The 70,825-nt window shown below is 49.2% G+C and overlaps 3 protein-coding genes across 4 annotated transcripts; 2 read left to right on the top strand and 1 right to left on the bottom strand.

Annotated features, from left to right (window-relative positions):
• The first annotated feature begins 44,509 nt into the window (after window positions 1-44,509).
• LOC100281732 (arsenite transport subunit B) lies at window positions 44,510-46,978 on the top strand. The gene is made up of 2 exons (NM_001154652.2): window positions 44,510-46,274; window positions 46,363-46,978. The coding sequence occupies exons 1-2, from the start codon at window positions 44,960-44,962 to the stop codon at window positions 46,629-46,631; spliced, it is 1,584 nt and encodes a 527-aa protein (NP_001148124.1). The 5' UTR covers window positions 44,510-44,959; the 3' UTR covers window positions 46,632-46,978.
• A 1,389-nt stretch (window positions 46,979-48,367) lies between these two features.
• LOC103654104 (ubiquitin carboxyl-terminal hydrolase 2) lies at window positions 48,368-60,271 on the top strand. The gene is made up of 5 exons (XM_008680927.3): window positions 48,368-48,498; window positions 48,736-48,792; window positions 49,945-49,991; window positions 59,989-60,090; window positions 60,175-60,271. The coding sequence occupies exons 2-5, from the start codon at window positions 48,759-48,761 to the stop codon at window positions 60,250-60,252; spliced, it is 261 nt and encodes an 86-aa protein (XP_008679149.1). The 5' UTR covers window positions 48,368-48,498; window positions 48,736-48,758; the 3' UTR covers window positions 60,253-60,271.
• A 6-nt stretch (window positions 60,272-60,277) lies between these two features.
• On the bottom strand, window positions 60,278-66,084 carry LOC103654105 (uncharacterized). 2 transcript variants are annotated; one of them, XM_008680929.3, is made up of 2 exons: window positions 64,532-66,084; window positions 60,278-60,615 (listed from the first exon to the last, which is right to left on the bottom strand). In XM_008680929.3, exons 1-2 carry the CDS (start codon window positions 65,253-65,255, stop codon window positions 60,560-60,562), a joined length of 780 nt encoding a protein of 259 aa, XP_008679151.1. In that variant the 5' UTR covers window positions 65,256-66,084; the 3' UTR covers window positions 60,278-60,559. The 2 variants fall into 2 exon arrangements, with proteins under 2 accessions (XP_008679151.1, XP_008679150.1); XM_008680928.4 differs by having other exon boundaries at window positions 60,278-60,604.
• Between the last annotated feature and the right edge of the window lie 4,741 nt (window positions 66,085-70,825).

The following is a 70,825-nucleotide window of genomic DNA, read 5'->3' as shown; positions in this document are numbered from 1 at the left end:
TACTAAAGATCAATTAGCCGATATCTTTACCAAGCCACTAGATGAACAAACTTTTAACAAACTTAGGCATGAGCTAAACATTCTTGATTCTAGGAACTTCTTTTGTTAATTTGCACACATAGCTCATTCATATATACCTTTGATCATGTCTCTTTCATATGCTATGACTAATGTGTTTTTAAGTCTATTTCAAACCAAGTCATAGGAGATTGAAAGGGAATTGGAGTCTTCGGCGAAGACAAAGGCTTCCACTCCGTAACTCATCCTTGGTCATCGCTCCGAGCAACTCTCAAACCTTGGGGGAGAGAGCATAAGTCCCAAGCAAAAGGACTCCGTCTTTGGTATAATCTTCACTCATTTATTTATGACCAAAGGGGGAGAAAGTAATTCTAAAGGGCTCTAATGACTCCGTTTTTGGCGATTCATGCCAAAGGGGGAGAGAGTATGAGCCCAAAGCAAAAGGACCGCACCACCACCAATTTCAAAATTTTGGTTTTCAATTGGTATGATTTTTAAATTGGTATCTCTTTGTGTTCAAAAGAGGAAGAGAGTAGTATTTTCAAAATCAATGTCTTAAAACCCTCTTGAACACTAAGAGGAGGAATTTATCAAGGTGGGGTTTTTTGTTTAGTCAAAGGAAAGGCATTTGAAACAGGGGGAGAAAATTTCAAATCTTGAAAATGCTTCGCAAAATCTTATTCATTTACCTTTGACTATTTGCAAAAGAACTTTGAAAAGGATTTACAAAAGAATTTGCAAAGACAAACATGTGGTGCAAGTGTGGTCCAAAATGATAAAAATGAAGAAACAATCCATGCGTATCTTATGAGTAGTAATATTGGCTCAATTCCAAGCAACCTTTGCACTTACATTATGCAAACTAGTTCAATTATGCACTTCTATATTTGCTTTGGTTTGTGTTGGCATCAATCACCAAAAAGGGGGAGATTGAAAGGGAATTAGGCTTACACCTATTTCCTAATTGATTTTGGTGGTTGAATTGTCCAACACAAATAATTGAACTAACTAGTTTGCTCTAGTGTATAAGTTATACAGGTGCCAAAGGTTCACACTTAGCCAATAAAAAGACCAAGAATTGGGTTCAACAAAGAGAGCAAGGGACAACCGAAGGCTGCCCTGGTCTAGCGCACCGGACTGTCCGGTGTGCCACCGGACAGTGTCCGGTGCACCAGGGGACTTCAAGCCAAAGTCTTCACCTTCGGGAAAACTCAGAGGCGCTCCGCTATAATTCACCGGACTGTCTGGTGTACACCGGACAGTGTCCGGTGCTCCAGAGGAGAGCGGCTCTGAACTCGCCAGCTTCGGGAATTCGCTCCGCTATAATTCACCGGACATGTCCAGTGTGCACCAGACTGTCCTGTGAGCCAACGGAGCAACGACTACTTTGCGTCAACGGTCACCTGCAGCAGCAATTAATGCGCGCCAGAGCGCGCAGAAGTCAGGCACGCGCGAAGTGGCGCACCGGACACTCTACAGTGCATGTCCGGTGCGGCACCGGACATCCATGCGGGCCCAACAGTCAGAGCTCCAACGGTCGGAACCCAACGACCTGGTGACGTGGCTGGCGCACCGGACACTGTCCGGTGTGCACCGGACTGTCCGGTGCGCCATGCGACAGCAGCCTCCACCAAACGGCTAGTTTGGTGGTTGGGGTTATAAATACCCCCAACCACCCCACATTTAAGTCATCCAAGTTTCTCAACTTTCAACCACTTACAAGAGCTAGGCATTCAATACAAGACACACCCAAGTGATCAAATCCTCTCCCAATTCCACAAAAGCTTTAGTGTTAAGTGAGAGTGATTTGTCGTGTTCTTTTGAGCTCTTGCGCTTAGATTGCTTTCTTCTTTCTCATTCTTTCTTGAGATCAAACTTACTTGTAATTGAGGCAAGAGACACCAATCGTGTGGTGGTCCTTGTGGGAACTTTGTGTTCCAAGTGATTGAGAAGAAAAGCTCACTCGGTCCGAGGGACCGTTTGAGAGAGGGAAAGGGTTGAAAGAGACCCGGTCTTTGTGACCACCTCAACGGGGAGTAGGTTTGCAAGAACCGAACCTCGGTAAAACAAATCCGCGTGTCACACTCTTTATTCGCTTGCGATTTGTTTTCCACCCTCTCTCTCGGACTCTATTATATTTCTAACGCTAACCCGGCTTGTAGTTGTGATTAACTTTGTAAATTTTAGTTTCGCCCTATTCACCCCCCCCTCTAGGCGACTTTCAAGTTTCATGCAGACTTCGATATATGTTACGATTTGCATGGTCTCATCATTGGAGAACACGTTCCACACATACCGGAAGAAATTTCCTCGTACATCGTTAGTCATCAGACACGTACCAACATACGCTTTTGCTTAAACAAAAAGGCAAGTGTGTGTTTGCGAAGAGAATTAAAGGCAAGTCGGCACAAAAGCTACCCCAACGGTGGCGAGGATGACGAACTGGTCATTGTTGTCGGTCCTCCCCTGCGTCACCTATGGCGCCAAGATGACGCCACAGTCTTCGATATAGTAGTCGTCGAACGCGCGCGACATACCAAGTACTGATGACTCTTGGTTGAGCTGTAAAACGAAGTGCACCCCAGGCTCATCAGCAAGGTAGTACCCCTGGCCGTTGCACCACCGGATGCGCTACTCCTCTACATACATCGTGTTCGAGGATACTCATACAACGTCAGCAACGGCCATCGTCTCAGCGCACAAGAATTCATGGCCAGTCGGTAGCGACTTACGTGGCAGGTTGGGCTTCAGGTGGACGATGAGCTGGACGACGTGATGGCGTCATCGTCGAATGCGGTGCCCAGAACAACCCGAGAGTCACCGACATTGGCGACGACCATGGGGTCCCCCTGCTTGATGATGGACAACGCGGAGCAGCCGCTCTGCACCGCGTCTAAGAGGCGGCTGCGCCGGAACTTGTCGTACATAGCGGCACATGCGACCACGTAGGACTGTTTCTAGAGGTCGAACTGGCAGTCACCAAGTTTCTTCTTGTCGTCGATGAGCGACCCTAACGCGAGTGCCTCCTGCTAATGGAGTTTGTTCGGGGTTTTCAAGTAAGAAACATAAATTCATGTTTGGCGTTGGTTTATAAAAATGACTCACAAGTCAGATCCATGGAAAAATATTACGAATAATAAATGTCACGCATGCAAAAAAAGAATTTAAGTTGAAAACACTATTCAAACAAAAGTAATTGCATGCAAGGCTCTTCTTTAAATACTACTCCTTTCATCCAAAAATATAATTTAAGAATCTCGGTGATACTTATCTACTACTACGCATTGTGCAAGGGTAGCAAGTGGGCTTAGAGAGAAATGTAGTAGATGTGTTTTCTGTTATTGTCGGCGTTTTGAGACCGGGGGGTCCCTGGGCCGACGAGTGAATGTCGCCGCGTGCCCCAGCCCAGATGGGTCGGCGCGAGGCCGAGCGCGAAGGGGGGAGAAAGGTGGCCGGAGTCGGGCGTGAGAGAGGTGGAAATCCCGCGGCCTTCGTGTTCGTCCCGCGCCCAGGTCGGGTGCGCTTGCAGTAGGGGGTTACAAGCGTCCACACGGGTGAGGGAGCGAGCGGCCTTACGCGAGCGCCTGTCTCGTCCTCGTCCCCGCGCGGCCAACCCTCTCTAAGAGGGCCCTGGTCCTTCCTTTTATAGGCGTAAGGAGAGGATCCAGGTGTACAATGGGGGGTGTAGCAGAGTGCTACGTGTCTAGCGGAGGAAAGCTAGCGCCCTATGTACACGCCATCGTGGCGGCTGGAGAGGTTTTGGCGCCCGGTTCGTGTGGTGTCGTGGCCGTCGCCTGGTTCGTGTGGTGTCGTGGCCGTCGGAGGAGCGCTGGAGCCTGGTGGAAGGACAGCTGTCGGGACTGTCGAGTCCTTGCTGACGTCCTCTTGCTTCCGTAAGGGGGCGGAGAGCTGCCGTCGTCAGGGAGCGTGCGGGGCGCCATCATTGCCTATCTGGCGGAGCGAGCTAGATGGGACGCCGGTCTTGTTCCCCGTAGCCTGAGTCAGCTTGGGGTAGGGTAATGATGGCGCTTCCTGTTGACGTGGCCGGCTCGCGCCCGAGGTTGGGCGATGTGGAGGCTCCTCCGAGGTCGAGGTCGAGTCTGTCTTCCGTGGCCGTGGTCGAGTCCGAGCCTCTGGGTCAGGCGAGGCGGAGACCGTCGGCTGAGGCCAGGGCTGAGTCCGAGCCCTGGGGTCGGGCGAAGCGGAGTTCGTCGTCTTCTGGGGCTGAGCCCAAGTCCGAGCCCTGGGTCGGGCGGAGCGGAGTTTGCCGTCTTCCGAGGCTTAGCCCGAGTCCGAGCCCTGGGTCGGGCGGAGCGGAGTTCGCCGTCTTCCGGGGCTTAGCTCGAGTCCGAGCCCTGGGTCGGGCAGAGCGGAGTTTTCCGTCTTCCGGGGCTTAGCCCGAGTCCGAGCCCTGGGTCGGGCGGAGCGGAGTTCGCCGTCTTCCGGGGCTTAGCCCAAGTCCGAGCCCTGGGTCGGGCGGAGCGGAGTTCGCCGTCTTCCGGGGCTTAGCCCGAGTCCGAGCCCTGGGTCGGGCGGAGCGGAGTTCGCCATCTTCCGGGGCTTAGCCCGAGTCCGAGCCCTGGGTCGGGCAAAGCGGAGCTTCCTATGGTGCCTGCGGCCAGGCCTGACTGCCTGTCAGCCTCACTCTGTCAAGTGGCACTGCAGCCGGAGCGGCACAGGCGGCGCTGTCTTTCTATCAGGCCGGTCAGCGGAGCGGCGAAGTGGCAGCGGTCACTTCGGCTCTGTCGACTGAAGGGCGCACGTCAGGATAAAGGTGTCAGGCCACCTTTGCATTAAATGCTCCTGCGATTTGGTCGGTCAGCGCGGCGATTTGGTCAGGGTTGCTTCTTGGCGAAGACAGGGCCTCGGGCGAGCCGAAAGTATGTTCGTCGCTGGAGGGGGGCCTCGGGCGAGACGGAGATCCTCCGGGGTCGGCTGCCCTTGTCCGAGGCTAGGCTCGGGCGAGGCGTGATCGAGTCCCTCGAATGGACCGATCCCTGACTTAATCGCACCCATCAGGCCTTTGCAGCTTTATACTGATGGGGGTTACCAGCTGAGAATTAGGAGACTTGAGGGTACCCCTAATTATGGACCCCGACAGTAGCCCCCGAGCCTCGAAGGGAGTGTTAGCACTCGCTTGGAGGCTTTCGTCGCACTTTTTTGCAAGGGGACCAGCCTTTCCCGGTTGCGTTTTGTTCCGGTGGGTGCGCGCGAGCGCACCCGCCGGGTGTAGCCCGCGAGGCCTCGGAGGAGTGGTTTGACTCCTCCAAGGTCTTAATGCCTCGCGTAATGCTTTGGCTAGTCTGGTCGTTCCCTCATGCGAACTGGCCGTAGCCCGGGTGCACGGTCGGGTCCCAAGTTCTCGGGCTGGTATGTTGACGCTGTCAACGGATTGGCCGGAGCCGGGTTTGCGAGAGCACCCCCCGAGCCTCTGCACAGGGCGAGAGGACGATCAGGGACAAACTCGACTTTTTTACATACGCCCCTGCGTCGCCTTTCCGCAAGGAGGAGGGGGGGGAAAGCGCCATGTTGCCCTCGGTGGGCGCCGAACATGGTGTCTCCGGTGAGCTGCTGGCGGGTAATCCGAGCGGACGTCCGTGCCCCATTCGCTAGGGGTCGGCTAGAGGCCCAGAGGCGCGCCCAAAAGTACCTGCGGGTGATCTGCCGGACCCGGTCCCCTGTCGACGGGGTCCGAGGGCTCGATGCCTCCCTCTGATGGGATTCCGTTACAAGATCGTTCCCGCTGGTCTCGGAAATGTCCTAGGGTACCTCGGGAGCACAGCCTGAGCCTTGGTTATGTATCGAACGTACCCATGGTCATCCCTCGCTCTGTGTCTGAGGCGGCTGTGAACCCTTCGAGGGCCAGCCTTCGAACCCCTGATCAGTAGAGGGCACGGAGCCCGAGTAGCCTGAGGCGGTCGTTGAACCCTTCCGAGGGGCCGGCCTTCGAACCTCTGACCAGTAGTGGGTGTGGAGCCCACGCGCTCTGAGGAGGCTGTTGAACCCTTCGAGGGGCCAGCCTTCGAACCTCTGATCAGTAGGGAGGCTCGGAGCCTGGTTCCTTCACAGAGAAGGATCCTTTTCGGGGTATCCCCCTTTCCCGGTCCCTGTTGTAAGAGAGAGAAAGAGGAAAAAGGAAAAGGATACGAAATTGAGCGACGCAGCGTACCTTTTTTGACGCGGTCATTATGGCGAAGGCGAAACGTTGCTCGCTTCCCCCGCCAGAGGCACCGCCTTTCCCGCCGTGGAGTTAATGCGACGGGGCGTGCGGTTCGCGGGGCGACCGTTGTGCGTGCGCGAGCCGTTCGAGGAACGGCCGTTTCGCCTTGGGTTTTTTGAATCCCGCGGCGGGTCCGGACGAAACGTTGAACGGGTCTCGTCCTGGCCTTTATATACTCAGAGGAGGGTCTGGCGACGGTTCTTTGCTCCGCTTCTCGCCTCCCCCTTAGGTTTTCGCAACCCGAGAGGTTTAGCCAGAGAAAAGGAAACTGCTTCCCCAGTTCTTTCCGCCGCCATCCCCTTTTGCTCGGTGATGGCCGACCGGGTGACCATCATCCCGTCGCGCGATCCATGGCCTTTCTCCACGGTCACGGCGGGCGATCTGGAGGATCTTGTTGCTGAGGGTTTACTTCGCCCTCTCTCTAATGAGAGGCGGCCGGAGTGGATTCCCCCTGCGAGCGGAGCCGCTCCGTCCCCGCCGCCGGGGTACGTCGTGAGCTTTGTCTCCTTTCATGAGCGGGGGTTCGGTGTGCCGGCGAGCCGCTTTATGCGGGCGATCCTGCACCACTATGGGGTGGAGTTGCACAACCTCAGCCCCAACTCCATCTCGCAAGCCGCCATCTTCGTAGCGGTGTGCGAAGGGTATTTGGGGATCGCCCCCACTGGGACTTGTGGACTCATCTCTTTTCCGCGGAGCTTTTTGCTTCGCCGACGGGGGAGAGAAGGGTCCGCGCGGCAGTGCGGGCCGGCGACTGCATCCTCCAGCTGAGGCAGTCGCGAGCGTTGCTGTACATTCCCGCCATCCTTGCGTCCTCGAATAAAGGGTGGCAGCGCCGGTGGTTCTACCTCCGGAATGACGGCGAGCTGCTCCCGTCGTTTTCCCAGCGAGTGGTCACCGTCGCCGCCGATGCTTGGCGCCACGGGACCCCGCACGAAAGACAGAAGAACCTCGAGCCCATTCTCAAGGCCTTGGAGGCATTGCGGAAAGGGGGACTCACCGCCGCGGGAGTGATTGCCGCCATCCACCGCCGGAGGGTGCTTCCCTTGGCGGAGCGTCGGTTGCTGCTTTGGAAGATGACGCCGGAGGCTGACTTGGAGGGCTCGCGGATGTCCTCGGATCCTCTTCCCTTCGACGTTCTCCACGGGCGGGTGGTCGTCGCGTTGGGAAAACCAGACACTAGCGCCTTCTCCCAGCCCTTAATGCGCCCCGACCAAGGGTGCGTGACCCTGGTGAGTGTCCGCTCCCTCCTTCCCCTTGCGCCGGGTTGCCCTTGATTCTTACGGTCGGGATTTCCATCTGTCCCCAGGAGGTAGGGTGGCACAAGCCTTCCCTGCCATGGGTCCCAGAGGATGCGATGGACCGAGCAGCGCGGCGGGTTGCCGCGGAGGAGAAGAAGAAGAAGAAGGACGCGGAGAAGGCCCGGGCCCGCGAGCGGATGCGGGCCTGAGACGCCTTGGAAAAGCTCCGTCGTCGGCAGGAGAGGGAGGGGCTCCCGAGGGAGCCGTCGCCGGAAACGCCTGACGACGACGACGATGATGAAGATGATGGTGAGGATGACGACATGGCTGCCCGCCTCGGCTTCAGCCCAGGTTTGAGGCTAGGCCAGGAGTCGTCGAGCCAGCCCCCGAGTGGGCTAGCACCGTCAGTCCCCGGAGTCGGGACGCCGAGGTCTCGGCCCGAAGAGCAGGGGCAGACCAAGAGGGTACTTGATCCCTCGGCCGGGGGAGTTGAGGTGACCCCGGGGAGTCAGGCCGAGGCGTCTGTTCCCCGAGAGCCGTCGCCTACGCCGGCAGCGCAGGAGAGCGACCCTCAGGTCGCCGTGGCAGTGCCTGGGCAGTCCGTCTCCCGGGCGTCCAAGGTGCCTAAAGCCAGGGTGGTGCCGAAGCTGCCGGCGGGGCTGACCTCGGCGGCGTCTTCGGGGGTCGAGATCCGAGAGACCTCCCCTCAGGAACGGTTGATCATGGCCCGTAGCGGGTAAGTATCTTGGAACATCTTCGTCCTGGCTTTTCATTTGTATGTCCCGACCGCGATTTTTCTTTCCTCCTCAGCAAGCGAAGCCATGGCCTGACCGATCTGGCTCCCCGAAAGGCCCTTAAGACGGCATCGGCTTCCGCAGCCGGCGCCGCTCCGGGCCTTGCCGTTCAGCTGGCCTTCTCGCAAGGCGCTCCACAGCAGGGGGCTCAGGCGGCACCAGTCACCGTGGAGCGAGTTCCCGAGGCCGGCTCTTCTGCCGAGGTGGCCATCGTGCTAGAGGAGGCGGCTGACGCGGACGTGGCCTCGGCCCCACCGGACGTGCCGATGGTGCTGGCACCTGTGGTTACTGAAGCCGCTGTCGTCCCAGTCGGGGAGCGACCTGTTGCTGTCGACGCTGAGATGGCCGAGGCGTCAGCGCTCGGTGCCTCGGAGGAGGGGGGCGCTTGCCGGGGCAGCCGAGCAGAGGGAGGCCGACCACGCGGCCATGTCCGAGGCCGTCTTGGACTTCTGCCGGGTCCTTGGCTTCGGCGACGTCCCCTCAGGAAGCTCCCCTCAAAGTCGCCTGCTGGCCTTGGGCGATTATGTGCGCGGCAGACTCCGTGAGGCGCTACACCACGGCGTCAGGCGGGCCTTCGCCGTGCTCGCTTCCCACTACGTCGTGGACCTGGAGCGGGTCAGTGAATGTATTGCCTTCCTGACGAAGATGAAGCCGCCCTGGCAGAAGTCCAGAGGCTCGATGCGGCCGCGGCGGGTCCGAGCGCAGTGCTGGCGACCACCTTCGAGGTAGAGATCCTCCCGCCTGCGCCGTCGTCCGAAGCCGGGATGGACTTTGCCGAGGGCGGGGACGAAGCCAAAGGCGCGGCTCCTTCCCCGGGCGACGCCTAACTCTGTTGGAGCAGTTTCTGTTGGATGCACGTGTGTCTTTCTGCGGCCGCTGAGGCCTGAACACTTTATTACCGTTGCATAAAGTCGTGCTCCTTTCCCTTTCATTTTGCGTGTCCGGCCCCGCCCGTCAGTAGCAGGGTGGCTTCCCCGAGTAGGAGTCACTTTTCATGGTAGGTGACGAGTGAGGTGTCCGTAACCAAGAGGCGTAGGAGTCCCTCGGCTCAGTCAGCCTCGCCACTTACATGCACCCGCGTTCGCTCCTTGGGGTCCTGCTTCCGACATAGCCGGGGGAACGCAAAAGCCTTTTCCCTTTTCGATTGAAATTTTTGACGCAGAGGGGTTCCCCCCTTTTAGCCCCCGAGGGAGGGTCGGGCTCTGCCGAGGCAAGGCTGACCCTTCCTTGATGACTAAAACTTGCGTGGGGGCGAGGTATGCGAACAACTTGAAAGCATCTTAAGGGTAGAGGCGACGTAGCTGTTAGACGTTCGAAGTGTTGGTGCAGACCTCGCCTTGGCTGTCGGCCAGTTCGTTTGTTCCGGGCTTTGGAACTTTGGCGATGACGAGCGGCCCTTCCCAGGGGTGCGTGTAGCCCCCGGGTGTCTCCAACAAGGGCTCGGGGGGCTGCGCGATGGTCGCAAGACCCCGAGTGTACCTCTCGTAGGGGCTCCTGGCCTTTGGCGATGGGAATGCATCACTGGAGGGAGCCGGAGGGGCTGCGGTGGTGGAGCTCCTACCCATCTCCCAGCAAGACGAACGACTTGGCGGGCCGCGCCAACCTCCGAGCTTTGGCTCGGTCAAGGGGTAGCTCTCCTCGGTGGAGATATTGCAAGTACGGGGTCTGCCAGTTTCGATTAGGCGTGACCCCGCTTCGCTCCTCCTCGACGTGCAGTGCCTCACCCTCGGGGACCGAGGGTACCTCGGGCCGAACCGTGGGTACCTCGGACCGAGCCAAGGGTACCTCAGGCTAGGCTGAGGGTGCCTCGGGCTCGAGCGTGTCGTCGATCTTGACGGAGGGTTGATGCAGGTCTCGAGAGAAGGCTTCCGGGGGAACCGTTATTCGCCCCGAGGCGGTACAGAGGCAGGCCTCTTTCGCCGAGGGGCGAGATGAAACGGCTCAGGGCCGTAAGACATCCCATGACTCTCTGCACGCCTTTCAAGTCCTTGGTGGGTCCCATGCTGGTGATGGCTGCGATCTTCTCCGGGTTGGCTTCGATGCCCCGCTCGGAGACGATGAACCCCAAGAGCATGCCTCGGGGTACCCCGAAGACACACTTTTCGGGATTGAGCTTCACGCCTTTCGCCTTGAGACATCGGAATGTCACTTCAAGGTCGGAAAGGAGGTCAGAGGCTTTCCTCGTCTTGACTACGATGTCATCGACATAGGCCTCGACCGTCCGGCCAATGTGTTCGCCGAACACATGGTTCATGCACCGCTGGTACGTCGCACCCGCATTCCTCAAGCCGAACGGCATGGTGACATAGCGGTACATGCCGAAGGGTGTGATGAAAGAAGTCGCGAGCTGGTCGGACTATTTCATCCTGATTTGGTGATACCCTGAGTAGGCATCGAGGAAAGACAGGGTTTCGCACCCAGCGGTGGAATCCATGATTTGATCGATGCGAGGCAGAGGGTAGGGAACCTTTGGACATGCTTTGTTTAGACCAGTGTAGTCTACACACATCCGCCATTTCCCTCCTTTCTTTTTCACAAGCACAGGATTGGCAAGCCATTCGGGATGGAATACCTCTTTGATGAACCCTACCGCCATTAGCTTGTGGATCTCCTCGCCTATGGCTCTGTGATGCGTCACGATGCCCGATCTTCATGACGTAGGATCAATCTTCAGATAACTAGCTTCAAAGAAGCCAAGATAACTTGCTGCAAGCAGCGATAACTAGTGCAACTTGACAAATAAAACTCGAAGCCAACCACCGTCTTTAACCGACAGCCTGAATCGAGGATTCACCCAACCACACTCTCAAAGAACCAACCAACACAACCTACAATCAATCGAGGAGACCTCAAAGGGAGTAGGAGCACCAATTGGGAGCGGATGAAGCCGCCGCTTCTGCAATCCCGCGAAGGAATTCACAAGAGCAAAGGGGTAGAGATCACTCTCAATATTTGTTAGCACACAGCTGAACAAAAGGGGTTCTGTTTTGGATTATCATAAGCTGCCTTACATCTTAGACATAGGGGGGTATTTATACTAGTAACAACCAGCCTTAGCGAGGTATAAACACAAAACAAAAGTATTTTCACGAGCTAATGTGAAGGAGCCTCTTCGGGAGATTTGCAGAGTTGATTTCCGTGTGGCTGTTTGACTTCTGCGCAGTCTTCAGTATTTTGGCAATAACTTCTTCTAGGAATCTTCAAATGACGTGGGACTGGTTGCATTGGAAAGCTAACTTGATAAGCTTTCTCACCATATATAGCATGCTTAATGAAACTTCGTAGAATGATGCAGTTTAATACGAAAACTTGGTCATCAAGCTGACTATTGACCTTCTGACCAGTCAGCACTAAAGTAGGTCGGCTGCCTTTCTGGTAGATGTGGTTAAGTCGGCTTTAGAAGAATTGGAAACTAGACTTCAAGAGCTTTCCAAAAAGTACTTATGGGCCTTCATAGCTTTTGGGAATCAAAAGATATGACTGTTTCTTTTGGACGGTTCTGTTGCGCTGGACTGACTCGGATATAGCTCTTCTTGCTGATTCGCCCTTGATATGTTTTGTCCTTCCTCTTTGGTGAACCTAAGTAATATCAACATACACGACTTAGGTAGCATAAAATTCTCATTAGTGTTTAAATGAAATTCATAAAGTAGCGCGTGCACCTCTTGTTGTAGCTTCTTAGCTCGACTACGTGTAATTGGTCCATCAAAGACTTGGGTTGGTGATGATGTTGGTTGTATTTGAGTTGATGTAGTATGACTTGGGGGTTGTAACATGTTGCTTAATGGTGTGGTCATATCATCCTCCTCCCCTTGAAAAGGAGTCGTCCTCGACTCTGAAATGTCTTCGCTTGTATATGGTAAGAGGTCAGCAACATTGAACGTGTTGCTCACGCCATAGCTTGGTGGAAGATCTATCTTGTATGCATTATCATTGATCTTGGCAAGAACACGAAATGGATCATCCCCTCGTGACATCAATTTGGATTTGCGCTGATCAGGAAAACGCTCCTTGCGCAAGTGAATCCAAACCAAGTCCCCCGGCTCAAATAACACTTTCTTCCTATGCTTGTTCATACTTGCAGCCTTGCGCACTGCTTTGAGCTCAATTGCTTCCTTGGTCTTCTCATGTATCTTTTTTATATATGCAGCACGCTTGAAAGCTTCCATATTGGTTCTTTCCTGCAATGGAAGGGGCAACAAATCTATGGGAGCAATAGGTTTGAACCCATATACAATTTCGAAGGGGCATAAATTAGTTGTAGAATGTACTGCCCTGTTATAAGCAAACTCCACGTGTGGCAAACATTCCTCCCAATCCTTCAAGTTCTTCTTTACCATTGTTCGCAGCAGCATTGACAATGTACGATTCACCACTTCAGTTTGGCCATCGGTTTGGGGGTGGCATGTGGTGGAGAACAAAAGTTTAGTCCCAAGCTTTGCCCACAATGTCTTCCAAAAATAGCTCACAAACTTCACATCACGGTCAGATACGATGGTCTTGGGCACTCCATGTAGTCTCACGATTTCTCTGAAAAACAAATTAGCAACATGTGAAGCATCGTCACTCTTGTTGCATGGACTAAAATGAGCCATTTTTGAAAATCTATCAACCACAACAAAAATAGAATCTCTCTTTTTTCGAGTCATCGGCAGTCCTAAAACAAAATCCATGCTTATGTCTTCCCAAGGAATTTTAGGAGCAGGTAAAGGAGTATATAAACCATGAGGGTTCAATTTTGACTTAGCTTTGTGACAGGTGACACAACGCTCCGCAAATCTGATGACGTCTCTCCTCATCTTGGGCCAATAGAAATGATCACTGAGCATTTCATAAGTCTTCTTTTGTCCAAAATGACCTGTTAGACCGCCTCCATGTGACTCCTGCAATAAAAGCAATCTAACCGAAGAATTTGGTACACAAAGTTTGTTAGCTCTAAACAAAAATCCATCATGTATATGATATTTTTCCCAACCTTTTCCATCTTTACAATGATTGTATGGTTCTGAAAATTCAGGATCATCATTATACATTTCTTTCAAATTTTCAAGACCCAAAACTTTTACCTCTAGTTGATTCAACAACACATTCCTTCGAGACAAGGCATCAGCGACCACATTGTCCTTACCTTTCTTATATTTCACAATGTATGGAAATGTTTCGATAAACTCAACCCATTTGGCATGGTGACGGTTCAGTTTGGCTTGCCCTTTCAAATACTTCAAAGCTTCATGATCGGAATGAATAACAAACTCTTTTGGCCATAAGTAGTGCTGCCATGTTTCAAGCGCTCGGACCAAAGCATACAATTCTTTGTCATACACAGAATAATTTAATTGAGCACCTCCCAATTTTTCACTAAAATATGCTATAGGTTTTCCTTGTTGCATTAAAACTCCTCCTATCCCAATCCCACTAGCATCACATTCTACTTCAAAAGTTTTAGTGAAATCAGGAAGAATAAGTACAGGTGCTTCAGTCAAACGTTTCTTCAATTCTTGAAAAGCATCTTCTTGTGAGTTTCCCCATTTAAATTCAACACCTTTCTTTGTCAATTCATTTAAAGGGGAAGCGATAGTACTAAAATCTCGCACAAATCTTCTATAAAACCCAACAAGACCATGAAAACTTCTTACTTGACTTACATTCGTTGGAGCTGGCCAATCCTTGATGGCTTTCACCTTGGATTCATCCACCTCTATTCCTTTTGCTGAAACAACAAAGCCAAGAAACATAACATGGTCTGTGCAAAAACTGCACTTCTCAAGATTAGCAAATAATTTCTCCTTTCTTAGCTCATCTAAAACTTGTCGAATGTGTTTCACATGTTCATCAAAAGACTTGCTGTAAATTAGAATATCGTCGAAGTAGACAACAACAAATTTTCCAATGAAAGTTCTTAAAACATGGTTCATTAATCTTATAAAGGTACTAGGAGCATTAGTTAACCCAAAGGGCATCACTAACCATTCATACAACCCAAATTTTGTTTTAAATGCAGTCTTCCATTCATCTCCAGTTTTCATTCTTATTTGATGGTATCCACTTCTCAAATCAATTTTAGTAAAAATTATGGAACCACTTAATTCATCAAGCATATCATCTAGCCGTGGAATAGGATGGCGATAGCGAACGGTAATATTATTTATAGCTCTACAATCAACACACATCCTCCAAGATCCATCTTTCTTAGGTACTAAAATCACAGGAACAGCACAAGGGCTTAAGCTTTCACGAACAAAACCTTTATCAAGAAGTTCTTGTACTTGCCTTTGTATTTCCTTAGTTTCTTCAGGATTGGTTCGATATGGTGGACGGTTAGGAAGTGCAGCCCCTGGAATAAGATCGATTTGATGCTCAATCCCTCGAATTGGAGGTAGTCCAGCCGGTGTTTCTTGTGGAAACACATCCTCAAAATCCTGCAAAAGATCAGCCACAACACTAGGAAGAGATGTTATGTCGTTAGGAGAAATCAAAACATCTTTGTTCACAAGTACAAAGAGTACTTGATATGGGTTGTTCCTCACTTCTCTCAGCTCAGATTTTGTGGCTAGCATAACTAGATGTTCTCCCTCTTCCTTCCTTTTATCTTTTGAATTTGGCTTGTAGCACTCACTCACCGAATTGTGGATGGCACTCAATTTCTTTTGCTCTTCTCCTCCTCTACTTGCTGCACTAATTTCAGTTTTCTTTTGTAAATGTTCAGCCATGATTTGTTGATGGGTCATAGGCTTGAGTACAAACTTTCTCCCTTTCAGATCTAGCGTGTACTGATTTGTTCTTCCACAATGCTGAGAATATCGGTCATATTGCCAAGGTCTTCCAAGTAGCATGTGACAAATAGACATGGGTGCAACATCGCACTCCACCGTGTCAACATATTCTCCAATCTTGAACGGAACTTTGACCTTATAACCAATCTTGATATCTCCCGATTCATTCAACCATTGGACATGATATGGATGAGGGTGTCGCTGCAACTTCAAACCAAGCTTGTCAACCATCTCACGACTTGCAAGATTATGGCAGCTCCCTCCATCAATGATCACCTTTACTACTTTGTCTTGCACTTTGGCTCGCGTTTGAAAAAGATTATGTCGCTATCCAATTTCAGCTTCTTTCATTTGAACACTCAAGATTTGTGTAACCACAAGAGTAGTACCATGCTCAAATTCACATCCCGTAAGTTCTTCAGATTTATCAATGTCATCTTCATTTCCTGCTTCAGCTTCCTCTTCACTCGCTGATGTATATTCTCCATCATCAGTCACAAGGATCACACGATTATTTGGACACTCCTTTATGACATGACCACGGCCTCCACACTTGAAGCACTGAATACCACTACTCTTGGCTGTTGAACCCACTGATGTTGAAGTGGAGGCTGCTGGTTTATAACTCGTGTTTGGAGCAACACCGTTCTTTCCACTAGAATTGCCTTGAATATTGGATCGCAAGCCTCCAGTTGAACCTTTTGTTGCTGAGGATGCAGCAGTAAACCTTGAGATCGATTTGCTTCCTCCAGTCATGGTTGAAAGGGAAATGTGCCCTTGGGCCATTTCTAAGTGTTTTGGTGATTTAGTGTCCAACACAAGTGCCTAAGTGTAAAAAGGTGGACAAAGTACAAATCAAGGATAAAGGTATGTTTCTCAGACTTAGTACATTGTTTTATGAACTAATGTATTGTGTCTAAGTGCTGGAAACAGGAGAAATCCAATTGGAAAGGTCTTGGCTCGAGCAGCCAAGAATCTGCTAAGTCTGGGAGCACCAGACTGTCCGGTGGTGCACCGGACAGTGTCCGGTGCGCCAGGCTGGCTCGAGCGAACTGGCCACTCTCGGGAATTTACCGGCGACGTACGGCTAAAATTCACCGGACTGTCCGGATGGCACCGGACTGTCCGGTGAGCCAACGGTCGGCCGGGCCAACGGTCGGCCGCGCAATCTGCGCGGGACACGTCGCCGAGCCAACGGCTAGAAGATGGCACCGGACTGTCCGGTGTGCACCGGACATGTCCGGTGCGCCAACGGCTCTCAAGCTGCCAACGGTCGGCTTCGCTATTTAAGGAAGGAAATCGGGCACCGGACAGTGTCCGGTGCCCCCGACGACAGAAGGCAAGAATGGCTTTCCAGATTTGTGCTCAACGGCTCCTAGCTGCCTTGGGGCTATAAAAGGGACCCCTAGGCGCATGGAGGAGTACACCAAGCATCCCTTGAGCATTGTTGATCACTCACACTTCATTCTTGCGCACTTGTTCGACATTCTAGTGATTTGAGCTCCGTTCTAGTGTGCTAGTCTCTTGAGCTCAAGTCTGGGTTTTGCATGTGCGTATTCGCTGTGATCTTTGTGTCGTGTGTGAGTTGCTAATCCCTCCCTTGCTCTGTGATTCTTTGTGAACATTTTTTGTAAGGGCGAGAGGCTCCAAGCTGTGGAGATTCCTCGCAAGTGGGATTAAGAAAAGCAAAGCAACACCGTGGTATTCAAGTTGGTCTTTGGACCGCTTGAGAGGGGTTGATTGCAACCCTCGTCCGTTGGGACGCCACAACGTGGAGTAGGCAAGCGTTGGTCTTGGCCGAACCACGGGATAACCACCGTGCCATCTCTGTGATTGATAACTCTTGGTTATTGTGTTGTGTTGAGATCCTTCTCTAGCCACTTGGCAAATTACTGTGCTAACAATTAACCAAGTTTTGTGGCTTAAGTTTTTGAAGTTTTACAGGATCACCTATTCACCCCCCCTCTAGGTGCTCTCAATTGGTATCGGAGCCATTCTCTTCACAAAGGGACTAACCGCCCGAAGAGATGGATCCTAAGGGGAAGGGTATCGTGATCAACGACAAAGAGAAGGAATCCTTCGTCAACGAGCCGAAGGACGACAAGCCTGCCGACTCCGGCTCGGGTCATAGATGAAAAGACGGGAGGAAGAAGAAGACAAGGCGCATCAAGGAAATTGTCTACTACGATAGCGACGAATCTTCCTCCTCCCAAAAGGACAACGATGACAACGACGACTACGACAGACGAAAGACGGTTAACTCAAACTTTTCTTTCGATTATTCTCGCATCCCGCATAGCTCAAATGCTCAATTGCTCCCCATTCCACTTGGCAAGCCCCCTCACTTTGATGGAGAGGACTATGGATTTTGGAGCCACAAAATGCGTACTCACCTGTTTTCTCTCCATCCAAGCATTTGGGAGATTGTGGAAAGTGGAATGAAATTTGATAGCTCGGATAGCCCTGTGTTTATTAATGAACAGATTCATAAAAATGCACAAGCTACTACTGTGTTGCTAGCCTCTTTGTGCAGGGACGAGTATCACAAGGTGAGCGGCTTGGACAATGCCAAGCAGATCTGGGACACCCTCAAGATCTCTCATGAGGGGAATGACGTCACCTTGCTCACCAAAATGGAGTTGGTGGAGGGCGAGGAGCCAACCCAAACATACAACCAGCTCAAGACCCTTATCAACAAAATAAGGAGCTACGGGAGCACGCGATGGACGGACCACGACGTCGTCCGCCTAATGCTAAGGTCATTTACCGTTCTTGATCCTCATTTGATGAACAATATACGTGAAAATCCCAGGTACACCAAGATGTCTCCCGAAGAAGTTCTTGGGAAGTTCGTAAGCGGGCGAATGATGATCAAGGAGGCGAGGTACGTGGACGATGCCTTGAATGGTCCGATCAACGAGCCGCAACCCCTTGCTCTCAAGGCAACAAGAAGCAAGGAGGCGCTACCTAGCAAGGTGGCACAGATTGAGGCGGCCGGACTTAATGATGAAGAGATGACCCTCATCATCAAAAGATTCAAGACGGTGCTTAAGGGTCGCAAGGGACAGCCAAGCAAGACCAAAGCCAAGGGGAAGCGCTCATGCTTCAAATGCGGTAAGCTTGGTCATTTTATTGCTAACTGTCCCGACAATGATAGTGATCAGGATCAAGGGAACAAGAGGGAGAAAAAGAAGAACTATAAGAAGGCAAAGGGCGAGGCTCATCTTGGCAAGGAGTGGGATTCAGACTGCTCCTCGTCCGACTCCGACAATGAGGGACTCGCCGCCACCGCCTTCAACAAGTCATCCCTCTTCCCCAACGAGCGTCACACTTGCCTCATGGCAAGGGAGAAGAAAGTAAGCACTCATAATACTAGTACTTATGCTTCTTCAAGTGAGGATGAGTCTAGTGATGATGATGAGATAGATTACTCATGCTTATTCAAGGGATTAGATAGAACCAAGGTAGACAAAATTAATGAATTGATTGATGCCTTGAATGATAGGAATATGCTTTTAGAAAAGCAAGAGGATTTGTTGTATGAAGAACATGATAAATTTGTAGAAGCACAGAAATCTCTTGCTCTAGAAATTAAGAGGAATGAAATGCTCTCTAGTGAATTATCTTCTTGTCATGAAACTATTGCTAAGTTAAAAAGTTTTAATGATGATTTAAATGCTAAACTAGAAGCAGCTAGTAAACCTAATTCTTGTGTAGAAATTGTTGAAATTTGTAATAGGTGTAAAGATTTTGACATAGATGCTTGTAGTGATCATTTAGTTTCAATTTCCAAATTAAATGAGGAATTAGCTAGTCTTAATGCCCAACTTAAGACTAGCAAAAATGAATTTGACAAGCTAAAATTTGCAAGGGATGCCTACACGATTGGTAGACACCCCTCAATTAAGGATGGACTTGGCTACAAGAGGGAAGCCAAGGACTTGACAAGCCATAAGGCTCCCATCTCCGCCAAGGAGAAAGGGAAGGCCCCTATGGCTAGTAGTGTGCAAAAGAACCATGCCTTTATGTACCATGATAGGAGACAATCTAGAAATGCTTATAGGAGTTGTAATGCATATAATACCTTTGATTCTCATGCCATGTTTGCTTCTAGTTCTTCTTATGTGCATGATAGAAATGTTGGTAGGAGAAATGTTGTTCATAATATGCCTAGGAGAAATGTTGTTAATGTTCCTAGGAAAGTTAATGAACCTTCTACAATATATCATGCTTTAAATGCTTCTTATGCTATTTGTAGAAAGGATAGGAAGATAGTTGCTAGAAAATTAGGGGCAAGATGCAAGGGAGACAAAACTTGCATTTGGGTCCATAAGGATATTTGTGCTAACCTTGTAGGACCCAACATGAGTTGGGTACCTAAGACCCAAGCCTAAATTTGCCTTGCAGGTTTATGCATCCGGGGGTTCAAGCTGGATTATTGACAGCGGATGCACAAACCATATGACGGGGGAGAAGAAGATGTTCACTTCCTACGTCAAGAATAAAGATTCCCAAGATTCAATAATATTCGATGATGGGAATCAAGGCAAGGTAAAAGGGTTAGGTAAAATTGCAATCTCCAATGAGCACTCTATCTCTAATGTGTTTTTAGTAGAGTCTCTTGGATATAATTTACTATCTGTTAGTCAATTATGTAATATGGGATATAATTGTTTATTTACAAATGTAGATGTGTCTGTCTTTAGAAGATGTGATGGTTCACTAGCTTTTAAGGGTGTACTAGACGACAAACTTTACTTAGTTGATTTTGCAAAAGAAGAGGCCGGTCTAGATGCATGCTTAATGGCTAAGACTTGCATGGGCTGGTTGTGGCATCGCCGCTTAGCACATGTGGGGATGAAGAACCTACACAGGCTTCTAAAGAGAGAACACGTGATAGGTCTAACCAATGTTCATTTCGAAAAAGATAGACCTTGTGCAGCTTGTCAAGCAGGGAAACAGGTGGGAGGCTCTCATCACACCAAAAATGTGATGACAACATCAAGACCCCTGGAGCTGCTACATATGGACCTCTTCGGACCCGTCGCCTATCTGAGCATAGGAGGAAGTAAGTATGGTCTAGTTATTGTTGATGACTATTTCCGCTTCACTTGGGTGTTCTTTTTGCAGGATAAGTCTGAAACCCAAGGGGCCCTCAAGCGCTTCCTCAGGAGAGCTCAAAATGAGTTTGAGCTCAAGGTGAAGAAGATAAGGAGCGACAACGGGTCCGAATTCAAGAACCTTCAAGTGGAGGAGTTCCTTGAGGAGGAGGGGATCAAGCACGAGTTCTCCGCTCCCTACACACCTCAGCAAAATGGTGTGGTAGAGAGGAAGAACAGGACGCTCATAGATATGGCGAGGACTATGCTTGGAGAGTTCAAGACCCCCGAGTGCTTTTGGTCGGAAGCCGTGAACACGGCTTGCCATGCCATCAACAGGGTCTACCTTCACCGCCTCCTCAAGAAGACGTCGTATGAGCTGCTAACCGGTAACAAACCTAATGTATCGTATTTTCGTGTATTTGGGAGTAAATGCTACATTCTAGTGAAGAAGGGTAGAAATTCTAAGTTTGCTCCCAAAGCCGTAGAAGGGTTTTTATTAGGTTATGATTCAAATACAAAGGCGTATAGGGTCTTCAACAAATCATCGGGTTTGGTTGAAGTCTCTAGCGACGTTGTATTTGATGAGACTAATGGCTCTCCAAGAGAGCAAGCTGTTGATCTTGATGATGTAGATGAAGAAGACGTTCCAACGGCCGCAATACGCACCATGGCGATCGGAGATGTACGGCCTCAGGAACATTTGGAGCAAGATCGACCGTCTTCCTCAACTATGGTGCATCCCCCAACCCAAGCTGACGAACAGGTACCTCAAGTGGAGGCGCATGATCAAGGGGGAGCACAGGATGTTCAAGATGAAGAGGAAGAAGCACCTCAGGCACCTCCAACCCAAGTTCGAGCGACGATTCAAAGGGATCATCCCGTCGACCAGATATTGGGTGATATCAACAAGGGAGTAACTACTCGTTCAAGATTAGTTAATTTTTGTGAGCATTACTCTTTTGTCTCTTCTATTGAGCCTTTCAGGGTAGAAGAGGCCTTGCTAGATCCAGACTAGGTGTTGGCCATGCAGGAGGAACTCAACAACTTCAAGCGCAATGAAGTTTGGACACTGGTGCCTCGTCCCAAGCAAAATGTTGTGGGAACCAAGTGGGTGTTCCGCAACAAACAGGACGAGCACGGGGTGGTGACGAGGAACAAGGCTCGACTTGTGGCAAAAGGTTATGCCCAAGTCGCAGGTTTGGACTTTGAAGAGACTTTTGCTCTTGTGGCTAGGCTAGAATCAATTTGTATCTTGCTAGCATATGCCGCTCACCATTCTTTCAGGTTGTACCAAATGGATGTGAAGAGCGCTTTCCTCAACGGGCCGATCAAGGAGGAGGTGTACGTGGAGCAACCCCCTGGCTTCGAGGATGAACGGTACCCCGACCACGTGTGTAAGCTCTCTAAGGCGCTCTATGGACTTAAGCAAGCCCCAAGAGCATGGTATGAATGCCTTAGAGACTTTTTAATTGCTAATGCTTTCAAGGTTGGGAAAGCCGATCCAACTCTTTTTACTAAGACTTGCGATGGTGATCTTTTTGTGTGCCAAATTTATGTCGACGACATAATATTTGGTTCTACTAACCAAAAGTCTTGTGAAGAGTTTAGCAGGGTGATGACGCAGAAATTCGAGATGTCGATGATGGGCGAGTTGACCTACTTCCTTGGGTTCCAAGTGAAGCAACTCAAGGACGGCACCTTCATCTCCCAAACGAAGTACACGCAAGACTTGCTAAAGCGGTTTGGGATGAAGGACGCCAAGCCCGCAAAGACGCCGATGGGAACTGACAGACACACCGACCTCAACAAAGGAGGTAAGTCCGTTGATCAAAAAGCATACCGGTCCATGATAGGTTCTTTGCTTTATTTATGTGCTAGTAGACCGGATATTATGCTTAGCGTATGCATGTGTGCTAGATTTCAATCCGATCCTAAGGAGTGTCACTTAGTGGCTGTGAAGCGAATTCTTCGATATTTAGTCGCTACGCCTTGCTTCGGGATCTGGTATCCAAAGGGGTCTACCTTCGACTTGATTGGGTACTCAGATTCCGACTATGCTGGATGTAAGGTCGATAGGAAGAGTACATCGGGGACGTGCCAATTCTTAGGAAGGTCCCTGGTGTCATGGAACTCTAAGAAACAAACCTCCGTTGCCCTATCCACCGCTGAGGCCGAGTACGTTGCCGCAGGACAGTGTTGCGCGCAACTACTTTGGATGAGGCAAACCCTCAGGGACTTTGGCTACAATCTGAGCAAAGTCCCACTCTTATGTGATAATGAGAGTGCTATCCGAATAGCGGAAAATCCTGTTGAGCACAGCCGCACAAAGCACATTGACATCCGGCATCACTTTTTGAGAGACCACCAGCAAAAGGGAGATATCGAAGTGTTTCATGTTAGCACCGAGAACCAGCTAGCCGATATCTTTACCAAGCCTCTAGATGAGAAGACCTTTTGCAGGCTGCGTAGTGAGCTCAATATCTTAGATTCGCGGAACTTGGATTGAAATGTAGCATATATATGTTTATGCCTTTGATCATGTTCATTCTGCATTTTGTTGCTTAATGTGGTGCTCAAGTTGTACAAACACTCCCTGGACCTCACAAGTCCTGTTTGCAAGTGATGCACATATTTAGGGGGAGCTGTGCTACAACTTGACCCTTTGAGACTAACCATGTACTTGAGTTTGGTTGTTTTAGTCTCCAAGGAGAATTGAAAGGGAAAAGGTGGACTTGGACCATGCAAGACTTCCACTGCACTCCGATGAAAAGAGTAACTTTTCCAAGTTCATCTTTATACTCTTATTGCCTTTGTGTTCTTATTTGAAGATTTTGGTGAGGCAATGGGGTTAAAAGGCCAAGATTGATCCCGTTTTGGTGCTTGATGCCAAAGGGGGAGAAAATAAAGGCCAAAGCGATAAATGGATCAGCTACCACTTGAGAGATTTTGAAAATAGTAGAATAGAACTTTTGGTTTGTCAAAACTCTTTTGTTGTCTCTCTTGTCAAAAGCTGGCTTCTTGTGGGGAGAAGTATTAATTATGGGAAAAAGGGGGAGTTTTTGAAATCTTGAATCAATTTCTCTTGGAATGACTCTCTTTATGTCTTAACATGTGTGGTTGACTTAGAGATAGAAATTTGAGTTTGATTTGCAAAAACAAACCAAGTGGTGGCATAGAGTGATCCATATATGTCAAATTGAATCAAAACAATTTTGAGTTCTAATTTGAATTGATTTTGTACTTGTTCTACTTGCTTTATGTTGTGTTGGCATAAATCACCAAAAAGGGGGAGATTGAAAGGGAAATGTGCCCTTGGGCCATTTCTAAGTGTGTTGGTGATTTAGTGTCCAACACAAGTGCCTAAGTGTAAAAAGGTGGACAAAGTACAAATCAAGGATAAAGGTATGTTTCTCAGACTTAGTACATTGTTTTATGAACTAATGTATTGTGTCTAAGTGCTGGAAACAGGAGAAATCCAATTGGAAAGGTCTTGGCTCGAGCAGCCAAGAATCTGCTGAGTCTGGGAGCACCGGACTATCCGGTGGTGCACCGGACAGTGTCTGGTGGTGCACCGGACAGTGTCCGGTGCGGCAGGCTGGCTCGAGCGAACTGGCCACTCTCGGGAATTTACCGGCGACGTACGACTAAAATTCACCGGACTGTTCGGATGGCATCGGACTGTCCGGTGAGCCAACGGTCGGCCGGGCCAACGGTCGGCCGCGCAATCTGCGCGGGACACGTCGCCGAGCCAACGGCTAGAAGATGGCACCGGACTGTCCAGTGTGCACCGGACATGTCTGGTGCGCCAACGGCTCTCAAGCTGCCAACGGTCGGCTTCGCTATTTAAGGAAGGAAATCGGGCACCGGACAGTGTCCGGTGTGCACCGGACTGTCCGGTGCCCCCGACGACAGAAGGCAAGAATGGCTTTCCAGATTTGTGCTCAACGGCTCCTAGCTGCCTTTGGGCTATAAAAGGGACCCCTAGGCGCATGGAGGAGTACACCAAGCATCCCTTGAGCATTGTTGATCACTCACACTTCATTCTTGCGCACTTGTTCGACATTCTAGTGATTTGAGCTCCGTTCTAGTGTGCTAGTCTCTTGAGCTCAAGTCTGGGTTTTGCGTGTGCGTATTCGCTGTGATCTTTGTGTCGTGTGTGAGTTGCTAATCCCTCCCTTGCTCTGTGATTCTTTGTGAACATTTTTTGTAAGGGCGAGAGGCTCCAAGCTGTGGAGATTCCTCGCAAGTGGGATTAAGAAAAGCAAAGCAACACTGTGGTATTCAAGTTGGTCTTTGGACCGCTTGAGAGGGGTTGATTGCAACCCTCGTCCGTTGGGACGCCACAACGTGGAGTAGGCAAGCGTTGGTCTTGGCCGAACCACGGGATAACCACCGTGCCATCTCTGTGATTGATAACTCTTGGTTATTGTGTTGTGTTGAGATCCTTCTCTAGCCACTTGGCAAATTACTGTGCTAACAATTAACCAAGTTTTGTGGCTTAAGTTTTTGAAGTTTTACAGGATCACCTATTCACCCCCCCTCTAGGTGCTCTCAATGGTTCGTGCACCATATGACAAGGGCTTGCTGCTCTTAGCGTCTTGTTGCAGCTGGCGTTCAGCTTTGGTGGCTTGATGTACCAAATCAATAAGACTTTGGTATGGCTGAAACTCAACAATACGCTGAATGTTGCGGTGTAACCCAGCCATGAAACGTGCAATGGTTTGCTCTTCGTCTTCATACACATTGGCTCTAATCATGGCCTTCTCCATCTCCTTATAATACTCCTCAACAGAGAAACTTCCTTGCCTCAAATTCTGAAATTTATCAAAAAGATCACGCCGATAATGCTTCAGCACAAAACGAATTCTCATTTCTCGCTTCATCTCTTGCCAAGTAATAATAGGGTCCTCTCCATCTTCTTCACGATCACGAAGAAGTTGCTCCCACCAAATCAGAGCATATCCTTCAAACTCAAGAGATGCCATTGCAAGTTTCTTCTCTGAATAATTATGTAGGCGGAAGATTTTCTCCACTTTCAATTCCCATGTGAAATAATCTTCAGGATCAGATCTACCATCAAATTTTGGCATGGTAAACTTAAGTTTCCCAAATCTCTCTTCTTGGTTGACGCCTCTATGATGACGACGACCATAGCGATGTTGAGACTGATCATCCCCAAATTCAGATTCTTCATTGTCATTATTTCTTCGATTCCGGCCTCTTCCTCTACCATATGCAGCACCTTGATTTCTCCTCCCATGTTCACTTGCTCTTCTAGAATAATTTCCTTCATCTTCTTCCCCATCTTCATCATGGTTTCTTACACCGTCGGGGAGTCGACGACGACCTCTGATTTCAGCCATAAGTGTCTGAAGATCTTGTGCCAACAGATCTTGCTTGGCTTCTATGCTTTGTTTGAGCTCATTGAATTGTATCAGAGTGACACATTCTTCAATCTCAACGTTGGGATCCATCTTCCTGCGAAGTTAGTGGCAACAAGGCAACAAATATAGGTGGAATATGAAGCTATATAGAATCTCACAACCTCACCACTCTTACCAACCAAAGCTCTTATGAGTTCCCTGCGGGTTGCAAGAAAATGTGTGGTGGTAACAAGAAAGTGGTGGTTAAGCGAATACAAGACCAGAGTACCGATTACGATGGCTTATATGTGGAGCTTGGTGGGGATTAATAAAACAAGGGATACAATCTGAATTCTAGTTGTTGTTAAGTTAAATAACCATCCGACTAGAAGTTCCTGCCTAGTGCTGACCACAAGATACGAGTGATGTAAATAGATCAAACACACGCGCAAGAAATTTCAGATTTGATGCAGACAAGGAGTATGATTGGAATGCAAGTGTTGCAATCAGATCCAACCAAAATTTTGCACCAAATGACAATAGCAAACTGGTTGAACAACTTGATAAAATTTTCAGCACTTGTGCACATAAACAAACTGATTGTTCGACTTTTCTTTCACAATCTTGTTCAACACTTTTCTTTGGTACTTTTCTTTCTTCTCTTTTTTTTGATACTCTTTTTTTTATAGAACTAACACAGAGATCTGATATGATATTGCACACTTTATAATACTTAACAAAGAACTCAACCAACAGCTATAACTTAAATAGGCTCAAAGTTAACGCGAAGGAAATGATGAGGGTTTCAGATTTTTCTTTTTGTGGATATTTTCATATATATATAAGAGGCTCAAAGGAAACACAAAGGATAGAGTGACCAGCAACTAAACAAAGATTCTAAGGACTGAAACTTAACAAAACTCACTGGAACAACAGATTGAAACAAAGGGCTATGGCAAAAATATTTTATGGCTTTTTGGTGGATAGGACGAACACAAAATATATGTAGCTAAGGGTAAAGAATCCTACTGTGGCAACTGAGGCTTTGATACCAGATGATGCGTCACGATGCCCGATCTTCACGACGTAGGATCAATCTTCAGATAACTAGCTTCAAAGAAGCCAAGATAACTTGCTGCAAGCAGCGATAACTAGTGCAACCTGACAAATAAAACTCGAAGCCAACCACCGTCTTTAACCGGCAGCCTGAATCGAGGATTCGCCCAACCATACTCTCAAAGAACCAACCAACACAACCTACAATCAATCGAGGAGACCTCGAAGGGAGTAGGAGCACCAATTGGGAGCGGATGAAGCCGCCGCTTCTGCAATCCCGCGAAGGAATTCACAAGAGCAAAGGGGTAGAGATCACTCTCAATATTTGTTAGCACACAGCTGAACAAAAGGGGTTCTGTTTTGGATTATCATAAGCTGCCTTACATCTTAGACATAGGGGGTATTTATACTAGTAACAACCAGCCTTAGCGAGGTATAAACACAAAACAAAAGTATTTTCACGAGCTAATGTGAAGGAGCCTCTTCGGGAGATCTGCAGAGTTGATTTCCGTGTGGCTGTTTGACTTCTGCGCAGTCTTCAATATTTTGGCAATAACTTCTTCTAGGAATCTTCAAATGACGTGGGACTGGTTGCATTGGAAAGCTAACTTGATAAGCTTTCTCACCATATATAACATGCTTAATGAAACTTCGTAGAATGATGCAGTTTAATACGAAAACTTGGTCATCAAGCTGACGGTTGACCTTCTGACCAGTCAGCACTAAAGTAGGTCGGCTGCCTTTCTGGTAGATGTGGTTAAGTCGGCTTTAGAAGCATTGGAAACTAGACTTCAAGAGCTTTCCAAAAAGTACTTATGGGCCTTCATAGCTTTTGGGAATCAAAAGATATGACTGTTTCTTTTGGACGGTTCTGTTGCGCTGGACTGACTCGGATATAGCTCTTCTTGCTGATTCGCTCTTGATATGTTTTGTCCTTCCTCTTTGGTGAACCTAAGTAATATCAACATACACGACTTAGGTAGCATAAAATTCTCATTAGTGTTTAAATGAAATTCATAAAGTAGCGCGTGCACCTCTTGTTGTAGCTTCTTAGCTCGACTACGTGTAATTGGTCCATCAAAGACTTGGGTTGGTGATGATGTTGGTTGTATTTGAGTTGATGTAGTATGACTTGGGGGTTGTAACATGTTGCTTTATGGCGTGGTCATATCACTCTGCGCTTTTCTTCGTCGAATCGGCGCAGAGCCTCGTTGACGGGTCGGGCTCCGGCTCGGATATCCAGCGAGTGCTCGGCGACATCCCTCAGTATGTCGGGCATGTCCGAGGAACTCCACGCAAAAACATCGGCGTTTGCGCGGAGAAAGTCGACGAGCACTGCTTCCTATTTGGGATCGAGCTCGGAGCCGATCCGGATTTGCTTGGAGGCGTCGCCGCTGGGGTCGAGGGGGACGGACTTAACCGTCTCCGCTGGCTCGAAGTTGCCGGCATGACGCTTCACGTCTGGCACCTCCTTAGAGAGGCTCTCCAGGTCGGCGATGAGGGCCTCGGACTCGGCGAGGGCCTCGGCATACTCCACGCACTCCACGTCGCATTCGAACGCGTGTTTGTATGTGGGGCCGACGGTGATGACCCCGTTGGGGCCCGGCATCTTGAGCTTGAGGTAGGTGTAGTTGGGGACGGCCATGAACTTTGCGTAGCATGGCCTTCCCAGTACCGCGTGGTAGGTTCCTCGGAACCCGACCACCTCGAACGTCAGGGTCTCCCTTCGGAAGTTGGAGGGTGTTCCGAAGCAGACGGGAAGGTCGAGTTGTCCGAGGGGCTGGACGCGCTTCCCGGGGATGATCCCGTGGAAAGGCGCAGCGCCTGCCCGGACCGAGGACAGATCGACACGCAGGAGCCCGAGGGTCTCGGTGTAGATGATGTTGAGGCTGCTGCCTCCGTCCATGAGGACCTTGGTGAGCCTGACGTTGCCGATGACGGGGTCGACATCGAGCAGGTATTTCCCCAGGCTCGGCACGTGGTCAGGGTGGCCGGCTTGGTCGAAGGTGATGGGCTTGTCGGACCAGTCTAGGTAGACTGGCGCCACCACCTTCACCGAACAGACCTCCCGACGCTCTTGCTTGCGGTGCCGAGCCGAGGCGTTCGCCGCTTGCCCACCGTAGATCATGAAGCAGTCGCGGACCTCGGGGAACTCTCCTGCCTGGTGATCTTCCTTCTTGTCGTCGTCGCGGGCCCTGCCACCCTCCTCGGGTGGCCCGGCCCTGTGGAAGTGGCGCCGAAGCATGACGCACTCCTCAAGGGTGTGCTTGACGGGCCCCTGGTGATAGGGGCACGACTCCTTGAGCATCTTGTCGAAGAGGTTGGCACCTCCGGGGGGGGTTCCAAGGGTTCTTTGTACTCGGCGGCGGCGACAAGGTCCGCGTCGGCGGCGTCGCGTTTCGCTTGCAACTTCTTCTTGCCCTTCTTCTTGGCGCCGCGCTGAGTTGACGCCTCGGGGGCATCTTCCGGTGGGCGGCCCTGGGGCTGCTTGTCCTTCCGGAAGATAGCCTCGACCGCCTCCTGGCCAGAGGCGAACTTGGTGGCGATGTCCATCAGCTCGCTCGCCCTGGTGGGGGTCTTGCGACCCAGCTTGCTCACCAGGTCGCGGCAAGTGGTGCCGGCGAGGAACGCGCCGATGACATCCGAGTCGGTGATGTTGGGCAGCTCGATGCGCTGCTTCGAGAATCGCCGGATGTAGTCCCGAAGAGACTCTCCCGGCTGTTGCCGGCAGCTCCGGAGGTCCCAAGAGTTTCCAGGGCGCACGTACGTGCCCTGGAAATTGCCGACGAAGGCTTGGACCAGGTCGTCCCAGTTGGAGATCTGCCCCGGAGGCAGGTGCTCCCACCAGGCGCGAGCGGTGTAGGAGAGGAATAGGGGGAGGTTGCGGATGATGAGGTTGTCATCGTCCGTTCCACCCAGTTGGCAGGCCAGCCGATAGTCCGCGAGCCACAGCTCCGGTCTCGTCTCCCCCGAGTACTTTGTGATAGTAGTCGGGGGTCGGAACCGGGTCGGGAACGGCGCCCGTCGTATGGCCCGGCTGAAGGCCTGCGGACCGGGTGGTTCGGGCGAGGGACTTGATAGTCGCCTAGAGGGGGGGGTGAATAGGGCGAAACTGAAATTTACAAATATAAACACAACTACAAGCCGGGTTAGCGTTAGAAATAAAAACGAGTCCGCAAGAGAGGGTGCAAAACAAATCGCAAGCAAATGAAGAGTGTGACACGCGGATTTGTTTTACCGAGGTTCGGTTCTCGCAAACCTACTCCCCGTTGAGGAGGCCACAAAGGCCGGGTCTCTTTCAACCCTTCCCTCTCTCAAACGGTCCCTCGGACCGAGTGAGCTTCTCTTCTCAAATCACTTGGGAATCAAATTTTCCCGCAAGGACCACCACACAATTGGTGTCTCTTGCCTTAATTACAAGTGAGTGTTTGATCACAAGAAAGAATGCCAAAGAAAAGAAGCGATCCAAGCGCAAGAGCTCAAATGAACACTACAAATCACTCTCTCTAGTCACTAAGGCTTTGTGTAGAGTTGGGAGAGGATTTGATCTCTTTTGGTGTGCTTTGCAATGAATGCTAGCTCTTGTATAGTGGTTGGAAGCTGGAAAACTTGGATGCAATGAATGGTGGGGTGGTTGGGGTATTTATAGCCCCAACCACCAAACATGACCGTTGGTGGAAGCTGTCTGTCGTATGGTGCACCGGACAGTCCGGTGCACACCGGACATGTCTGGTGCGCCAGCCACGTCACCAAAGCCGTTGCAATTCGACCATTGGAGTTCTGACTTCTGGGCCCGCCTTGATGTCCGGTGGCGCACCGGACATGTACTGTAGAGTGTCCGGTGCGCCAGTATGGGCGTGCCTGACGCCTGCGCGCTCTGGCGCGCATTAATTGTTGTTGCAGGCGACCGTTGGCGCGAAGTAGCCGTTGCCTCGTAGTTGCACCGGACAGTCTGGTGTACACCGGACATGTCTGGTGAATTATACCGGAGCAACCGCTGCAAATTCCCGAGGCTGCCAAGTTCCGAAGCCGCATCCTCTTGGAGCACCGGACACTGTCCGGTGTACACCGGACAGTCCGGTGAATTATAGCGCGCCAGCTCCAGGAAAATCCCGAGGCTGAAGAGTTCTGGGTGAAGTCCCCTGGTGCACCGGACACTGTCCGGTGCACCACCGGACAGTCCGATGCGCCAGACCAGGGAGCCTTTCGGGATGCCTTTAGCTCTCTATTCTGAACCCAACTATGGTCTTTTTAATTGGCTTGTTGTGAACCTTTGACACCTGTGAAACCTATACACTAGAGCAAACTAGTTAGTCCAATTATTTGTGTTGGGCAATTCAACCACCAAAATTATTTAGGAACTAGGTGTAAGCCTAATTCCCTTTCAATCTCCCCCTTTTTGGTGATTGATGCCAACACAAACCAAAGCAAATATAGAAGTGTATAATTGAACTAGTTTGCATAATGTAAGTGCAAAGGTTGCTTGGAATTGAGCCAATATAGATACTTATAAGATATGCATGGATTGTTTCTTTGTTTTTAGCATTTTGGACCACGCTTGTACCACATGTTTTGTTTTTGCAAACTCTTTTGTAAATCCTTTTCAAAGTTCTTTTGCAAATAGTCAGAGGTAAATGAATACGATTTTATGAAGCATTTTCAAGATTTGAAATTTTCTCCCCCTGTTTCAAATGCTTTTCTTTTGACTAAACAAAACTCCCCCTAAATGAGATCCTCCTCTTAGTGTTCAAGAGGGTTTTGATATATCATTTTTGAAATACTACTTTCTCCCCTTTTTGAACATAATAAGATACCAATTGAAAATACTCTTTGAAAGTATGAGTTTTTGAAATTGGTGGTGGTGCGGTCCTTTTGCTTTGGGCTCATACTTTCTCCCCCTTTGGCATGAATCGCCAAAAACGGAATCATTAGAGCCCTTTAAATACTCTCTCTCCCTTTGGTCATAAATAAATAAGTGAAGATTATACCAAAGACGAGGTCCTTTTGCTCTCTCCCCCAAAGATGGAGAGTGGCGCGGAGCGACGACGAAGGATGAGTTACGGAGTGGAAGCATTTGTCTTTGCCGAAGACTCTAATTTCCTTTCTATACACCTATGACTTGGTTTGAAATAGACTTGAAAAACACATTAGTCATAGCATATGAAAGAGACATGATCAAAGGTATACAAATGAGCCATGTGTGTAATTTAGCAAAAGAAATTGCGCGAATCAAGAATATTGAGCTCATGCCTAAGTTTGTTAAAAGTTTGTTCATCAAGAGGCTTGGTAAAGATATCGGCTAATTGATCTTTAGTGTTAATGTAAGAAATCTCGATATCTCCCTTTTGTTGGTGATCCCTAAGAAAATGATACCGAATGGCTATGTGTTTAGTGCGGCTATGCTCGACGGGATTATCCGCCATTTTGATTGCACTCTCATTATCACATAGCAAAGGGACTTTGGTTAATTTGTAACCGTAGTCCCGCAGGGTTTGCCTCATCCAAAGTAATTGCGCGCAACAATGACCTGCGGCAATGTACTCGGCTTCGGCGGTGGAAAGAGCGACCGAATTTTGCTTTTTTGAAGCCCAAGACACCAAGGATCTTCCCAAGAACTGGCAAGTCCCCGATGTGCTCTTCCTATTGATTTTACACCCCGCCCAATCGGCATCCGAATAACCAATCAAATCAAATGTGGATCCCCTAGGATACCAAAGCCCAAACTTAGGAGTGTAAGCCAAATATCTCAAGATTCATTTTACGGCCGTAAGGTGAGCTTCCTTAGGGTCGGCTTGGAATCTTGCACACATGCATACGGAAAGCATAATATCCGGTCGAGATGCACATAAATAGAGTAAAGAACCTATCATTGACCGGTATACCTTTTGATCGACTGATTTACCTCCCTCGTCGAGGTCGAGATGCCCATTGGTTCCCATGGGTGTCTTGATGGGTTTGGCATCCTTCATTCCAAACTTGCTTAGAATATCTTGAGTGTACTTGGTTTGGCTTAGGAAGGTGCCCTCTTGGAGTTGCTTTACTTGAAATCCTAAGAAATACTTCAACTCCCCCATCATAGACATCTCGAACTTTTGTGTCATGATCCTACTAAACTCTTCACATGTAGATTCGTTAGTAGACCCAAATATAATATCATCAACATAAATTTGGCATACAAACAAATCATTCTCAAGTGTTTTGGTAAAGAGTGTAGGATCGGCCTTTCCGACTTTGAAGCCATTAGCAATAAGGAAATCTCTAAGGCATTCATACCATGCTATTGGGGCTTGCTTGAGCCCATAAAGCGCCTTAGAGAGCTTATAGACATGGTTAGGGTACTCACTGTCTTCAAAGCCGGGAGGTTGCTCAACATAGACCTCTTCCTTGATTGGTCCATTGAGGAAGGCACTTTTCACGTCCATTTGATAAAGCTTAAAGCCATGGTAAGTAGCATAGGCCAATAATATGCGAATTGACTCAAGCCTAGCTACGGGTGCATAGGTTTCACCGAAATCCAAACCTTCGACTTGAGAGTATCCCTTGGCCACAAGTCGAGCTTTGTTCCTTGTCACCACACCATTCTCATCTTGCTTGTTGCGGAAGACCCATTTGGTTCCTACAACATTTTGATTAGGACGTGGAACTAAATGCCATACCTCATTCCTAGTGAAGTTGTTGAGCTCCTCTTGCATTGCCACCACCCAATCCGAATCTTGGAGTGCTTCCTCTACCCTGTGTGGCTCAATAGAGGAAACAAAAGAGTAATGCTCACAAAAATGTGCAACACGAGATCTAGTAGTTACCCCCTTATGAATGTCGCCGAGGATGGTGTCGACGGGGTGATCTCGTTGGATTGCTTGGTGGACTCTTGGGTGTGGCGGTCTTTGCTCTTCATCCTCCTTGTCTTGATCATTTGCATCTCCCCCTTGATCATTGCCGTCATCTTGAGGTGGCTCATTTGCTTGATCTTCTACTTCATCAACTTGAGCTTCATCCTCATTTTGAGTCGGTGGAGATGCTTGCGTGGAGGAGAATGGTTGATCTTGTGCATTTGGAGGTTCTTCGGATTCCTTAGGACACACATCCCCAATGGACATGTTCCTTAGCGCAATGCACGAAGCCTCTTCATCACCTATCTCATCAAGATCAACTTGCTCTACTTGAGAGCCGTTAGTCTCATCAAACACAACGTCACAAGAAACTTCAACTTGTCCAGTGGACTTGTTAAAGACTCTATATGCCCTTGTGTTTGAATCATATCCTAGTAAAAAGCCTTCTACAGTCTTAGGAGCAAATTTAGATTTCCTACCTCTTTTAACAAGAATAAAACATTTGCTACCAAAGACTCTAAAATATGAAATATTGGGCTTTTTACCGGTTAGGAGTTCATAAGACGTCTTCTTGAGGATTCGGTGTAGATATAACCGGTTGATGGCGTAGCAGGCGGTGTTGACCGCCTCGGCCCAAAACCGATCCGAAGTCTTGTACTCATCAAGCATGGTTCTTGCCATGTCCAATAGAGTTCTATTCTTCCTCTCCACTACACCATTTTGTTGCGGCGTGTAGGGAGAAGAGAACTCATGCTTGATGCCCTCCTCCTCAAGGAAGCCTTCGATTTGAGAGTTCTTAAACTCCGTCCCGTTGTCGCTTCTAATTTTCTTGATCCTTAAGCCGAACTTGTTTTGAACCCGTCTCAAGAATCCCTTTAAGGTCTCTTGGGTTTGAGATTTTTCCTGCAAAAAGAATACCCAAGTGAAGCGAGAATAATCATCCACTATTACAAGACAATACTTACTGCCGCCGATGCTTATGTAAGCAATCGGGCTGAATAGATCCATGTGGAGTAGCTCAAGCGGCCTGTCGGTCGTCATGATGTTCTTGTGTGGATGATGGGTACCAACTTGCTTTCCTGCTTGGCATGCGCTACAAACCCTGTCTTTCTCAAAATGAACATTGGTTAGTCCTAAAATGTGCTCTCCCTTTAGAAGCTTATGAAGATTCTTCATCCCAACATGGGCTAGTCGGCGGTGCCAGAGCCAACCCATGTTAGTCTTAGCAATTAAGCATGTGTCGAGTTCAGCTCTATCAAAATCTACTAAGTATAGCTGACCCTCTAACACACCCTTAAATGCTATTGAATCATCACTTCTTCTAAAGACAGTGACACCTACATCAGTAAAGAGACAGTTGTAGCCCATTTTGCATAATTGAGATACAGAAAGCAAATTGTAATCTAATGAATCTACAAGAAAAACATTGGAAATAGAATGGTCAGGAGATATAGCAATTTTACCCAATCCTTTGACCAAATCTTGGTTTCCATCCCCGAATGTGATCGCTCGTTGGGGATCTTGGTTTTTCTCGTAGGAGGAGAACATCCTTTTCTCCCCTGTCATGTGGTTTGTGCACCCGCTGTCGAGTATCCAACTTGAGCCCCCAGATGCATAAACCTACAAAACAAGTTTAGTTCTTGACTTTAGGTACCCAAACGGTTTTGGGTCCTTTGGCATTAGAAACAAGAACTTTGGGTACCCAAACACAAGTCTTGGAGCCCTTGTGTTTGCCCCCAACAAACTTGGCAACTACTTTGCCGGATTTGTTAGTCAAAACATAAGATGCATCAAAAGTTTTAAAAGAAGGACCATGTTCATTTGATGCACTAGGAGTTTTCTTTTTAGGCAACTTAGCACGGGTTGGTTGCCTAGAGCTAGATGTCTCACCCTTATACATAAAAGCATGGTTAGGGCCAGAGTGAGACTTCCTAGAGTGAATTCTCCTAATCTTGCTCTCGGGATAACCGGCAGGGTACAAAATGTAGCCCTCGTTATCCTGAGGCATGGGAGCCTTGCCTTTTACAAAATTAGACAATCTTTTAGGAGGGGCATTAAGTTTGACATTGTCTCCCCTTTGGAAGCCGATGCCATCCTTGATGCCAGGGCGTCTCCCATTATAAAGCATACTACGAGCAAATTTAAATTTTTCATTCTCTAAGTTATGCTCGGTAATTTTAGCATCTAATTTTGCTATATGATCATTTTGTTGTTTAATTAAGGCCATGTGATCATGAATAGCATTAATATCAACATCTCTACATCTAGTACAAATAGATACATGCTCAACAATAGATGTAGAGGGTTTGCAAGATTTTAATTCTACAACCTTAGCATGAAGCATGTCATTCTTAGTTCTAAGGTCGGAAATAGTAGCATTGCAAACATCAAAAATTTTAGCCTTAGCAAGCAATTTTTCATTTTCAATCCTAAGGCTAGCAAGAGAAATGTTCAATTCTTCAATCCTAGCAAGTAAATCATCATCATTATTTCTAGAATTGGTAATTGAACCATTACAAATATGAGAATCAACCTTAGCTAATAAATTGGCATTTTCATTTCTAAGGTTGGCAATAGTGTCATGGCATGTGCTTAGCTCACTAGTTAAATTCTCACATTTTTCTATCTCTAGAGCATAAGCATTCTTAACCTTAACATGTTTTTTATTTTCTTTGATTAGGAAGTCCTCTTGAGAGTCCAAGAGATCATCCTTCTCATGGATGGCACTAATTAGCTCATTTAGTTTTTCTTTTTGTTCCATGTTAAGGTTGGCAAAAAGGGTACGCAAATTATCTTCCTCATCACTAGCATTATCATCACTAGAGGACTCATATCTAGTAGAGGATTTAGATTTAACCTTCTTGTTTTTGCCGTCCTTTGCCATGAGGCACTTGTGGCCGACGTTGGGGAAGAGAAGGCCCTTGGTGACGGCGATGTTGGCGGCGTCCTCGTCGTCGAAGGAGTCACTAGAGCTTTCGTCGGAGTCCCACTCCCGACAAACATGGGCATCACCGCCCTTCTTCTTGTAGAACCTCTTCCTCTCCTTTCTTCTCCCCTTCTTGTCATCACCCCTGTCACTGTCACTAGAAATTGGACAATTAGCTATAAAGTGACCGGGCTTACCACACTTGTAGCAAACCTTCTTGGAGTGGAGCTTGTAATCTTTCCCCCTCCTTTGCTTGAGGATTTGCCGAAAGCTTTTGATGACAAGTGCCATCTCCTCGTTGTCGAGCTTTGAGGCGTCGATTGGTTGTCTACTCGGTGTAGACTCCTCCTTCTTCTCCTCCGTCGCCTTAAATGCGACCGGTTGTGCCGCGAATGTGGAGGGATCATCTAGCTCGTTGATCTTCTTCGAGCCCTTGATCATATACTCAAAGCTCACAAAATTCCCGATAACTTCCTCGGGGGTCATTAGTGTATATCTTGGGTTGCCACGAATTAATTGAACTTGAGTAGGGTTAAGGAAAATAAGAGATCTTAGAATAACCTTAACCACCTCGTGGTCATCCCACTTTTTGCTCCCGAGGTTGCGCACTTGGTTCACCAAGGTTTTGAGCCGGTTGTACATGTCTTGTGGCTCCTCCCCTTGGCGAAGACGAAAGCGACCGAGCCCCCCTCGATCGTTTCCCGCTTGGTGATCTTGGTGAGTTCATCACCCTCGTGCGCGGTCTTGAGTAAGTCCCAAATCTCCTTCGCGCTCTTCAACCCTTGCACCTTGTTATATTCCTCTCTACTTAGAGAGGCAAGGAGTATGGTTGTGGCTTGGGAGTTGAAGTGCTCGATTTGGGCCACCTCATCCTCATCATAGTCTTCATCCCCTACCGATGGTACCTGTGCACCAAACTCAACAACATCCCATATACTTTTGTGGAGTGAGGTTAGATGAAATCGCATTAAATCACTCCACCTAGCATAATCTTCACCATCAAATGTTGGTGGTTTGCCTAATGGGACGGAAAGTAAAGGTGTATGTTTAGAAATGCGAGGGTAGCGTAAGGGAATCTTACTATACTTCTTGCGCTCTTGGCGCTTAGAAGTAACGGACGACGCGTCGGAGCCGGAGGTGGATGCCGATGAAGAATCGGTCTCGTAGTAGACCACCCTCCTCATCCTCTTTTTCTTGTCCCCACTCCGATGCGGCTTGTGGGAAGAGGATTTCTCCTTCTTCTCTTTGTGGTGTGAAGAAGATTTCTTCTCCTTCCCTTTGGAGGAGTCCTTCTTCTTCTCCTTCCTCTTGGTGCGGGACTTTTCCGATGAAGTGCTCCCGTGGCTTGTAGTGGGCTTTTCGCCGGTCTCCATCTCCTTCTTAGCGTGATCTCCCGACATTACTTCGAGCGGTTAGGCTCTAATGAAGCACCGGGCTCTGATACCAATTGATAGTCGCCTAGAGGGGGGGTGAATAGGACGAAACTGAAATTTACAAATATAAACACAACTACAAGCCGGGTTAGCGTTAGAAATAAAAACGAGTCCGCGAGAGAGGGTGCAAAACAAATCGCAAGCAAATGAAGAGTGTGACACGCGGATTTGTTTTACCGAGGTTCGGTTCTCGCAAACCTACTCCCCGTTGAGGAGGCCACAAAGGCCGGGTCTCTTTCAACCCTTCCCTCTCTCAAACGGTCCCTCGGACCGAGTGAGCTTCTCTTCTCAAATCACTTGGGAATCAAATTTTCCCGCAAGGACCACCACACAATTGGTGTCTCTTGCCTTAATTACAAGTGAGTGTTTGATCACAAGAAAGAATGCCAAAGAAAAGAAGCGATCCAAGCGCAAGAGCTCAAATGAACACTACAAATCACTCTCTCTAGTCACTAAGGCTTTGTGTAGAGTTGGGAGAGGATTTGATCTCTTTTGGTGTGCTTTGCAATGAATGCTAGCTCTTGTATAGTGGTTGGAAGCTAGAAAACTTGGATGCAATGAATGGTGGGGTGGTTGGGGTATTTATAGCCCCAACCACCAAACATGACCGTTGGTGGAAGCTGTCTGTCGTATGGTGCATCGGACAGTCCGGTGCACACCGAACATGTCCGGTGCGCCAGCCACGTCACCAAAGCCGTTGCAATTCGACCGTTGGAGTTCTGACTTCTGGGCCCGCCTTGATGTCCGGTGGCACACCGGACATGTACTGTAGAGTGTCCGGTGCGCCAGTATGGGCGTGCCTGACGCCTGCGCGCTCTGGCGCGCATTAATTGCTATTGCAGGCGACCGTTGGCGCGAAGTAGCCGTTGCCTCGTAGTTGCACCGGACAGTCCGGTGTACACCGGACATGTCCGGTGAATTATACCGGAGCAACCGCTGCAAATTCCCGAGGCTGCCAAGTTCCAAAGCCGCATCCTCTTGGAGCACCGGACACTGTCCGGTGTACACCGGACAGTCCGGTGAATTATAGCGCGCTAGCTCCAGGAAAATCCCGAGGCTGAAGAGTTCTGGGTGAAGTCCCCTGGTGCACCGGACACTGTCCGGTGCGCCACCGGACAGTCCGGTGCGCCAGACCAGGGAGCCTTTCGGGATGCCTTTAGCTCTCTATTTTGAACCCAACTATGGTCTTTTTAATTGGCTTGTTGTGAACCTTTGACACCTATGAAACTTATACACTAGAGCAAACTAGTTAGTCCAATTATTTGTGTTGGGCAATTCAACCACCAAAATTATTTAGGAACTAGGTGTAAGCCTAATTCTCTTTCAGAACTCCGATCCTCCCCGCTGTCGTAGCGTCCTCCACGCCTGGGGTGGTAGCCTCGGCGCACCCTCTCGTCGAGGTGGGCCCGACGGTCGCGGTGATGGTGCTCGTTGCCGAGGCGTCCCGGGGCCGCAGGCGCTGTGTTGCGCGTGCGCCCGGTGTAGACCGAGGCTTCCCGCATGAATCGGGAAGTCGCGGCATGATGTTCCGAGGGGTACCCCTGCCTTCGGGAGGCGGAGCTCTCGGCCCATCGGACCGCGGCGCCCTCCAGAAGATTCTTGAGCTCTCCCTGGATTCGCCGCCCCTCGGTGGTTGATGGCTCTGGCATCGCACGGAGAAGCATTGCTGCTGCTGCCAGGTTCTGGCCGACCCCACTGGATGCGGGTGGCGGCCTGACCCTGACATCGTCGGCGATGCGGTGCTGGATGCCCTGGGGTAGATGACGCATTTCTCTGGCCGGAGGTTGGCCCGCCCATGCCTGCCCGACGTCCCGGTGGATTGGCTCAAGCGCTCCTGCTCCCTCGTCGAGCCTAGCCTGCACCCCGCGGATTTGCTCGAGCCGTGGGTCATGGCCCCCCGCCTGAACGGAGACCACAGCTAGCTCCCGTGGGTTGTCAACGCGAGGCACCGGCTTTGGGAGATCACCGTCCTCCGGCATGCCGAGATGGTTGCCTTCGGAGGGACCCCCTAGATCGACGTGGAAACATTCGCGGCTTGGGCCGCAGTCCTCGTCGCCGAGGTTCCGGCTACCGCCGGAACAGTCGGAAAGGCAGTAGTCGCATGCGGTCATGAAGTCCCGCATGGCACTGGGGTTGCCAAGTCCAGAAAAATCCCAACAGAAGTCGGGCTCGCCATCTTCCTCGGACCCCGAGGGCCCGTAGGTCGAGACGTCCGTCAGCCGGTCCCAGGGTGACCGCACACGAAACCCCAGAGGGTTTGGACTCGCCTCTACGAGAGCGTCCGCTAAAGCGAAGCCGCTTGGCGGGTCGAGGCTGAATCCGAAAGGCGTGAGATGGGAATCGGTCGGTACCTCTTGGTCGACGGGCGATGATGAAGTCACGTCGGGGACTGACTGCACCGTCATCTCAGGTACGAGGGTGACGTCCAGCAAGCCTTTTGCGAGCGTGCTGGCGTCGTCCGTTTGCTCGGGATTGGCATGTCGTGGGGAGACGACGCTCGTCTTCGTCTCAAATGTGAGGTCAATGCCCGACGCGCCCCCCGTTGGGGTGCTGGCGCCGTCGACTCGCTCGACAGCCGACGTGGCGCTGCCTCCTGCTTGGCCTTGGTTGCCCCGCCTCCTCCTCCGTCGGCGGGGGAGAGGACGGGGTGAGCTCGAATGTTGTTCTTCCACCACGCAGGGAAGACGTCGTCGATTCCGCCGCCGGCGGGCGGGCTGTCGGCCGCCATTGTCGCTGTCGCTCGGCGGTGGAAGGAGTATCATGTCGTAGCTGCCGTCGAGAGACATGAACTCGAGACTCCCGAAACGGAGCACCGTCCCGGGCTGGAAAGGTTACTGGAGACTGCCCATCTGGATCTTGACGGGAAGCTGTTCGTCAGCACGCGGCACGCCCCTACCTGGCGCGCCAACTGTCGGCGTTTCGAGACCGGGGGGTCCCTGGGCCGACGAGTGAATGTCGCCGCGTGCCCCAGCCCAGATGGGTCGGCGCGAGGCCGAGCGCGAAGGGGGGAGAAAGGTGGCCGGAGTCGGGTGTGAGAGAGGTGGAAATCCCGCGGCCTTCGTGTTCGTCCCGCGCCCAGGTCGGGTGCGCTTGCAGTAGGGGGTTACAAGCGTCCACGCGGGTGAGGGAGCGAGCGGCCTTACGCGAGCGCCTGTCTCGTCCTCGTCCCCGCGCGGCCAACCCTCTCTAAGAGGGCCCTGGTCCTTCCTTTTATAGGCGTAAGGAGAGGATCCAGGTGTACAATGGGGGTGTAGCAGAGTGCTACGTGTCTAGCGGAGGAAAGCTAGCGCCCTAAGTACACGCCATCGTGGCGGCTGGAGAGGTTTTGGCGCCCGGTTCGTGTGGTGTCGTGGCCGTCGCCCGGTTCGTGTGGTGTCGTGGCCGTCGGAGGAGCGCTGGAGCCGGGTGGAAGGACAGCTGTCGGGGCTGTCGAGTCCTTGCTGACGTCCTCTTGCTTCCGTAAGGGGGCGGAGAGCTGCCGTCGTCAGGGAGCGTGCGGGGCGCTATCATTGCCTATCTGGCGGAGCGAGCCAGATGGGATGCCGGTCTTGTTCCCCGTAGCCTGAGTCAGCTTGGGGTAGGGTAATGATGGCGCCTCCTGTTGACGTGGCCGGCTCACGCCCGAGGTTGGGCGATGTGGAGGCTCCTCCGAGGTCGAGGTCGAGTCTGTCTTCCGTGGCCGTGGTCGAGTCCGAGCCTCTGGGTCGGGCGAGGCGGAGACCGTCGGCTGAGGCCAGGGCTGAGTCCGAGCCCTGGGGTCGGGCGAAGCGGAGTTCGTCGTCTTCTGGGGCTGAGCCCAAGTCCGAGCCCTGGGTCGGGCGGAGCGGAGTTCGCCGTCTTCTGGGGCTTAGCCCGAGTCCGAGCCCTGGGTCGGGCGGAGCGGAGTTCGCCGTCTTCCGGGGCTTAGCCCGAGTCTGAGCCCTGGGTCGGGCGGAGCGGAGTTCGCCGTCTTCCGGGGCTTAGCCCGAGTCCGAGCCCTGGGTCGGGCGGAGCGGAGTTCGCCGTCTTCCGGGGCTTAGCCCGAGTCCGAGCCCTGGGTCGGGCGGAGCGGAGTTCGCCGTCTTCCGGAGCTTAGCCCGAGTCCGAGCCCTGGGTCGGGCGGAGCGGAGTTCGCCGTCTTCCGGGGCTTAGCCCGAGTCCGAGCCCTGGGTCGGGCAAAGCGGAGCTTCCTATGGTGCCTGCGGCCAGGCCTGACTGCCTGTCAGCCTCACTCTGTCAAGTGGCACTGCAGCCGGAGCGGCGCAGGCGGCGCTGTCTTTCTGTCAGGCCGGTCAGCGGAGCGGCGAAGTGACGGCGGTCACTTCGGCTCTGTCGACTGAAGGGCGTGCGTCAGGATAAAGGTGTTAGGCCACCTTTGCATTAAATGCTCCTGTGATTTGGTCGGTCGGCGCGGCGATTTGGTCAGGGTTGCTTCTTGGCGAAGACAGGGCCTCGGGCGAGCCGGAAGTATGTTCGTCGCTGGAGGGGGGCCTCGGGCGAGACGGAGATCCTCCGGGGTCGGCTGCCCTTGTCCGAGGCTAGGCTCGGGCGAGGCGTGATCGAGTCCCTCGAATGGACCGATCCCTGACTTAATCGCACTCATCAGGCCTTTGCAGCTTTATGCTAATGGGGGTTACCAGCTGAGAATTAGGAGACTTGAGGGTACCCCTAATTATGGTCCCCGACAGTTATAGATGTAGACATAAACACACATGTGGTGTAGTGGTAGCTACCGCTAGCATTTGCTTGAGAGGTCATGGGTTCAAATCCAGAACAGGGAATGGCAAAACGCGGAATGGTCGACTACTATTACAGACTTAATAAGTAGTAGATATTATAGGACTCTGTCTCTTAAATTCTAAATATAGAGATTTATATACTGGAGCCCTATCATTAGTATTTACTTGTCATATGCCCGTGCATTACTACGGTTTATATATATGACGTAGTATAAATTTTGCTTTAATAAAGCATAAAATATATGTTTTCTATTAATTAGGTGAGTGTGAGTGTGGAGCCAACAAATAAGATTTAAACACTCACTTATATATAATTTCATCTTATTTTTTATATAAACTCTCCTACTATAGTATTATAGAAATGTAGGGTTTTTTTAAAAAAATATTGACGTATGACGACTGTTGAAATTGATGCTTTAATACAGTAGAGATAACTTTGTTTATCTTATGAATAACATAATCTATTTCGTAACAAGTTGAATCAACTATTGGATCTGTAAATGTTTTTTTGTCTTAAACATTTTAAATCATGTCATACTTTAATTTTAAGGCTCAAATGTAGGACTTCTTTTTTCCCGAGATGCTCGGGTTGAATTTTACTATGATAACTATAATTTTAGCTGCGATTTAATTAAGCTAATATAATTATCCTCGATATATAGTTGCATACTACTGTTTTTTGTATATGAGTGAATATTTTAAGAATTGACTGTATTTTGTTTTCAGTATTAAGCAGCGTTACCGCCGATCGTCAATCTGGCTTAGTCTTCAAAGATGCTAATATAGGAGTAGGAGAAGTGTGTGCCTGCATAGTCTAGCAGTGTTGTGTAGTAAACAATATAATGTCTTGTTCGATTAATCCTGTTACCTATGAATTGAATGAGATTAAAAAAAATTAAATGAAAGTTTGACTTGTTTGAGGTTTAAACCCACATAATCTCATTAAATCCACGTGGATTGAGAGTTAATCAAATAAGTCCGGTGAGGGCCACACAGGAGTCGGGATAACGTGATTTGGTGTTGGAGGGTGACAAGCTGGAGCGTACGTAGACGGATAATGTTGACCCGTCACCAAACCGACCCATCAATAATTTATTCGAGCTAGCTTACCGCCGGTGAGCCACTCATCAGTCTCCGTGGCGGCGTGGCCGTGGATCGGTCGATCAATCATTGCGTGCATGTGCCTGTGGATGACAGTGGGTAAGGTACCCAGTGGGCACACGAAGCCATACCCATACCCACTAGGAAAAAATTGACCTATACACATACCTACTACCCATCATGGGTACAAAATTACGCCATACCCATACCCACCATGGGTAGCGGGTACCCATCGGGTACCCATACCCATTAACATTACGATAGACATGATCATTTGAATCGCAAAAATAAGTACCATCATAACAAATGTATCGAACCCAATATAATTTTATCACAGGTTCAACAATATTCAACATTAAATGGCAATATCATGCCTTCAAATCACACAAAACATATCATTGGTTCTACAAAACTGTGGACAAAACATAGCATTCATTTTATATGAGACATATAAATCCGGACCCACGTGTCATATATTAGCGGGTTCCCCATCGGGTAGCGGGTATGGGGCAACAGAGAACATACCCATGCCCACCATACTCGATGGGCATAACAAATGACCCAATAAAATAACCATGGGTATCAAAATCCGCCATACCCATGCCCTAATAGGGTTTTTACCCATCAGGTTTCAGGTTTCGGGTACCCATTGCCATCCCTAGTGCCAACGCTGTTTTTATTAAAAAAAATGATCACTCGTCTTATTCAAAAAGTAATGAGTTATTATCTTCTTGTGATTTATTTTATCACTTCAAATAGTTTGTGTCTGACTTAAAATTTTTATATTTTGAATAAATATTTTGAAAAGAGAATTGATCAAAGTTTTCGAAAAAAAATCAATAGGGTCATATTCATCAACGGGTGTAGTATTAGCAGCGGCCTGACTGACTGATGAGTGAGTGGCTCACATCACATGGCAGCAGCTATCAGCTTCGTCTCCGATGTCACGCAGAAATTTTATACAAGGAAAATATCCCAGGCCATGTGTTGCTGTTGCATTCCATCTCCATAGACAAGTAATCCCAATCCCGTCCTACCTGGATGGTTCCTGCCTGTCTGTCGCCTCGTGACGTCTGTCCAAGAACACTCGCTCCCCACCTGTTCGCTGCTTCTTCTTCTTGCCAATCTGCTCCTTCTTCTAGCTAGATCTTGGATGGAGCTGGGGATGACGATGGAGGTAGCGAAGATCATCGAGGTATGTAGAGTACGCGGCTGCTAGTTAGTTCACCAGGCCAGCAAGCGAGCTCCAGCTTCGTCCGATCGATAGATGCGAGCTGTAGCAGCGTGGCAGCCATTCATCAGTTGTCAGATCTTAGATTCCCCCCATCCCCGCTACTAGTTGGTGGTTAGCAAATCCCACCAAGCAGGAAGCAGCCGCGAGCGAGCCATGGCCATGGATCCCGTTCTGAAGGTGGCCCTGGGCTCGGCGGCGTTCGCCGTGTTCTGGGTGCTGGCGGTGTTCCCGGCGGTGCCGTTCCTGCCCATCGGGCGCACGGCGGGCTCCCTGCTGGGCGCCATGCTGATGGTGCTGCTGGGCGTGATGAGCGCCGACGACGCCTACGCCGCCGTGGACCTGCCCATCCTGGGCCTGCTGTTCGGCACCATGGTGGTGAGCGTGTACCTGGAGCGCGCCGACATGTTCCGGCACCTGGGGCGCCTGCTGTCGTGGCGGAGCCAGGGCGGGCGGGACCTGCTGGTGCGCACCTGCGCCGTGTCCGCGCTCGCCTCCGCGCTCTTCACCAACGACACCTGCTGCGTCGTGCTCACCGAGTTCATCCTCAAGATCGCGCGCCAGAACAACCTGCCCCCGCGCCCCTTCCTGCTGGCGCTGGCGTCCAGCGCCAACATCGGCTCCGCCGCCACGCCCATCGGCAACCCTCAGAACCTGGTCATCGCCGTGCAGAGCGGCATCTCCTTCGGCGGCTTCGTCTTCGGCATCCTCCCGGCCACGCTCGTCGGCTCCGTAGTCAACGCCGCCATCCTGCTCGCCCTCTACTGGAACCAGCTGGACGGCGGATGCAAGCCCGCCGCCGGAGCCCAGGAGGTGGTCGCCGTGCCCACCGAGGTCGTCGAGGAGGAGGACGTCACGTCGCACCGCTTCTCGCCCGCCACCATGTCGCACCTCCTCCTCCGACGCGCCCAGTCCCAGCAGGTGCCGGCCGGCTACGACGACGCGGCGAATCAAGACCCCGTCAAGCCGCCCAACGGCGTCCACCACAGAAGGAAAGCAGCGGTGAACGGCGATTGCGACGGCGACGGCGACCGCTACTACTCCTCCTTCTCCTCCACGTCGTCGTCGACGGAGGAGGCCAGCGCCAAACAACCAGAAGATGACGAAGAAGAAGTAGAAGAGGAGTGGCAGAGCAGGGTGTGGAAGATGTGCGTGTACGTCATCACCCTGGGCATGCTGGTGGCGCTGCTGCTGGGCCTGAACATGTCGTGGAGCGCCATCACCGCCGCCCTGGCGCTCATCGTGCTGGACTTCAAGGACGCCCGCCCCTGCCTGGAGAAGGTGTCGTACCCGCTGCTGCTCTTCTTCTGCGGCATGTTCATCACCGTGGACGGCTTCAACAAGACGGGCATCCCCAGCGCGTTCTGGGACTTCATGGAGCCGTACGCGCGGATCGACACGCCCACGGGGACGGCCGTGCTCGCGCTCGTCATCCTCCTGCTCTCCAACGTCGCGTCCAACGTGCCGACGGGTCAGTGTCTGGCTCACCCACCTCAATCACTCAATGTTCACTGCTCGCATTATTAATCCATCGAGATTTCCGCAACCGCTGCACGCAGTCCTGCTGCTGGGCGCGCGCGTGGCGGCGTCGGCGGCGGCCATCTCCCCCGCGGCGGAGACCAACGCCTGGCTCATCCTGGCATGGACGAGCACGGTGGCCGGCAACCTCTCGCTGCTGGGCTCCGCCGCCAACCTGATCGTGTGCGAGCAAGCGCGCCGCTCCCAGCAGTACGGCTACACGCTCTCCTTCTTCAGCCACCTCCAGTTCGGCTTCCCGGCGACGCTCGTCGTCACCGGCATCGGCCTGCTGCTCATCAGAACCTACTGATGCGTACCGGAAGGGATGTCTGGAGGGGGAAGAAGAATGTGGATTCTTTCTCAGCGCCGTGTATCGCGTCACAGGTCGTTTTGTTTTTGTTGTTGAATTTGTGCAAGGATTCGTTCGATTGGGGGGATATCATATCATGGTCGCTGCCTCCTGTCCTGTAAAATGGTGGAGAAGCGTAGCACCAGAGATAGATAGATAGATCAGCATGGTGCTCGCTTGCTCGGAGCTGGAGGCGTTTTGGGATGCACGTACATACATACATACATTCATTCTCTGCTTTTAGTAAGAAATCTGTGCATTATGGAGTAGCACACCATGTATGTATATATCAGACATAAGAAACAAAACAACAAAAAAAGGAGGTGTATATCATCGTATTTCTACGTGTAATAAGCCAGTGTATTCAGATCGAATAATGTTAGGAATCGGGTTAATCAGAGCCAGAACCGATGGGGTTCTTATTCTTCCTCTTACTTGCATAATGATGATGATTGTGTCAGACATGGTCGAATGGTCCAGCTGCTGTTTGTTTAGGTCAGTTTTAGTAGTTCTATCAGGTGTATCTATTTAATAAACTGTTGTATAAGTTTTTTTTCTCTCTCGCGTTATAGCAACACTTTTTATGAGTTCATAATAATAAAACTCTCTTGCCACTATTATCAACTCTCTTCATCTCTTACGATATGAGGGATTGAGTCATGCATTTAGGGGTGGTAATAGATTGTCATTCTAAATGTTTCTTCACAATAAATTAGATCTCTTAATAAATTTTAGTTCACAAATAAATAGAAATAGAGTCCGATCCTTATCTGATTTGATTCTTAAATTATATTCGTAAAATTTAGAGCTTATTATCATCTCTATGCACATTTGGCATTTGATAGTTGATTGGGGTTAGTCATCTAGTAGGATGCAGGGCTAGCGGGGTTCCAACTTTTTTTTTTGTAATGCTGCTACACGATATGACTCTAGTGGTAGTGGTAGACTTAGGTATGACTAGAGTTATCTGATCCTCATGATTCATTAATTCAGAATAAGAGACGACAACAACCGTAAATTAAGTTTAGTCGTACGAGTAGGTCTTATGTGAAGCACTTCCGTGTGATTACAGGTTTTTTAGACCCATGTTTCTTTACAGACGTAGCCAATTCTATATTTTTCTTAAGTGAATAGCAAAGATCTCAACGCTCTTTGAAAAATTTATCTAGAACGGGAAACCAATGCTCACTTTTTTTAAAAAAACTTAGTCCAGTTTATTTTGTTTTTACTTTGACATGATGACGCATCAGAAAAAACACTGATAAAATTTCTAAAATTAAAAACACAAATGTTTTTAAAAACTACAAGGGAAGCATATTAGACAACCACAAACAATGGGGGGTGGGGGGGTGAAAAATTCGATGTACCTCTAGATTTTTTGAACTTAGTATGGTTTATCTCCTCTGCCGTGGCACTACATCAGCAAAGTTATCATAAAAACTATTTAGGTATAAATTGAACATTTTTAAAAGTGGTGATAAGTTTAAAAGTATTTTCGTAGATCAGAGAGAAAAATCGGTGAGGAAGGTAAATTAGATATTTTTTAATTTTCTTTTAAGGGCCATGTCTAATAGAACAGAACTGGGCCTCGTGCCGCTCACTAAGCTTAGCCCGTTCGGCCTACTTTCAGCACGTCCTGGTTCAGGCCCATGAAACTGGCCATGCACGGACCAGCGTGCGCGTGCGTGTGTGCGCTGCATTCTCTCCCTCCCCACTTCTCTCTCGTGGCGACAGCGACGAGCCGACGACTGTGCGGCCGTCGCTGCCACTCTACTCGCCAGTTGCCCGGATCTTCTTCGTCCCCTTGGAAATCGACGGCCACAACCAGGTACCCTTTGGTCTTCTCTACCTGCTGTGCGGAACTGAGCACTCAAAGCCGAACCTACTATTTGTATTCGGATCTGATCTGATTGCAACTGTATATGCATGTATTATGCTTACTAACTTCGATTGTTTTGCAAAACTCCGCCCCTGCCTTCACTTCGTGTTATAATAGTATAAGCCGTTTGGTGCCACGTGTGTATTTAACTATTTATTATGTTTTTGCTCGGTCTGATTGTGCCAGGGCAAACAGGAAGTTTCGCAAGGATGCCCTGGTGCACGATTGATGAGTCTGACCCTGGTGAGTTTTGGCATCATCTGTACTGTTCCTTCCTTACATTTTCCAAATCATGGGAAGTCTATCTCTCTTCAATTCTTACGTATCCTTTTCCTTGTGATTCCCATTCCAAGTCATGGGAGGTGTATGTGTGAGTTCCGGTAGACAGTTTGCAGCCACCGAAAATAACGAAGACACCATGCAAAGTCAACCTGATTCAGGCTACTTGGACAAACCACACATACGAAAGGGAGGAACCCATAACAAGTTCAAGCTAATTCACCCTCTATAGACAGACTAATAAGACTCCAGCGAGCTTGAAGCTTAAAGCGACAGATAACTTTCAAAAGGTACTGATCCAGCAAGGCAAAATCAGCTGTCCATCCTCGCATCATCTTCAGGGCCCCACGCTTGCTGCACGAACCAGAAGCCTGACCCCCTCCTGAAGAACCTCATGCAGATCTCTCTTGCTGAGACCTGACCAAGATGAAATAAGTGCACCGGCATGACATATGATCTCATTAGGGGATTTAATCAGAATTTTGTCAAAACACATTTTGTTTCCTGCTTTCCAGATAGCCCAGCAGATGGCCGAAACTAGCACAACATGAGTAGCATTATCGATTTTTAAATTTTCCCGAAGCCACTCAAAGGAGTATTCAATGTCCCCTGAAATGTATTTTGTACTAAGGCATGTGGCCACTACACCCCAAATAACTTTGGCGATTGGACAAGTGAAAAAAGGTGATTAGTATTTTCATCCTGAGGACAGAAGCTGCAGCAAGGGTCACCCTTCCACTGTCTTTTGATCATATTATCTTTAGTAAGGAGAGCATTATTTTCAAGGAGCCACATAAAAACTTTAATCTTCAAGGGAACAATTTTTCTTTAAAATCATGACATCATTCATCATCTTTTCAGGTTATTCAGCATCTGCTCTCTACCATTCCTCGTGATAGCGTGAGAAAACAACTTATTTTACCAGCCATCAACACTTCCGAATAGTCTGCTGACCATCAAGCTCTGTTCTTTGACATATTAATTTATCGCTACTTTCTTGAAACAGCAAACCATTGATGAGCTGAATGCATTTTGTTATGCTTACTTCCGTTTGTACTTCTGTCTTTGTTGGTCTCGTCGGTATTTTAAACCATTGCTTATGTTTTACTTGAGCAGGTGTTTTCACCGAGCTGATTCAGCAAATGCAAGTGGAAGGTGTACAGGTTAGCTTCCAGGGTTCTGTTGCGTCCCCTGTCTGAACTGTTTGTTTTCTCATCCTTCGAACTATTGTTGTACCTGCAATAGCAGTATGCACTCAGCCTGCTCATTCGGTAGTGTATTTTTCTTCTTCTGAGGATTTGTTTCTTCCCCATGCTGTGAAACTGATAGCAACCTGGAACTCTCGTTTTAGAAACTACCTTACTGTCGTACTATCTGACTGTAGGACAAACATAATTAATATATGGCATGCTTAGCTGATTGTAAACTTGTATGGCAACAAGATTGTGAAGACGTGCACTTTAGTGTAGAGAAGAATAACTGATAATTTGCTGTCAATAGTTTTTTTTTACCTTTATGCAACCGCCAACTCAATTTCAGGAGGGGCATCCTCTTATCAAAAAGTAAGAGGAGTGGGGCCTTGAGTAAGATTTTATTCTAGACTTGCTTATTCACTTGCACTTGTTTAGTATGGTACCTGTAGTCACATGATGACATGCTAGCAACCAACTATGTTTGAGGTCATGGTTTTATTCTCGAGTTTGAACCATAAGTCCATTATATATATACAATATGTGCTTCTAGAAATCTGTGATGAACAATATTTTGCCAAGTTATTCGTATATATTTTTTAGCCCATACATGTTGTTGACGCCTTTTTGGAGCGCCAAACACTCAATAAGAACCGGCGGCGGTGCTCACTGCGCAGGGGCGGACGGTCCGCGGCCTGGTGTGAGGCTAGGGTTCCTGCCTGACGGCCTGACGGTCCGCGCCCTGGGGCCGGACGGTCCGCGCGTACGCAGGGGCGGCGGAAGATCGCCGCCGGCGGCCTGGATCTCGCTCCCGGGAGGGACCCCGTCGGGGAGGAGAGATCCTAGGTGATGTCTAGGCTCGGGTAGACCGACCTAGACTCTTCTAATCGACGTAGAGTCGAAGAGAACCGGAGAAATTGGAGATCGAGAGGCTAAACCTAAACTAGACTAGAACTACTCCTATGATAAAATGTAAATTGTATTGATTGTAGGTTCGATTCGTTGTTCTTAATCGGCCGTAATCCTCTGCTTTTATAGAGGAGGGGGGCTGGACCCGTTACCAACAAAACTCCAAGCAAATCCCGTGATTTTCGCCAACAAACGCAGCGAAAAACTCGGAACCCTAATCTGTTCTGCGCGTGCGCGGACCGTCCGGCCCACAGGCGCGGACCATCCGGCCCACAGGCGCGGACCATCCGACCCACAGGCGCGGACCGTCCGGACCGCGGACCGTCCGGCCTCAGGGCCGGACTGTCCGCACCTCAATTTGGTGCCCAACATATGCCCCCTGCCTTTTGGTGGAGCTGAGCAAACCAAAAGCAAATAACTCGATGTGATTACATCGGTTCTCTTAGGCATCTTGCCACATACTAGGATGGCACTGCTTAAGGAAACGCCCATTCAAGGCTTTGGGTAAATCTTTGCCTTGTAATGTTTGCAATAAATAGGCGTTACCAGACATTACCTGTTTTACTTTATATGGACCCTCCCCGCTTGGCGACCATTTCCCAAACTTTCGGTCTTTACTCCTTAGAGGCAGGATGGTCTTCCACACCAGGTCTCCTACTTGAAATGACTTTGCTTTGACCTTCTTGTTGTAGGCCCTGTCTACTTTGATCTTGTCCTTTTCTATTGCTCCCAAAGCTATCACCCTCTTGTCGGTCACCTCATCAATATTATCCATCATTGAATTATAATAATCCATGACGGTTAGATCATTTTGTTTGGCGAACCTGACAGCATTCAAACTTATTTCCACAGGCAACACTGCTTCCTGCCCATATACAAGCTCAAAAGGAGACACTTTAGTAGCACTATGTTTAGATATTCTGTGAGCCCATAAAGCTTCGGACAAAATCTTATGCCAATACTTAGGATTATCAGATACCTTCTTTTTTATCAAGTTAATCAATGTCCTATTACTAGACTCGGCCTGTCCATTGGCCTGAGCATAATATGGAGATGAATTAAGCAACTTAATTCTATATAATTCAGCAAATTCACGTACCTCCTTTGACATAAAAGAAGTCCCTTGATCTATAGTCAAGGTCTGGAGAATACCGAATCTATGAATAATATGCTCAGTTATGAACTCAATTACCTCCTTGTGTGTCATGTTCTTCAGAGCGACGGCTTCAGTCCATTTGGTGAAATAGTCAGTGGCAACTAACACGAATCGATGCCCCTTTGATGATGAAGGATGAATTTCTCCAATAAAGTCTAATCCTCATCCTCTGAACGGCCAAGGTTTGATGATAGGATGTAATTCGGCTGCAGGGACCAACTGTAGGTCGCCGAATTTTTGACACACTTGGCAACCCTTGTAGTACTTGAAACAATCAGCTATCATGTTAGGCCAATAAAAACCAGACCTTCGCAAGAGCCATTTCATCTTTGGAGCCGATTGGTGGGTACCACAAATTCCTTCATGTACTTCGGCCATGGCCAATATAGCATCATCTGGGCCCAAGCACTTAAGCAAGACGTCGTTGACTGTTCGGCGGTAGAGTTCATCACTCATCAAGACATACTTGAAAGATGTACGCCGAATGTTCTTATCTGTCCTGATATTGGGATTTCGTAAATAATTAAGTATAGGCGTCCTCCAATCACTTGCATCGGCTTCATTATCAGCCGATTCAATTAAGAGAACATTTCTGGTAACCCCGGACGGTCCGGCGTCTCGACGCGGACGGTCCGCGACCTGGGGAATTGGCCCTACACCGGTTATCAGATTTTCAGTGTCGTGGAATCTCCCTCGCTTTATCCGATAACCTGATGCATCTTGTGCCAGATTGTTAGCTCTATGATTCTCAACTCTCGAAATATGCCAAATACTGAATTCATCAAAAGAATGGATTATGCTCCAACATTTTCAAGGTAACTATTCAGAGTACCATCAAAGCATTGATATTCTTCTAACACTTGTTGGACGACCAGCTGAGAATCACCAAATGCTTTCACATGTTTTACTCCCATACAATTTAAAAGTTCCAAGCCGAATAAGAGGGCCTCATATTCGGCTTGATTATTAGTGCAATAAGTTTTCAATCGGCTAGAGAAGTCGAAGGAGACATTACTCGGTGAAACAAGTACGATGCCAATTCCTTGCCCTTCATTGCAAACCGATCCATCAAAATATAAAGTCCAAGGAGTAATAGTGAGGTATGACATGTCTAGTTTATGAATATCATTAATTCGATGTTCTACAATGAAGTCCGCTATGACTTGGCCTTTCATAGATTGCAATGGTTCATAGGCCAAGTCATATTCTATGAGTGCATAAGCCCACTTACCAATTCTACCACTCATAATTGGGTTATGCAACATGTATTTGATCACATCGGCTTGACCAGAAACAGTGCAATGACTAGACAGTAAATAACATCTACATTTGGTGCATTCATAAAACAAGCATAAGCATAAATTCTCAATAAAAGTGTACCTTGTTTCAGCATCCACCAACCTTCGGCTTAGATATGTCACCACATGTTCCTTCCCCTCAGTTTCTTGTGTCAGAACAGCCCCAATGACCTTATCTTCAGTTGCAATGTATAATCGGAATGGTACTCCTGCTCATGGTGCTTTTAATACGGGAGCCGAAGATAAGTATTTTTTGATGAGATCAAATGCTTCTTGCTGTTCTGCCCCCCAAGCGAATTCGACATCATTCTTAAGCCGAAGAATAGGGGTGAACGTATCAATCTTCCCGGCTAGGTTAGAAATAAACCTTCGTAAGTAATTCACCTTGCCGAGAAACTTCTGTACCTCGACCTTACAGGTCGGAGGTCCCACATTCTGAATAAACTTGATTCGGTCAGGGTCTATCTCTATACCATGTTCATGGATGACAAATCCTAAAAACTTACCAGCCGACACTCCAAAAGCACATTTACGTGGGTTCATTTTCAAACCATACCGACGCATTTTATCAAAGGCTTTGCGCAAATCAGCTATATGAAAACTAAATCAGCCGATTTGACTACAATATCATCAATGTAAACTTCCACAGTGTTTCCTAACAATTCATGGAAGATCAAATTCATAGCCCTCTGATAAGTAGCACCAGCATTTTTCAGACCAAATGTCATGACAACCCACTCAAATAAATCAATGAAGCCTGGACATATAAAGGTCGTTTTAGACGCATCTTCTTCGGCCATGAAAATCTGATTATATCCGGCATTACCATCAAGGAAGCTAATAATTCTATTTCCTGATGCATTATTGATTAATGTGTCGGCTATGGGCATGGGATATTCATCTTTAGGAGTTGCTCTATTTAAATTGTGAAAATCAATGCATACTTTAAGCTTACCTGACTCCTTCTTCTCCACCGGCACAATATTGGAGACCCACTCTGCGTATCTGCAAGGTCTGATAAAATCAGCTTCTAGCAACCGGTGGATTTCGTCCTTGATGCGTGGGAGAAGATCTGGACGAAATGTTCTAGCTCTCTGCTTGAAAGGTCTGAAACCAGATTTAATAGGCAGCTGATGCTCTACGATCTCTCGGCTTAATCCAGGCATCTCAGTATAATTCCAAGCAAAGCAATCTGAATATTCCTTCAATAGACCGATCATCTCATCTCTAGGATCGGTCTCCAGGGTCTTGTTTACAAAAGTTGGCCTTGGAGTTTTACCATCTCCTATGTCAATCTCCTGCAAAGGATCGGCTGATGTAAACCCCTGTCCTAGTTTATCAAGATCTCTGAATTCCTCTATCGTGTTCCCCACAGAGGAATTAGATGATCTTTGTGTGACGGCGGACTTTCCGGTCTCGGGGACCGGATCATCCGTAATACTGTCTTTTCGCTGCGATAGATGTTCGGTCTTAAAGTCCGAACCTTTTTGTGAAAGACCAGACCATCCGGCCTTGGAAGCCGAACTGTCCGTGACCAAAGACTCATGAACTTTGTGTGTATTCATCATTTAAACTTTATTTAGGATTTAGCCGATTCTCCATCGGCTCTAGCATTACAGGAATGAAACCTTTCTTATCTATACTTATGAATTGATAATCAGAAAAATCTACTCCTGTGAGACATGTAACAGTCTCATAAGTCCAAAGTACAGGGGCATCGGCCACAGCGATGCAGGCCGATACATCAGCATGTACTTGTTCTATGTCACCGCCTACCCATTGTATTAACATTTGATGTAATGTAGAAGGTATACATTGATTGGCGTGAATCCAATCTCTGCCTAGGATTAAACTGTAATTTCCTTCTACATCAGCGACGAAGAATGCAACAGCAAGGGTCTTAGTCCCGATGGTTAATTCAACGGACGTGACTCCCCTGGCTTTGATCGAACTATCAGTTCCAACACCGCTGAGGGTTATGTTGGTCTTGACAAGTTCGTCATCTTATTTACCTAATTTTCTGTACAATGAATAAGGCATTAGATTTACAGTTGCCCCTCCATCTACCAACATCTTAGCAATCGGTATCCCATCAATGTGACCGCGCATGAAGAGCGGCTTTAAATGATTTACCGATTCCTTTGGTTTAGTAAAGGCGGCTTCTTTAGGACCAAAATCAAACTGGGCAACAACAGGTTCATCATCGCCGATAATAGTACAATCGGCGGAAAGTGTAATAACATTTACATCCATACCTGGGCGTTCTGGAGAAGCCCCGTAGTCGACCAGGTCTTCTCCCAGCAGGTCGTCCTCTTCCATTGATGTCGGCGTGTCGTTGGAGGCTTCCTAGTGAACAGCGGACGGTCCGCGCACAAGGGCCGGACGGTCCGCGCCTGGTGCAGGTTGTCCGGAGGCTTCCTGGTGAAGGACGGACGGTCCGCGCGCAGGGACCGGACGGTCCGTGCCTGATGCAGATTGTTCAGCCTTGCTGGCCGAGCTATCTGCCATACCTGCAGGGTGCTGCACAAGTGTGGCCGTTTGTTTTTCCTCAACGGCCTTTGGTCTCCATTTCTTTTGTGGTGGCGGGTACTGTGGATGTGTGTCATTGAATATCTTTTCCGCCTCCTTCTCCTGGCTCTCCTTTGCTCTTAGGCGCTGTAATTTTCTCTTTTGGGACCGTGTCAATCCCGCTGGGCACCATCGAGGCATGGAGTACTTTGGATCAGCTGTTTTGATGGTAGTCGTATCTTCTTTTTTGGTTGTATTGGCCGATTCACCAAAATCATCGGCCTTTCACTTTCTTTTTGTATAACGACTTCTGTTGTACCTATTTTGATAATGTCCTTTTTTGTCGTTCTTTCAGTTGCCGCAGGCATATGCCCCCCTGCCGGATTGGTCGGCCTTGGAGGCCGAGTAGTCCGGCAATCCTGTTGGGTCTGTGCCTGGTGACCGGATTGAGCGGTGCTCAATCGGTCTTGTACTGGTGGCGCCAACCTGTCAAAAACAGATGTTTGGGGTGCCCCCCAGGCGGGGTACTGTGGCATCCCAAATGGATATGGTGGCATGCCCCACATTTGATTTGGGACATATGTTGGAGGTAAGTATGTGTATGGATATGGCATAGACGGATAAGGGGGTGGAGGTGTCCATGTCGGTATGTTAGGTCTCAATTGTACAGTATGACCTTTCATTTCTTTCGATTGGTGGGGTGGTCCAATCGGCCTGACCTGACGTTGCTCATGAATGAGTGAGCGGGGTCACTTTGCTGGCCGGTCACTGGGGTCGGCCTTCTTTTTCACGTATTTAGACAACAATTGATCGAAAGTCGGGCCGAAATTGACCAGCCGACCAGCTGCTTTAAATGTATTTGTTTTCCACGTACCTATCTCTGGTCGTCGTGGTTTGAAGGTACGTGGCCGCTGCGAGTCCTGAGCATGGCCGGACCGTCCGCTGGAGTTCTCTGAACCGTCCGGAGAAGCGTTGGACCGTCCGCGTCTGGATGGCGGACTGTCCGCGATGCGCAGCACGGGTTCCCGCAACTGTCTCCCTGTCTGCGCTTGCCCCCCAGTGCTAGAGGCTGTGATGGTCACCTTCAGGGTCTCCCCTCCATCGGGAGTCTTCTCGGCCACCACTTTCCTGCAAGAAACTTTATAATCCCCATTGCCTTTTTTAACATCGCCGATGATTGTTTCTTTGCCTTCGCCTTTATCGGCTGTGTTTGGCCGAACCAGGACTTTCTTGCCCTCGAAGTCGATCATGTTCATCGGAAAGGGCTCTGTATCCACCTGCATTTCCTGAAATTTCAATCGTCCCTCATTAATGGTCGATTGAATCTGTCGCCGAAACACATTACAATCATTATTGGCATGAGAAAATGAGTTATGCCACTTGCAGTATGCACGACGTTTTAGCTCGTCAGCGGATGGAACAGTGTGATTTATTTTAATGTTGCCATTTTTGAGTAATTCGTAAAATATTTTATCACACTTACCAACATTAAACGTAAACTTAACCTCCTCTTGTCGTTTCTTTTGAACCGGCTGTAAGGAGGAATAAGCCGAAGATTTGGCCTGCTTTGGCCAAACCATTTCAGCAGCATACACTTCTGCTGATTCGTCATCTGAGCTACTTTGGTCGCATTCTACTATATGTACGTTGTGACGAATTGTTTTAGCAGTTTCTTTGCTTCGGCTTTCACAAGCCAAAGCTCTCTGGTGTAACTGTGCTAGTGTAAAAAATTGGATGCCTTCTAATCTTTCTTTTAAATAATATCGTAGACCATTAAAGGCTAATCCTGCTAGCTGTTTTTCTGCTAAATGAATTTGTAAGCATCAGTTTCTTGTATCTCGGAATCTCCGGATGTAATCATTAACCGATTCATCTTTTGCCTGTCGCAATGACACTAAATCTACCAAATCCAACTCATAGTCACCGGAGAAAAAATGTTCATGAAATTTTTGTTCTAGATCCCCCCATGATGAAATGGAATTAGGAGGTAAAGTGGCATACCATGCAAACACGGTTCCTGTTAGAGATAATGAAAATAAACGTACGCGAAATGCCTCTGTGTCGGCCAATTCTCCTAATTGTGCTAAAAACTGGCCTATGTGTTCGCGCGTGTTCTTTCCTTGATCACCCGAAAATTTTGCGAATTCGGGTATCCTGGTTCCCTATGGGTATGGGTGGTGATCAAATCGGCTGTTATAAGGTTTCCGATACGATTGCCCCCCCCAGGGACCATGCTTACTCCGAGCTTATCTCGGAACGCCCCGGATATTTCTTCCCTCACTATATCAATGGCAGCCGGTGCGAGACCACCGGCTCTCTGGTCAAACATAGGTGGGGTTGGCTGGATGTTAGCATATTGTCTTTCCCCCCATTGGTTTGAGCTACGTGGTGCATTTCCATTTGCCCTATATGGCTCATAGGTTTGATCGTTTCTTTTCGGCCTTCTAGGTGGGGCCGGAAAGCTTTCATGGGCTCTGGATCTTGAATTAATGGGCTGGTGCATTGCATAGTGTGATGGGAAGTGTTGCTGGGACGAGTGAGGATTCAGGTAACAATCCTGTCCGGACATTGGCCCGGACCGTCCGTGATTATATGCGGACCGTCCGTTGTTGTATGCGGACGGTCCGACTGGGTAGTTTAAGTTATGTGTCATATGTTGTGGCTCGGGTGCATGTCGGGGTAACCCATTAAAAGTAGGCCCGGCCGTGGCTGGCCCGGACGGTCCTACTTCACGTGCGGACGGTCCGGGCATGTGCAGATCGGCTGATTTACTGTCGATTTGCGGTTGCTCAGGGTATATGTCCATCGGCATCCCATAAAGGGGTTGTGACTGGTCGTGACAACATATAGCCGATGTATTACGCATGTTATCCCCTAACTCAACCTCGTGCGAAGAAAAATTTGCAATACTAGATTTGTCAAATGCACGTACTAGTCTCCTATAGTCGTTTTGCATATCCCCTATGATATTTTGCATTTGTTCACGTTGTTCGTCTACATAATTACTAAGAGATTGTAGCTCGTTAGTATTACTTACATTGGGGATATCTGGTGTGGGTCAGAGCGAAGCCGGATCCGTCGCCCAATGTCGGACGACCTCGTTGTTCCTGTCCACTTTGAAGTTGGCCAAGAACTTTGCTTTTGCCTCCTGGATCATATGCTCCTTGTGCTCCTCGAACTGGAATTGTTCGTCAGCCGGCAAGATCTCTCAAGTCGGCTCTATGATGTTGCTTGGAGAAATATCAAAGTTATCCCCTAAACCGGCCATTGAGGGCCGATTTGATGAGTCTGAATGTGTTTTCCCAGCGGAGTCGCCAAAAAGTATGTTGACGCCTTTTTGGAGCGCCAAACACTCAATAAGAACTGGCGGCGGTGCTCACTGCGCAGGGGCGGACGGTCCGCGGCCTGGCGTGAGGCTAGGGTTCCTGTCTGACGGCCGGACGGTCCGCGCCCTGGGGCCGGAAGGTCCGCGCGTACGCAGGGGCGGCGGAAGATCGCCGGCGGTGGCCTGGATCTCGCTCCCGGGAGGGACCCCGTCGGGGAGGAGAGATCCTAGGTGATGTCTAGGCTCGGGTAGACCGACCTAGACTCTTCTAATCGACGTAGAGTCGAAGAGAAGCAGAGAAATTGGAGATCGAGAGGCTAAACCTAAACTAGACTAGAACTACTCCTAGGATAAAATGTAAATTGTATTGATTGTAGGTTCGATTCGTTGTTCTTAATCGGCCGTAATCCTCTGCTTTTATAGAGGAGGGGGGCTGGACCCGTTACCAACAAAACTCCGAGCAAATCCCGCGATTTTCGCCAACAACCGCAGCGAAAAACTCGGAACCCTAATCTGTTCTGCGCGTGCGCGGACCATCCGGCCCACAGGCGCGGACCGTCCGGACCGCGGACCGTTCGGCCTCAGGGCCGGACTATTCGCACCTCAATTTGGTGCCCAACACATGTATATATTTGGGATGTTCTTTAAACAGGTGGAAGAGCTTTACTCTCTCGATGTGGACTCTCTTAGTGAACTGCGGTGAGAGTCTTTATTTTTTATGTCATCAATATTTGCAATCTGAATGCACATATTCTTCCTGTCCACTTCTCGTAGACCAGTATATGGCTAATTTTTCTCTCCAAGTGGATATCTGGGGAGAAGGATGAACGGCATGTTGTCAGAGATCCTAATCCGTACCTTTTCTTTGCACACCAAGTTAGTTCCACTCTGTCCCTTTAGCTCACCATATTTTCTACTTTGTACTTAACAATGACAGCCAATCTATTTGCTTATTTTCAGGTCATCAGTAACGCATGTGCTACTCAAGCTATTCTCTCAGTTATCATGAACCGCCCTGAAATTGACGTCTGTCCATAATTATCCCAATTGAAGGGCTTAGCTATAAGCAACGTTGAATCTATCTTTTTTAGATAATGGAAAAGCAGTTCCGGCCTTCTCCTCCGTAGAGGGTCCGAGCCAACAACAACATAAAACAGCATTCACACGACCACAGAGTCAAAACACCTAGGAAACTGAAAGAAGGGGAAAACCACACAGGGTTTCAAAGACATCAAAAAACTACAGAGTAATGCGATTGGAGAAACGCCATCCATAATGCGCAAACACCATCATCACCACTCTCTCCAGATGTCTGCAAGCCTGGACTATCTTCTCCTTTGCAGCTTCATGCCTTTGAAGCAGCGCCCAGGAACGGCACCAGTAGGTTCCCCTGTAGATTACCTGCATGTAAGTTTTCGGGTTATCATGATCAAAAACCACCTCATTCCTGCTACGCCATACAGCCCAAAGCATTGCCGCCACCCCCGTCATAATTAGGGATTTGTTATGTTTACTGAAACCCATCAACCAATTCCCAGCAACGTGCTCCATATCCCGAGGGATCGGCAAACCAAAAGCGGTTAACAACGCCCTCCAAATGAAACGGGCATAATGACACTCAAAGAATAAGTGTCCAATCGTTTCACTATTAGAGCAAAACACACACAACTTATTCCCTTTCCAGTTTCTACGCGCCAAGTTATCTTTAGTCAGAATAACCCCCCTACCAAGATACCATAGAAAAACCTTAATTTTAAGTGGTATCTTCAATTTCCAGAGAGGATTATTATGTCTAATAATCCCATTTGACATAAGCGCCAGATACATGGAATTAACCGAGAACTTCTTATTTTGGTGTAAATCCCACTCACCCACATCTTTCGCACTATTAACCTGAACAACCAGCACCAACGACACCAATCTAAACCAAGCCTCAAGGTTTGCCCCCGTCAACCCTCGCCTAAAAGAAACATTCAGCGGTACTGACCTGAAAACATCAGCCACCGAGCTCCCTTTTTTCCTAGTCAGATTATATAGAGAAGGGAAACGATCTTTAAGCTTAAAATTGCCCACCCACCGGTCCTCCCAAAATCTGGTATTGGTTCCATTATTAACCTTGAACCTAATGAAGTCCAGGAACTTATGTTTGACTTTCATTAAACCCGACCAAAATTGGGAATCGCCCGGTTTTCTCCCCACCGCCCCAATGGGCAGGCCCTTTAAGTATTTGCGTTTCAACATAGTTTGCCACATCCCCTCCTCATTGATGAGCTTAAAAAGCCATTTGCTCAGGAGACATTGATTCTGAACACCCAGATTTTTCACCCCAAGCCCCCCTTGGTCCTTAGGCTGACAAATAATATTCCACTTGACCAGCCGGTACTTTTTCTTGTGGTTGTCAGCCTGCCAAAAGAACCGGGAGCGGAAGTAATTGAGCTTCTCTAGCACCCCTCTTGGCACTTCAAAAAAAGAAAGCATAAAAAGAGCAATACTAGTAAGAACAGACTCGATCAAAATCAATCTACCACCAACCGACAAATGCTTACTTTTCCAATTACTCAGCTTCTTCTCAAACCTTTCTTCAATAACCCTCCAGTCCGCACTGGAGAGCCTTCTAACATTCATAGGAATTCCTAAGTACTTAAAAGGAAATCCCCCAGCACTACATCCAAATATCCCAGAGTACACACCCTCCTCTTCCTTGGCCTTACCGAAGCAGTAAATCTCACTTTTATTAAAGTTAATTTTAAGCCCAGACACTTGCTCAAAGGCACAAAGGATCATTTTCAAATTAACGGCTTTAACCGGGTCATGCTCCATGAACAGCACTGTGTCATCTGCGTACTGTAAAATGGACAAACCATCATCTACCAGATGCGGAACCACCCCTCCCACCAAATTGTTCCTCACAGCCCTCTTCACAATAATAGCCAGCATGTCCACCACTATATTGAAAAGAATCGGAGACAGCGGGTCGCCCTGACGCAAACCCTTCTTAGTCTCAAAAGTATTCCCCGTGTAATTATTAACTTTGATGGCTACATGCCCTTTCTGCATAATAGCGTCCATCCAGGTACACCATTTATCATCGAAACCCTTCATTCGGAGAGTTTGCCTGACAAACGGCCACTTAACTTTGTCATACGCTTTTTCGAAGTCAATCTTAAAAACAACCCCATCCTGCTGCCGCCTGTGAAGTTCGTGGAGGGTCTCGTGGAGGACAACCACTCCCTCCATGATATTCCTACCAGGAAGGAAAGCTGACTGCGTGGGACTAATGACCTTATTGGCCACATTAGTCAACCTATTAGCAAGCACCTTAGTAAAAATCTTGAAGCTCACGTTAAGCAAACAGATAGGTCTATACTGTTGGATGGAAATCGCGTCCGAACATTTGGGGATTAAGATGATAGTCCCAAAGTTAATACTATGAATAGGAAGCAAGCCCTCATAAAAGCTATCGAACATAGCCATCAAATCCTTCTTAATAACATCCCAGAACACCTGCCAAAACTCAGCTGGGAATCCATCAGGGCCCGGAGCTCTGTTATTGTCCATCTGGAAGAGAGCTGCCTTAACTTCCTCTTCAGAGAACCTACTAGCGAGCCTTTGGTTTTCTTCCACCGAAACCTGAGAGATATCCCCTCTAATAGAATCATCCAGAGTGATATGAGAGGTTTCAGGTGGACCAAAGAGATCCTTGTAGTAAGAAGTGATATGACGCATAAGATTCTCATCACCCTCAATAACATTGTTACCATCCTGAAGCTTAAAAATTCTATTTTTCCTATGTCTCCCATTAGCCAGAAGGTGGAAGTATTGAGTATTTGCATCTCCCTGCAACAGATTTTTCGCTTTCGCTCTCTGGTACCACTTCAGTTCCTCCTCTCTGAGCATATCCACCAGTCTTTTCTTTAAGTCGTTTTTGTAATCCAACTCAAACTGGGAGAGAAGAGTCTGCTCCGCCTTCTTATCCAGAGCATCTAATCTATCGAGGATAGCTTGCTTTTCCTTCTTATTATGGCCCCCCACGTTTTTAGCCCAGCCCCTCAGGAATTGCCGCATTCTTCTAACTCGGGCCTGCCACCTTTCAAGAGAATTACCTCCCCCACTCTCATTTTCCCAAACCTCCGTTACCATCTCCGTGAAGCCTTCTCTCAACAACCATCCAAGCTCAAACTTGAAATCTGGCTGTCGCGAGGTGCTCCCACCATCCCCCGTGTCCAGCAAGAGAGGAGTGTGGTCCGAAAGGTCTCTATTACACGCCACCGTGGTGGCGCGCGGGAAATGCAGCTCCCAATCCGTGGACATAAGAATACGGTCCAGCTTTTCAAAAGTCGGATTAGCCAAAGCATTCGCCCAGGTAAACTGCCGACCCGTTATTTCCAGCTCGCGGAGGTTCAGGCCCTCAATGACGGCATTAAACAGAAACGGCCATCTAGGATTAAAGTTGGAGTTATTCTTTTCTTTTGGGTTCCTTAGGATATTAAAATCCCCCCCAATAAGAATGGGCAATCTTTCCCTTGCTCCCAAGTTGGCCAACTCCGTCAAGAACCGTCCTTTGCGGTCCTCCTGCGCCGGACCATAAACACACACAAGAGCCCATTTAAAATTATCCCCCTTATTAATTAGGTGGAATTTGACAAAAAAATCCCCCTCCTCAATAGCCCCAATATCAAAAACCTGTACATCAATACCCATTAGGATTCCACCTGACCTTCCATTAGGTTCCTTGACGTGCCATAGGAAATTCTTCCCCGCACTCAGGTTTTTCAGGAAGGGGTCAGTAAAATCCCTTCTACAGGTTTCAGAAATAGCTATAAAACTGAGATTATGCTGTTTGGTTAAATCCGACACAAATCTGTGTTTCGCAGGGTCTCTAAACCCGTTTGCATTCCAAAAGGTTCCCTTCATCTTGAATTATTAATATAGTGGTTTTTCCTTCTTCCTTTACCCCTAACCCATGCACCCCCACCCCCAGTTTTAGATTTCCTGGTAGATAAGGCAGATGGAACTTCAATCTTATCTTTATCTAAGATCGGTTCCAAAACTTCCTCAGTGAGCTCACCACATAGGTCTTTCAGAAGCAACCTATCAAGCGTTTCCTCCACTGCCATTTCCCTCTCTTCCGTTTCTAAGGCCTCCTCGAAACAGTCCCGAGCCACCCCATGGTCCCGGACAGATCCCACATGGCTAGCCCGCAGTTTAGACATAACAATGTCAACCCCATGACTATCATCACTCAACAAAAACCCAATAGTGTTTAAGTAAGACGCAACTTGCCTTGAAGTTAAAGCAAAAAAATACTTAGAATTACCTTCATTCAGTCGCGCCTTAAGCCTTTCCGCCCGCTCCAGAGTTGATTCGTCCATTGACGCGCCCCTTCTTTTGCTAGACCGGGTGGACTTGCTGCCCGCCAGCATTTCAGGAATGGCAGCCAACTCTTGAGCGCAACAGGACCCACTGCGGTTCGGTTCCACTGCCCCGTCTTGTGCCACTTGCTGCGCACCCGACACAGCCACTAACCCCATTCCACTTTCATCATCCAAAGCAGCCCCCTGAGCAATTCCAGACTTGGAATGATGGGTAATTGTTCCCCCAGTGGCAGCAGCTGGAGCCCGATCACCCATCTTTCCAAGCTGACCAGGACCAGCCCCATTGAGATCATTACCATCATCATCCCCCAACAGGTCATCTTCATCATCGTTAAACCCCTTTTCATCATTATCCGTCTCAGGCCGAAGCCCCCCATTCCCATCTTCAACCCGGAAGGACAGAAGGTATACTTCCTCCCCGATTACCACCTCCACCGTGCTGGGAATAAGATTAGCATCAAGAATCATAACTTGAACTCTACCAACCTCAAACTGCCTGGTGTGTTTCATGTCCACATCAATAGATGTACCCAGCAAACTGCCCACTGCCCAAATTGTTGGGAAAGTACGATACACCATCGGTATACCCATCACCTGCACCCAGTAGCTGTTCACCACCTTGCACGGTTGTTCCGATTGCATTTCCTCAAAATCTGGACAACTCATAACAGCTTTGCAAGGCCAGAGTCATTTATTTCTGATGAGCAGAGAGCTGCGACTAAGGATGATGATGTTTACCATTTCATCAGCTATTTACCTTTTGAAGGTGTCCTGTATGAGCTGGATGAGCTGAAGGAAGGGCCTGTGAATCTTGGGCAGTGCGGTGGTGCGGATGACCTTGATTGGCTACGGGTGGTAAATCTATGCGCCCATAAAACAATTGCACCCCCATGAAATTTGCTCAAGCTTCGCCACTGGACGGTGGGTGCAGCTAGTTATTCAAGAAAGGATCGAGCGATACTCACAGAATGGGATCAGGTCCACCATAAAGAACAGGAAAGAGGTGTACTGTGCTGGAGTAACTGTAGAAGAGAAGGGAGCAAATTTTGCAAGAGATGAACAAGACTTCCGCCACAGAATCATTGAGCAAGTCGCTTAAGGAGGTGATATCGGCAGTTGAAACCGTCACACAGAAGATCATCATGAAGGAAGAGAAGTTCAAGAATTGGAAGGCCAAAAACATTCGGAGGAAGCACAACTACATCCCTTTCCTGTTCAACGAAGATGCTTGCAAAGAAGCAACAGCTAAAACCTCTGGTCGAGAAAGCCAAACAGCAGAAGTCGTCAAGCCCTAGCACAAGATAATGGTGAGATGGCATAGACTGGTAGCTTGATGTATCAGGTGCCTAGGGTTAATTGCGCTGTCCTCTGTGAGCGTGTTATCTTATCAGAGACATTGCCTAGTTGGCAGCTTAGATAAATGGCAGCTTAGATAAATTATTATCAAGGTTATAGACCATTTTGCACGCTGTGCTGTGTCAGCAACTACGCCATTTTTTATGAGTACGTAGGTTGTTGGAGACTTGAAGTCGTCAATTTTTGTCATTTTTTGTGTCAGAGTTAATTGTTCCTGTGGATTATAAAACGCGTTGAAGGCCGTGGATCGTTTTGGGTTAATATACACCCTTTGGTGTAAAATAATTGCATATCTCATTTTGTAATAAATTATTTTATCCTATTCTTTACCACTATCACTATTTGTATCTTTAAATGTGCTTATTAGTACACATTCCAATATAGATGTATACATGTTTCTTGTTTATTAATGAATTGTTATTTCTTGTTTTAAATTTTTTATATAGATGTATACATACATATTAAAAAAATTAATACTTCGTTTTTAAGATAATGTAGACGGTCACAGTATACGCACACTCTGACAAATCTACCCGAGAATATTATCGTGTTCAGCAACATCAGCTTTACTACATGATATAGATTTTCTGTTCTGTTAAAGGATTCATAAATTTTATTTGGGTCGGCTAACCCCAACAAACCATCCTAAATTTATCCCTGCGTACACTCTGTCCTATGCTTGCATACACATATGGTTAGCAATGGGAAATTACCCATCGGTGAATAGCTCCCCATACCTATCCACAAAAATTTCTTCATGGGGATCCCACGAACGCTTGCGGGGGACATTTTTCCTATCTCCGTTACCCCGCGAGGATAAATCCCCGATGAGGATCCTCGTCCCTGTTTTAATTATAATTAGAACATACATTGTCGGTGTTATATGACCCGACTGCGCACTATGGGTTACCCATGTGCTGCTTTTGGGTAGGACGACGTCGTTGACTACGACTCGATAGTTCGTGCGAGAGCACCTCGATGTTGCACAAGGGTTTAAACGGGTTCGAGATGCTTTGTAATGCGTAACACCCTAATTCATGTTGTGTTTGTGTATTGGTTTCTGAAGTATAAAGGTTACAAGTGAGCTTTGTAATTGCTCAGGTGTTGTTGATGAGGACGAGTGAGATAAGATGATTTTGTAGGGTTCTCCTCGGCCTTATATACACGACCAAAGGTATCCCTTTTACAAGTTGTGATCACTATCTACTCTACTTATCTCCTTCTCTGTCGTGGCTTGCAACTCTACGTATATGGAGTTTTGATCATATTCTCATCCGAGTTATTGCCGAATGTTTAGCTCTTCAGGTGCTCGCAACTGCCCGATATATCAGTGCTTCGGCGGGTCTTTGTCTTCTTAGATCAGACTCGCTCGACCTGATTATAATCTACTGGCCCATCTCGTAGGACGAACCAATGGGAGGCACATCAGACAGCCCATGATACGTTTTAGTGTTCATGAGGACCCCATTGATATCTATCCCCCACATACATCGTTTGTTATTAGTGTCGGCGTTTCGACCCCGGGGGGTCCCTGGACCGACGAGTAAAATTGTCGCTACGTGTCCTAGCCCAGATGGGTTGGCGCGAGATGGAACACAAGGGGGGAAAACGCGGCTCGTGTTATCCTGCGCCAGGGGGATGCGCTCGTAGTAGGGGTTACAAGCGCTCGCGAGGGAGAGAGAGTGAGCCTGTTCGTCAGCCCGTCCTCCCGCGCGACCCTCTCGCATGAGGGCCCTGGACCTTCCTTTTATAGATGCAAGGAGAGGGTCCAGGTGTACAATGGGGGTGTAGTTATGCGCTAACGTGTCCGGCAGAGAGGTGCCTGAGCCCTATGTACATGCCAACGTGGCTGTCGGAGAGGTGCTAGAGCCCTGTGTACGCGGTAACATGGCCGTCGGAGGAGCGCTTGAGCATTGTAGAAGCACAACTATCGGGGCTGCTGGGAGCTTGCTGACGTCTCCTTGCTTCCGTAGGGGGTTGAGAACCACCGTCGTCATGGACGCACGAGGGGAGCCATCATTACTTGTTACCGGGGCGAGCCTGGATGGGACGCCGGTCTTGTTCTCCCGTAGCCTGAGCTGGCTAAGGGTAGGGTAATGATGTATCCCCCGTGGCGCGGTCGGTCCGAGCCCAAGGTCGGACGAGGCGGAGACTCCTCCTGAGGCCGAGGCCGGGGTCGGGCGAGGACGCGATTCCTCCCGAGGTCGAGGTTGAGGCCGAGCCCTGGGGTCGGGCGAGGCGGAGACCACCCTCCGAGGCCGAGGTTGAGGCCGAGCCCTGGGGTCGGGCGAGGCAGAGACCACCTTCCGAGGCCGAGGTTGAGGTCGAGCCCTGGGGTCGGGCGAGGTGGAGACCACCTTCCGAGGCCGAGGCCCATGGTCGGGCGAGGCGGAGCTTCCTGTTGAGCCTGAGGCTGAACTTGGCTTTTGTCAGCCTCACCCTGGCGGGTGGCACAACAGTCGGAGCGGGGCAGGCGACGTTGTTTTCCTGTCAGGTCGGTCAGTGGAAGGGCGAAGTGACTGCGGTCACTTCGACCCTGCCGACTGAGGCACGTGTATCAGGATAAGGTGTCAGGCGACCCTTGCATTGAATGCGCCTGCGATACGGTCGGTTGGGGGGCGATTTGGCCAAGGTTGCTTCTCGACGAAGCCTGCCCGAGCTAGGGTTCGGGCGAGTCGAGGGTGCGCCTGTTGCTTGAGGAGGCCCTCGGGCGAGGCGAGAATTCGTCTGGTACTACAGTTCCCACCCGAGGCTGGGCTCGGGCGAGGCGAGATCGCGTCCCTTGAGTAGACGAAGCCTTGATCTGAACCGTGCCCATCAGCCTTTGCGGTTTGTGCTGATGGTGGTTACCAGCCATGTTTAGAAGTGTTGGGGGTACCCCTAATTACGGTACCCGACAGTAGCCCCCGAGCCTCAAAGGGAGTGTTGGTACTCGCTTGGAGGCTTTGTCGCACTTTTTCGCAAGGGGACCGGCCTTTCTCGGTCACACTTTGTTCCGGTGGGTGCGCGCGAGCGCACCCGCCGGGTGTAGCCCCCGAGGCCTCGGAGGAGTGTTTTGACTCCTCTGAGGTCTTAATGTCTTTCGTGATGCCTTGGCCGGCCTGGTTGTTCCCTCATGCGACCTGATTGTAGCCCGGGTGCATGGTTAGGTTCCGAGTTTTCAGGCTGGTTTGTTGACGCTGTCAACGGTTTGGCCGTAGCCGGGTTGCAAGAGCAGCCCCCGAGCCCCTGCACGGAGCGAGAGGACGATCAAGGACTGTCTCGACTTTTATTATACGCCCCTTCGTCGCCTTTCCGCAAGGAGGAAGGGGGGAAAGCGCCATGTTGCCCTTGGAGGGCGCCGAACATGGTGTCTCCAGTGAGTTGCTAACGGGTGATCCGAGTGGACGCCTGTGCCCCGTTTGATAAGGGTCGGCTAGTGGCCCAGAGGCGCGCTCCAAAAGTACCTGCAGGTGATTTACCGGACCCGGACCCGTTCGATATGGTCCGAGGGCTCGATGCCTCCCTCTGATGGGATTCCGTTACAAAATCGCTCCTGCTGGTCTCGGAAATGTCCTAGGGTACCTCGGGAGCGTAGCCCGAGCCTCGGCCATGTAACGGACGTACCCAAAGTCATCCCTCGCTCTGCGTGCTCTGGGGCGACTGTCGAACCCTTCTGAGGGGCCAGCCTTCGAACCCCTGATCAGTAGTGGGTGCGGGTCCCGAGTGCTCTGGGGCGACTGTCGAACCCTTCCGAGGGGCCAGTCTTCGAACCCCTGATCAGTAATGAGCTTGAAGCCCGAGTGCTCTAGGGCGGCTGTCGAACCCTCCCGAGGGGCTAGCCCTCGAACCCCTGATCAGTAGGAGGGCTCGGGGCCTGCTTCCTTCGCGGAGAAGGATCCCTTTCAAAATATCCCCTTTCCCGGTCCCTGTGGCAAGAGAGAGAAAGGGGAAGAAGAAAAGGATATGAATTTAAACGGTGTAGCGCACCTTTTCTCACGCGGTCATTATGGCGGAGGTGAAACGACGCCCGCTTCGCCCGCCAAAGGTGTCGCTTGCCCTGCCGAGGAGTTAATGCGACGGGACGGGTGGTTCGCTGGGCGGCCGTCGCGCGTGCTCGAGTCGTTCGAGGAACGGAACACGGGCTCGTCGTCTTCACGCCATGGGAGAGGGCTCCCCTGCCGCTCCAGGAGGGGACACGAGCCTACAAGCGATTTGACCGCTGCTTCCGCTCGTCCGCTGTCGCCTTTACTGCCGGTCCACTTTTGGCCATATCGACCGACACGCCTCCTCCCGTGGCTGACTGACCCGTGATTATGGTGCTCGATTGGCACTGTTGGGTCATGCGCAGGGTTGCCTCGAGTCGCGGCACCGGTTCCGCAGTCGAGAAGGCGCGACATTGGCGCAAGTGGCTGTGCGGTTGCTTGCACGTAGTAACCGGCGCGCCGGTTACATGACGTGTGGGCCTGGGCCTTCACGCTGACCCACCAGATGTGATGAAGCCGAAAGGGTGCACAATCGTGGTGCGGTTGCATGCCTCCTTCATGGCGGTCCGTCCTTTCGCCTGCTGGTTTCAACAAGAATGGGGGAACACTTATAACCGCGGGGTGGTTACCTGCTTCGCGCGCAGTGGTTTGGCTTCTTCCGTTTCTGGTCAGCTTGCATGACGTGTGGGACCCAGCCCCCGTGTCGTAGGGGGAGGACCCTAGAGTACGTCGATGAAGACTTTGCCCGCGACGCTTGAGGACATGAGTGGAGAGAGCCGCCTTTAAAAAGGGGTCGATCCCCCGGGCGGTAGCCATGCCTTCGCACTCCCCTCATGCATCGCGCCTTTCCACCTTCCGAGCCCGGATGGGGGGCACTCGCGTTGCCTTCGTCTTGCCGCCGTTGAAGGAGCACGA

Source organism: Zea mays, chromosome 4 (assembly GCF_902167145.1).
Source record: "Zea mays cultivar B73 chromosome 4, Zm-B73-REFERENCE-NAM-5.0, whole genome shotgun sequence".
NCBI lineage: Eukaryota > Viridiplantae > Streptophyta > Magnoliopsida > Poales > Poaceae > Zea > Zea mays.
This window is presented reverse-complemented; position numbering and strand designations above follow the sequence as displayed.

Bases quoted from the DNA above. Each gene is read 5' to 3' on its own strand.
- LOC100281732 (NM_001154652.2), top strand. From the start codon at position 44,960: ATGGCCATGGATCCCGTTCTGAAGGTGGCCCTGGGCTCGGCGGCGTTC. The intron at 46,275-46,362 runs GTCAGTGTCTGG...CGCTGCACGCAG, and splicing joins CGCGTCCAACGTGCCGACGG to TCCTGCTGCTGGGCGCGCGC.
- LOC103654104 (XM_008680927.3), top strand. From the start codon at position 48,759: ATGCCCTGGTGCACGATTGATGAGTCTGACCCTG. The intron at 49,992-59,988 runs GTTAGCTTCCAG...CACTTCTCGTAG, and splicing joins TGCAAGTGGAAGGTGTACAG to ACCAGTATATGGCTAATTTT. The intron at 60,091-60,174 runs GTTAGTTCCACT...GCTTATTTTCAG, and splicing joins ACCTTTTCTTTGCACACCAA to GTCATCAGTAACGCATGTGC.
- LOC103654105 (XM_008680928.4), bottom strand. From the start codon at position 65,255: ATGAGTTGTCCAGATTTTGAGGAAATGCAATCGGAACAACCGTGCAAG. The intron at 60,605-64,531 runs GTAATTCTAAGT...GGTAATCTACAG, and splicing joins TAAGGCGCGACTGAATGAAG to GGGAACCTACTGGTGCCGTT.